The sequence below is a fragment of the Cnephaeus nilssonii genome (genome assembly GCF_951640355.1).
Source record: "Cnephaeus nilssonii genome assembly, chromosome: 23".
Lineage (NCBI taxonomy): Eukaryota > Metazoa > Chordata > Mammalia > Chiroptera > Vespertilionidae > Cnephaeus > Cnephaeus nilssonii.
The window spans coordinates 6,272,470-6,344,558 of record NC_137094.1 but is presented as its reverse complement, the minus strand read 5'-3'; the positions used below and the strand labels follow the sequence as shown (position 1 = coordinate 6,344,558).

The 72,089-nt window shown below is 42.9% G+C and overlaps 2 protein-coding genes across 2 annotated transcripts; both read left to right on the top strand.

Moving 5' to 3' along the window:
- Positions 1-16,433: 16,433 nt before the first annotated feature.
- On the top strand, positions 16,434-70,350 carry CATSPERE (catsper channel auxiliary subunit epsilon; the record flags this gene model as incomplete). The annotated part of the gene is made up of 14 exons (XM_079763757.1): positions 16,434-16,565; positions 24,903-25,377; positions 27,116-27,558; positions 32,008-32,066; positions 34,112-34,187; positions 34,883-34,935; positions 42,702-42,752; positions 43,154-43,187; positions 43,256-43,335; positions 55,277-55,376; positions 59,757-59,843; positions 63,943-64,100; positions 68,723-68,776; positions 70,206-70,350. Exons 1-14 carry the CDS (start codon positions 16,548-16,550, stop codon positions 70,348-70,350), a joined length of 1,833 nt encoding a protein of 610 aa, XP_079619883.1. The 5' UTR covers positions 16,434-16,547.
- LOC307094766 (non-POU domain-containing octamer-binding protein-like) lies at positions 29,127-30,631 on the top strand. The gene is given in 2 exon segments (XM_079763809.1): positions 29,127-29,972; positions 29,974-30,631. Coding segments are annotated over 2 exon segments (1,377 nt in total). The 5' UTR covers positions 29,127-29,174; the 3' UTR covers positions 30,553-30,631.
- Positions 70,351-72,089: the final 1,739 nt, after the last annotated feature.

Genomic DNA, 72,089 nt, shown 5'->3' with positions numbered 1-72,089 from the left:
ATAAAGGGAATATTCCAAGATTTAGAGTCATGTATATTGAAAGTAAAGTATTCAAACTAATATTTAGCATACTGTTTACTAACATATGATTCCTCTTTTTCCCAACAGTCATTACCATCACAATTTAACCCAGGTAAAACTTTTTTTTAATTTTATATATCCTTCATATATCACTACTATATTATTTCTCTCTTATCTTCCATAATTACCAGAAGAGGAATTTTCCAAACTAATTTTTCAACGGAATGTGTGTAGAGCATGGTACTAAGGTATGGTCTGAGGATCCTTAGGGCTCAGGCCTTTTCAGGTCTACCCTTTTCCAACCTCGTATCTACATGGGGACAGATTCTCCCAATATGCTTTCACCAAAACAACATGTACAGCAGCTTGGTGCAGGAACATAGAGGAAAATCCAGCTATTCTGTGAAGCAAGATAGTAAAAAGATTTTGTAATATAAAACAACCATTCTTCTTACTATTTTTTTTTTGTTTGGAAAATAGTTATTTTTTCATAAAAGCATGTTGATTATGTTAGCATGTAAATATGTTTATCTTAGTTTTAAAACAAGTTAATAAATATTTTTAATTTGTTATATCATACATATAGAGAAACGTAACCCACATAAGATAAAAGCTTTATGGAATGCTCAATAATTTTTAAGACAATAAATGTCTTGAGTTCAAAGGTCTTTAATATATGGATGAGAGGATCATTATGTGTGATAGATATGTTCAAAATGTTTAAATTGAAATCAGGTGATAATATTTGGAAGTTAAAGCACTATAGATATTTTAATTTTCTAAAAGCAGTGACTTACTAGAAAAAGATGCAGTAAAAATAATAATAATAAATAGGCTTCCTATATCACATCCAGATGGTTGAATGTGTCTGTACTTCTGTCCCAAATCCAATTGACATCATGCAATGTTTTATTACGGTTATAACTCTTGCATGAAGAAGCAAGAAAATATTATTTGTGAATAAAGAATTTAAATATAGAAAATAGAGAAACTTCTAGAAGTAGAATACATATTACACACCAAAATAATGCAGAATAACCTCCATCTCACTCAAAACACACAGAAATGCCTTTATAAAATATTATGTCTGGCCCAGCCAGTGTAGCTCAGTGGCTGACCGTAAACCCATGAACCAGGAGTTCATGGTTCGATTCCCTGTAAGGAGTCATGCGGAAGGCAGTCAATCAACGATTCTCTCTCATCATTGATGTTTCTCTCCCTCTTCCTTCCTCTTTCTGAAATAAAAAAAAAAAAATTTTTAAAAGAGAATTCCTATATAATAAAAGAGTAATATGCAAATTAACCATCACTCCACGACAAAGCTGGTGGCGCCCATAGTGCCAGAGCGGGACGCTGGCGTCACTGGCGTCGTCGCCCTGGTGACGATGCTCGCCAAGGCCATAGAGAGAGGAAGGGCTGCCGGCAGAACGCTGGGCGGCTGGGCCGGGGGCAGTTAGGGGTGACCAAGCCTGCAGGGGAAGACAGTGAGGGGTGACCAGGTTATTTGTAGTGGCAAAAGCAAGCTACAAATAACCTGTGTCGTGTGGCTTCATCTTTGTAAAATGTGTGTGTGTGGGGGGGCGGGGCGGGGGGAGGGTGCTGTGTCTATTTGTGAGTGCAGAGAAAGATAGATAAGCATTCCTATGAAGTTTTAAAGTTACCTCAGGTGTTTAGAGGAATATTATTAACTCTTCCTTCGTATGTCTTCGAATTGTTTCACTTATTTAAAAACAACACATAATGCTTTGATTTTTTTTAAAAATATGCGATAATCAAAGTTTTAAAAATATATCAACATTTTTATGGTTATGTTTTGCTATAACTAAAAAATGAAAGTTGTCCAAAATTAAATGCAAACATTTTGTTTTTTAGGTTATCATGGTATGGGTATACGATCCAGAAAATGCTGACCCAAATGAGTTGCAATTGAATGCAGTTGCGCCATCACTAGTAGGTGGAAACATTATCATAGATAAAATAATACGCTACATTTCTTTTTTAAGGGCTGGGAATAATTCATTTTAAGTGGCCCAGAACTAACTAAATACATTTTAATTATCCATTAAGTTGAGTTTGTGCTCTATCTCTATAATTATAAATTTTCCTTTAGAATTCTTTTCTGAGCATTTTTTTTTTTGTATTTTCTATGCACCTCTTTTTTTTTTTTTTAAATATATTTTATTGATTTTTCACCGAGAGGAAAGGAGAGGGATAGAGAGTTAGAAACATTGACAGAGAGAAACATCGACCAGCTGCCTCCTGCACCCCCCCCCCCCACTGGGGATGTGCCCACAACCAAGGTACCGACCCGTACATGCCCTTGACCGGAATCGAACCTGGGACCCTTCAGTCCGCAGGCCAATGCTCCATCCACTGAGCCAAACCGGCCAGGGCTATGCACCTCTTATTCATGAAGAAGCTGATCTTTAAAGTGCCTTATAGGTATTCATTGAACATCTATCTTAAAGTCATGTTTCAAAAACCTGTTCAGTCTCTTACTGAGTTAGAGGTGGGTTGAGGTTCAAAATGCGTTAAAAATTGGGGATTATTTACAGTTCAGCCAGAGATGTTTACAGAAGAGAATGAAGAATGAAGAGTCGCGATAGTTAAGACTTGGGTGTCTCTTGGGCACATTGCACATTGGCTGATGAAAACCCAAACAATTTACATTTTGCCAAAATTAGTTTGTGGATGATTTATCAAAATGGTAGCATTAAAACAATTCCTCAAACTACTCATGTGAAAACATCCTGATTTGATCATGGTAGGCATCTTGGAGGCAGATACCTGACTTGAAACCTAAAATGTGAGTAGAGAAGAAAGGATATGAGCAGTTGCATAAGCAAAGACACAAAGGCATATTTATGTTACAACTAGAAAAATACTTTAAAAAATAATAATGCAAAAGTTGACACTAGCACAGTGAAATTTATTCTGTTATACATTACCAATAATAAAGTTAATTGTCATAGTTCTTTTAGAAATCATTTTGGTAATATGTATCAACAATTTTTTAAGTATTTATAATTTTTGACCTAGTAATCACACTTCTAAGAATCTAATCAAAAGAGAAATAGTCCTGCCTGGCTGGCGTGGCTCAGTGGTTGAGAGTTTACCTATGGACCATGAGGTCAGGTCACAGTTTGATTCCCAGTCAGGGCACATGCCTGGGTTTCGGGCTCGATCCCCAGTAGGGAGCATGCAGGAGGCAGCCAATCTATGAAATCTATGATTCTCTCACATGATTGATTTTTTTTTCTCTCTCTCCTCTCCATTTCTCTCTGATACACACACACACACACACACACACACATAAATATATATATATATATAGAGAGAGAGAGAGAGAGAAATAGTCCTAATTGTGGAAAAGACTGTATATCATGGCAATAATATTAGCAATAGTGAAAAAATAAAACTACCTAAATGTCCAATAGGGGATTGTTAAGTCAATGATGATAATTCACTCTGTGGAATATCATGCTATCATTTATATAGACTTCTGTTTATATAACATGAATATATAACAGTAGCCTACATTTGATAAATCCTAAGAAAATATACTAAACTAGAGGCCCAGTGCATGATTGAATCATGCACGTGTAGGGTCCCCTACACGCTTTCACTTTTCGCGGTGGAGCTGGGTGCCTGTCCGCTGGTGCACCAGGCCTTTCAGAAGCCTCTGGCTTGGCGGAGGCTTCTGAAAGGCCTGGTGCCAGAGTAGACAGGCACCCAGGTCCCCCACTTTTGTTTTTTTTGTTTTGTTTTGTTTTTGCTGTGAAAGAGCTCATTTATTGGGGTGGTGGACTCAGTGGATCCAAAGTGGAGAGCTGGTGAAGGGATCGGTGGCTTCCAGTTTCAAGCGCTGGTTCTCAGTCCTGCGGCACCTGTTTATGGATCGCTTTGGCGAGGCTGGGCCAGGTCAGGGCCGCACGCACTTTGGCATCCAGGCCAGGGATGCTCTCCAGGCCCCACAGGGTGAAGCGGCTGAAACTGGCGGAGGCACGAATAAAGCGGTCGAAGTCCCACTCCAGCGCCTCCGGGGGTTCCACCAGCTCCTGCTCGTCCTTGTCGGATCCCGCTGAAAAGTCCTGCTTCCCCACCGACTTCTCTTCCATCACCATCACGTATCCCAGCAGGCCAGGCGGCACCTCCACCTCCTCGCCCCTCAGACTGCGGCCCCGAAACGACACTTCGAGTCCATCGGGACCCTGACGGATGGCCGGGGTGAAAAAGCGCCCCACAGGGGTGGGCCGGTTAACCCGGACTTCACAGGGCAGGAGGTGCAGCGTGTGCAGAGTGACGGGGCGTAGGTGGATGCGGTGCTTCTCCATGTCTTCCTCGTCACTGCTCTCCATCCTCTGCCGGTTTCCGTGGCTCGCTGACTGAGGCCAGAGCTCGCTCCCCCACTTTTGATGGTTCGCGGCCGCTGAGGGGGGCTACCCTGCTGTTGAGAGGCGCAGGGGGCGGGACCCCCTCAGCGGCCCCGGATCTGGCCGTTGAGAGGCACAGGGGGCGGGAGTCCCGCCCCCTGCACCTCTCAACAGCAGCGTAGCCCCGCTCAGTGGCAGCGGATCCGTGCCTCTCAATGGCCGGATAGGCCACCCCGAGTCCCGCCCCCAGCCTCCCGCCGCCCAATCGTGGGCGTAGCGGAGTGATGGTAATTTACATGGTACTCTATTATTAGATAGGATGTGTTTTTATATTTTTGATAATTTCTATGTGGTAATTTTTCTATATTTATAAAATTACCTTTAATGACCATGAACCACCCTTTTTTTAAAAATATTTTTTATTTTATTGATTTTTTACAGAGAGGAGGGGAGAGGGATAGAGAGTTAGAAACATTGATGAGAGAGAAACATCGATCAGCTGCCTCCTGCACACTCCCTACTGGAGATATGCCCGCAACCAAGGTACATGCCCTTGACCGGAATCGAACCAGGGACCCTTCAGTCTGCAGGCCGACGCTCTATCCATTGAGCCAAATGGGTTAGGGCATGAACCACTCCTTTAATGAAAAATGTTTTTAAGTTTGTGGACATGATTGTCCTAACTTTTTCTTGAACTGTCCTTTTCTCTATCATCTTGTTGTATGTGTTGTTTATTATATTTTATTTCCATCTTATCCAAGCTATTAAGAATGTTTCATTTACTTTCTGCCTTTACACTTACACTTATATGAAAGATAGTTATGCTTAAAATTCTAAATAGTGAATATGATTTTCAGAAACAAAAGGAAAATATATATTATTCTTTATGTACCAGGCAAACCTATATTTCTCTATCAAAATCATTAAATGTGTATTCTTCAGGGAGGCCCTCCCTGACCACCATATGTATTCTTCAAAACTAGGTTAAATCCTCCTATTGGGTAACCCTAGAGTCCCAATGACGAGACCCTTACTGACGCTCATCATGGCAACCTCAAAGGCTCCTTTGTAGGTGGTTGACATCTATACTAATAATAGAAGAATATGCAAATTGTCCGGGACACTGTCACACAACGACCAATCAGGATGGGGGCAGGGCTGTGGCAGAGAGCTCTCAGCATGCCTGTGCTGAGGGTCCGAAGGGCATGGAGAGGAAGGGAGAGCAGATAGGCAGTTAGGGGGATCAGGCCAGGAGGGGAGCATAGATTGGCAGTTAGGGTGATCAGGCCAGGAGAGGAGAGCTGATAGGCAGTTAGGGGGATCAGGCCAGGAGTGGGGAGAAGTTAGGCAGTTAGGGGGACCAGGCCAGCAGGGGAGCAGTTAGGGGCATCAGGCAGGCAGGCAGGTGAGCAGTTAGGAGCCAGTGGTTCCGGATTGCGAGAGGGATCCTGGATTGGAGAGGGTGCAGGCTGGGCTGAGGGAACCCTCCCTCCCCCCCCCCCCCCGCATGAATTTCATGCACCAGGCCTCTAGTATTTCTAGAAAATTAAACAGGAGCATTATCGGAGGATTAGGGCAGAAGGGAGCTATGGAATTCTAGACTGACCCTCATTATCTGACTTTTTAATTCTAGGGATTCCCCATAATAAAACTATTGCATCTTCTAAAAATACCTTATTAGGGATAATTCCAGTCAATTCAACTTATCCTTAAATCTCTTGAGAAAAAGAGGGAGCATGTCATATTTGTCTATTACTAAGAGAATTTTTCTTAAACTCTCCAGATATCATTTGAAATCTGCCTTGAAAGAGTATGTTGCTTTGAAGGCAACTCATGTAGAAATAATTTTAACAGATACGTTTTAGAAGCTCCATTATGTATTCTATTGATAGTAAAATTAAGGGTATTTATTTAGGGGTCCTTATAGTCTCAGTTCATTCAGTATTCTGATTGTGCATAGTATATTCAAAATATTGGAAATTGTATTATGATTTCATTATAATTCATAAAATTCTAATGGGGGGGGTTCAAATGGTAGAAAAAAAAAGAAACCTGCACATTGAAAATGAGGTAAATTTATAAAGTGTCTTAACTAAAATAATCGATTCAGGGGAGAAACCAAGATGGCGGCATAGGTTAAACACCTAACCTACAGCCTGGCACAACAATTTCAAAAATATACAACTAAAAGTCAAAACGGACATCATCCAGAACCACAGGAAAGCTGGCTGACTGAAATGCCCACAACTAGAAGGAAAGAGAAAACCACAAGGAAAATCAGAGAAGCCGTAAAAGCCTGAGGTATGGAGACATGGGCAGAGACACGAGCCCGCGCGCGTGCGGGGAGGACGGAGCCGGAGAGGAAGGGGCGGCTGACGGCCTGGCTGGCGTTCTCTGGCGGGAAGGAGATAAAAGCTCCAAATTGTGCTGAACCCCAGCTCCGACTGCACTGAACCCCAGTTCCGGGCGAGACCCTGGGAAGCCAGGCTCATGCTGGGGGAGTCTGGGCTGTAGGGCGGAGACACAGAGGAGCGGCTAAAGGCAGAGCTCCGGAGGCGCGCACGGGAATGCGCGCAGAGGAGGGACTGTTGCCTGTGCCGCTGAATTGCCCTAGCGGGAAGGAGACAAAAGCTCCGGACCGTGCTGAACCCCAGTTCCAACTGCACTGAACCCCAGTTCCGGGAAAGACCCAGGGAAGCCAGGCTCATACGGGGGGAATCTGGGCTGTAAGGCAGAAATGCAGAGAAGCGGCGATAAGCAGAGCACCGGAGGCGCGCACGGGATTGTGCGCAGAGGATGGTCTGTTGACTGTGCCGCTGGATTGCCCTGGTGGGAAGGAGACAAAAGCGCCAGACTGCGGTGAGCCCCAGTTCCAACTACACGGAAACCCAGTTCCGGGCGAGAATCTGGGAATCCAGACTCATTGGGGGAGAGACTAGACTGTTTGGCAGCGCGCGAAACTCCAGGGCGCTTTTCTCTCAGAGGTGTTTGCTGGGAGTACAGAGGGACACTGAGACACAGGAACCTCATAGGGCGGGGCTGACGGGAAGCCAAGGTGGTAGGCTCCGCCCTGTAACTCCGCCCCATCCAAGCTGAACACAGAGGCTTTTACAATTTTGCAAGTCTAGTTGAATGGGGCTGTCTCCCGGCATAGACACAGCTGATCCTCACAGCCAATTGGACTGGAGGTCACATCCTCCCAGTGTACCAACAGCAATCAAGGCTTAACAACACCAAGACTTTGCACTCAGCCCACAAAGGGGGGTATCAAGAGCGACCACCTAGGGAGATTGGGGAAGCTGAGCGATAGGGAGGCAGCCAAAAGGGGAAGACACCGAAACAGGTCACGAATATAAGGGATGCTGTAATTCCTGCTGAGCGGTCTCAGGCAGTAGCTGACCTACACTCCATTGGAGACCCAGAAACGAGGGCATCTAGTGGTCGGTGTGAGATGACACCAGATTTCAACCACTCGCATAAGGGACACATTCAAGAGGCAGACGCAGGGAGCGCCAAAGCCTTGCTGCACCAAGACCCGGCCCATAAACGTGTCTCCCGCACAGCAACTCTTCCTTTATAGACACAGAGGGTCCGCACAGCCAATTGGCCTGGAGGACAATTCCTCCCAGTGACACCAACAACAATCAAGACTTAACTATACAAAGAAGGACCAAGATGGAGGCATAGGGCAGAAGCCTGATTGTTGCCTACCACAACAATTTTGAGACGACGGGAGAGCAGAGCAGACACCATCCAGAACCACCGGAGGGCTGACTGAGCAGATGCTCTACAACTAGAATAAAAGAGAGGGGTACGCGGGATGAAGCTGATGCCGGTGACCCAAAGAACACACTTTAAGAACTACGGCTCAGGCGACATAATGGCGGCCTGGAACGTGCTCGGCGCAGTTCCCCCAGCGGTCTCCGGCTGAGGGGAAGGCTCCACTTGCTGCCGAGCATGGACAGACGAGCCCCTGGGAGACATGGGGTGGGAGACTACTCGCTTGCTGACCTCCGAGACCTTCAAGAATCTCAACGCCCCGGAAGTGGCCAGGTGCGCACGCTCGGCGACCGGCCACCGCTGCAGACCCAAGGGCCGACGCAGCCACCCCGGACCAGCCCGCCACCGCGCACCGGGCACACCAGAGCTTTGCCGGACCCGCCGCCAACGAGTTCTGCGGCGGCTGCCCTGGAGCTCTGAGAAAATGGCCGAAGGAATTTCTGAGAGGGAATTGACCAACAGGAATTGAGATCAAGAAGACGAAACCCCACTGGGTCCCGGATCCAGGTGAAGCCGCGCGCCCCTGGGTCCGGGTGAGGCTGGGAACTGGGTCAGGGTGAGGCTGGGTCCCGGGTCCGGGTGAGGCCACATGCCCCTGGATCCGGGTAAGGCCGCACGCCCATGGGTCCGGGTGAGGCTGGGTCCCGGGTCCGGGTGGGGCCGCCCCCCTGGGTCCAGGTGAGGCTATGCGCCCCTAGGTCCGGGTGAGGCTGGTACCTGGGTCCAGGTGGGGCCGTGCTACCCTGGACCCAGGTGAGGCCACGCGACCCTGGGTCTGGGAGAGGCCACGCACCCCTGGGTCCGGGTGAGGCCACGTGCCCCTGGGTCCGGGTGAAGCTGTATCCCGGGTCCGGGTGAGGCCGTATGCCCCTGGATCCGGGAGAGGCTGTGTCCCGGGTCCGGGTGAGGCCTCGCGCACTTGGGTCTGGGAGAGGCCACACGCCCCTGGGTCCGGGTGAGGCCACGTGCCCCTGGGTCCAGGGGAAGCTAGATCCCGGGTCCAGGCGAGGCCGTGTGCCCCTGGATCCGGGTGAGGCTGGGTCCCGAGCCCGGGTGAGGCCACGCGCCCCTGGGTCCGGGTAAGGCCACGCGTCCCTGGGTCCGGGTGAAGCTGGATCCCGGGTCCGGGTGAGGCCGTGTGCCCCTGGATCCAGGTGAGGCTGGGTCCCGGGTCCGGGCGAGGCCGTGTGCCCCTGGATCCAGGTGAGGCTGGGGCCCGGGCCTGGGAGAGGCCACGCGCCCCTGGATCCGGGTGAGGCCAAGCGCCCCTGGGTCCGGGTGAAGCTGAATTCTGGGTCTGGGCGAGGCCATGTGCCCCTGGATCCAGGTGAGGCTGGGTCCCGGGTCCGGGTGAGGCCGTGGGCCCATGGATCCGGGTGAGGCCATGCGACCCTGGGTATGGGAGAGGCCACGCACCCCTGGGTCCGGGTGAGGCCACGCGCCCCTGGGTCCGGGGGAAGCTAGATCCCGGGTCCGGGTGAGGCCGTGTGCCCCTGGATCCGGGTGAGGCTGGGTCCCGGGCCCGGGTGAGGCCACGCGCCCCTGGGTCCGGGTAAGGCCATGCACCCCTGGGTCCGGGTGAAGCTGGATCCCGGGTCTGGGTGAGGCCACGTGCCCCTGGGTCTGGGAGAGGCCACGCGCCCCTGGGTCCGGGTGAGGCCACGCGCCCCTGGGTCCGGGTGATGCTAGATCCCGGGTCCGGGTGAGGCCATGTGCCCCTGGATCCGGGTAAGGCTGGGTCCCGGGTCTGGGTGAGGCCACGCGACCCTGGGTCTAGGAGAGGCCACGCGCCCCTGGGTCTGGGTTAGGCCACGCGCCCCTGGGTCCGGGTGAAGCTGGATCCCGGGTCCGGGTGAGGCCGTGTGCCCCTGGATCTGGGTGAGGCTGGGTCCTGGGTCCGGGTGAAGCCACGTGCCCCTGGGTCCGGGTGAGGCCGCGCACCCCCTGGGTCCGGGTAAGGCCACATGCCCCTGGGTCCGGGTGAAGCCGTGCCCCTGGGTCCGGCCAAGACCAAACCAGAGGGAGTCGGTCCTGCATTACCACCATTTGTCCACCATCCAGAGCTGAAAAGTCAGTGCCGACATGTACACATAAGGAACTGGTGGACATTGATATTGGGTCTCAAAAGAACTGTTGGTCCAGAAAGAAACTCACTACAGACTGATTCATTTGCCTGTCAGCATAACTATTATTGCTCGTCTCACATTCAGTTCTTATAAGTATATCTCTAGTGACACATGATTTCGCTCATCTAGGGGAAATGATGAACAACATTGACTGATGAACAACAACAGAACCAGAAACAAGGAGGCATCGATCGGACTATCGGGCCTCAGAGGGAGGATAGGGGAGGGTGGGGGGAGGGGGGAGAGATCAACCAAAGATCTTGTGTGCATGCATATGAGCCTAACCAATGGTTAAGTTCAACAGGGGGTGGGGGCATCCATGGGGAGGGGTGTGGGATGGGAATGGGGGGATGAGGACAAATATGTGACACCTTAATCAATAAAGAAATTTAAAAAAAAATAAAAATAAAATAAAATAATCGATTCAATATAACATGATGTAATTTCCAAGTAAATTTGGCTATGAAAAGAGTAAATATAAATTTATTTATTTTTTTTTTTACAGAATTCCTTTGTACTTACAAAGCAGATGGCCACTTTGGGACAGAGGCCAGCCATATATACATTTCTGAAGAGAAGAGTTTATTTTCCAGATAAAAAACTGAAGGATGGGTATTTACTTTTTAAATTTTCAAATATAAAATTCATCTATATAATTCAGTAAAATAAGTATCAGAGACTTAAAGCAAAAGAGGTTTAAAACCCTAGCAAAATTTTATGGAATATCTTATGTGTAACTTCCAAGTAGATTATTTTATGATACAAAAAAAAAAAGTAATAATGAGACCTAGTTACCAACTCAGAAATTGCCAGTCACACTCCTGGATTATAGTCTCACAATTTATATTAAAAGCTAAACTTTCAGGATGGTGGCACATCCTGGCAATACCTTAAAACTAGAGGCCCGGTGCATGAAATTCATGCACTCAGGGGGAGGGGTGTCCCCTCAGCCCAGCCTGCACCCTCTCGCAATCCAGGAGCCCTTGGGGGATGTCTGACTGCCAGCTTAGGCCCGCTCCCAAAGGGAGCGGGCCTAAGCTGTCAGTTGGACATCCTCAGTGCTGCCGCAGAGACAGGAGAGGATCCTATCACCACCGCTGCACTTACCAGCTGTGCGGCTGGCTTCTGGCTGAGTGGTGCTCCCCATGTGGGAGCACACTGACCACCAGGGGGCAGCTCCTGCATTGAGCTTCTGCCCCCTGGTGGTCAGTGTGCATCATAGAGACCAGTCGTTCCACTGTTTGATCAATTTGCATATTAGCCTTTTATTATGTAGGATGTTTTCTACTGATGTCACAGTTGTGCCACCACATACACATAAGTGCACATCACAAATTCCACTTGAGAAGTAAAATCTGTTACTGTTAAGTTGGCAAGTTATCATGGGGTTTAGACAGCCTTTCTTAATCTGTTGAACCACCTAGGCACAGGTCAAGGAGCTTATAACTGAAAGATACAATATGTACTTCTAATATGATGTTGAATAGGGGTAGTAAGAGGAGACATTTTGCTTCGTTCCTGTTATTAGGAGGAAAGGCTATAGTTTCTTATCATTATGTTCTTGGTACGCTTTTTGTAGATGCTTCTTTATCAAGTTGAGGAAGTTCCCCTCTGTTGCTAGTTTGCTGAGAGTTTTTATCATGAATGAGTGGTGGATTTTGTCAAATGCTTTTTATCCCATTTATTGATATGATTATATACTTTTTCTTCCTTAACCTGTTGATGTGATAGATTAAATTAGTTGATTTTTAAATGTTGAACCATATATGCATAACTGGAAAAAGTCCCATTTGGTCACAATACATAATTATTTTTACACATTGTTGGATTCAAAATGTCTGTAGCTTTATCTGTGATGTGTTTACCTGATTGTGGTATTAGGGTAATATTGGCCTCATGAAATGAGTTGGGAAATATTCCCTCTGCTTCTATTTTCTGGAAGAGATTGTAGAGAATTGGCATAACTTGTTCCTTAAATGTTAGAATTCACCAGTGAACCGATTTGGGCCTGGTGCTTTTTGTTTTGGAAGGTTATTGATTATTTATCAATTTTCTTTAATAGATATATCCCTATTCACATTATCTATTACTCCCTATGTGATTTTTGGTAGGTTGTCTTTCAATTGGTCCATTTCACCTAATTATCAAATTTATGGACATAGAACTGTTCATAGTATTATTTTTTATCTTTTAATGCCAATGCAATCAATAATGATGGCCTCACTTTCATCTGTGATATTAGTATATTGTGTCCTTTCTCTTTTTTTCTTAGCTCAACTAGCAAGTTTATCAATTTTATTGAACTTTACAAAGAACCAGCTTTTCTTACTGATTTTCTCCATTGTTTTTGTGCGGGGGGGGGGGGGCGGGGGGGTTCTTGTCCCAGCCTTACAAAGGGTTCAGCAATCTGGAGAAAGGGGCTGATGCATAGATTAAGAAGGAGTCCAAAGGTGAAAGATAATTTTGAAAGGCATTGGGGGTCAGAGGAGCTTCAGCTGAAGGAGCTAGAAGACTACCTCCTTGTCTAGGACCCTTGCTTTTATTAACACAATTTGTCCTAAGGCAAGGTGGAGACATATACTTCAAAGGGTAAGGTTTCAAAGGGTAGGGTTCAGAAGCATTGTCAGTTTGGGGAATAGCCTACAGGTGTTCAGGTGTTTGGCCAACAGGAGGCAATAAAATGCCCTGAGCTGTCTGGCAGCTGACGATTATCCTACTCAGGTTTGGGGGAGATGCTTTTTAGCCATCCCAGATGATTCAGCCCTGCTGACATCCTGGAATTGGCTTCCGGCATTTTTGTTTTCAATTTATTGATTTGTGCTCTAATTTTTATTATTTTTCTTCTTCTTCCTTTAGGTTTATAATGCTTTTCTTTCTCTAGTTCCCTAAGGTGGAAATTTAGATTATTTATTTTAGATCTTTTTTCTTTTCTAATACAAGCATTTGATGCTATAAATTTCCCTCTAAGCACTGCTTTCACTTCATTCCCCAAATTTTGGTAAGTTGTATTTTCATTTAGTTTGAACTACTTAAAATTTCACTTGAGATTTCTTTCTTAACTGTGTTATTTTAAAGTGTACTGTTTAATCTCCAAATGCTTGGGGATTTTTTTTTTTTAGCTATCTTTCTGTTATTATCTTCTAGTTTAACTGTATTGTGTTTTAAGAGCTGACCTTATAATTTCTATTTTTTTAAATATGTTTGTATTGATTTTTAGAGAGAGAGGAAGGAAGAGGGAGATAGAAATATCGATGAGTGAGAGAAACATCAACTGGCTGCCTCCAGCATGCCCCATACTGGGGAATAAGCCAGCAACCCGGGCATGTGGCCTGACTAGGAATTGAACCAATAACCTCTTGGTGCATGGGACCATGCTCAGTCCACTGAGCCACACCAGCTGGCGGACTTCTATTTTGTAAAATTTCTAAAGGTGTGTTTTATGACCCAGGATATGGTCTGTCTTGGTGAACGTCATATTTGAGCTTGAGAAGAATGTATATTCTGCTGTTGTTGGATGAAGTAGTCTTTAAACCAATTAGATCAGTTGGTTGATGGTGTTGTTCCTTCAACTATGTCTTTACTGATTTTCTGCCTTCTAGATCTGTCCATTACTGACAGAGGGAATTTGAAGTCTCTATACTAGTGGATTTTTCTATTTTTCCTTGCATTCTCTATGATTTAGTAAGACATACATCTGGCAAAACTAGTTTTTATATATTTTTTATTTTTTTAATTTTTTCTGTCGGTGGGGAAAAAAAGGGCAGTTAAAAAACATTATGTATTTATTGATTTGGAAGCGGAAGAGAAACATGAATGATGAGAATCATGGATCAGCTGCCTCCTGCACGCCCCCTACTGGATGGGGATGGAGCCTGCAACCCGGGCATGTGCCCTGACCAGGAAAGGAAGTGGGATGTCTTGGTTCATAGGCCAACGCTCTAACCACTGAACAACACCGGCCAGGGCTGCAACATTTTTTTTTTTAATCTGCCCTCCCCTCTCCTCCCCCATGCTTGTGGCAAAACTAGTTTTTAAAAGCACAGGAATGTGGACACAAATGCAAACAAAAAATAGGTCTGTAGTAGGTAGAGAAAGGAGAGGGAGAGACATTAACTTTCCACAGTATTGGTATGTTCTGAATCTGGATCTGGGTGACTACTACACAGGTAGGTGTTCACCTTAGTATGAGATTATTATAGCCAGTGGACAATGGAACAAAATGGTACTGGTGTTGTTGTTTTTTTTGTGTTGTTTTTTTTTTGTAATTGAACTTGAAACAGATGTTAGAGTCAGAATCAGAGTTGCATTGATTTTCATGGTGGCATGGTTTAGGGCATAGAGGTTTGATGACAACCCTATAGTTACTCCAACATGGGGTCCTCTTGACCCGGCAAGACCTCATTTTGAGTGGGCAGAATGCCATCACCACCAACCCAAGTGTGTGTTCATTGAGGAAATAAGAATCAAAGACTTACCATTCTGCAGCCTGATGTGTCTGGATAGGCCTGCTGAGAAACGCTCCTCAGAACTTTCCCTGACTTCTAAGAAATATGTCCGAGTGCTGGTTACCACAAATTCCTCATGTGTCCACTTCAAAAGATAAGACCCAGCCCTGTCAAATTTTAGAATACCAAGAAAAAAGGGGAAGACCCTAAAAGCGTATGGAAAGGCAAGCCATTTAAGTAACAAGGACCAATGTGTCATTCTCATTAGTAACCCTAAATACAAACAGAGTGGAGAAAATGCTGTCCAGGCTCTGAAGTCTCTGCCCAGACAAACTATCAAACAAAAGTGTTAAAGATATTTTTGGATTTCAGGATCTCAAAAAATTTATTTTCAGATGCACTTGGACAAAGAGTACTTACTGAAGAATATGTGTTAGCAAAACAAGATCAAAGTATTAGATCCAGTAAATGGTGCTTCAACCCAGAGAGAAACGAAGGGAAATCCCAGCAAACAAGTGCTAGGTTACCTCTGCATTCACTACATGGAAACCATGATGAAGGGCCATTTCAGCTGCCGATTGGAAAAGTTAGAACACTAAACAAATGTTCAAAATAAAACATTAACTCTGGGGAAAATATTGTAAATATACATTTATCAAAGAAAACAATCTTAGTATAATAACTGGCTCAGTAGTAAACAATATATACATATTAATAACAATATAAACACCATAGATTTAGCTAAACATTGTGACATTTGAAAGAAAAGATGTTGCGTCAGTAGGTATACGCTATGAGAGAGACAGTTTCATCTGTCATATAAGAAGCCAATGTGTAAAAATCATATTAAGAAGCAGTATAAGAATATTTATTTGAGAATATGAAGGAGCATTAAGAGTCAAGACTGTTCTCCTTCACCCAGCCAGTGTTGCTCAGTGGTTGAGCGTCAGCCTATGAACCAGGAGGTCATGGTTCAATTCCTGGTCAAGGCACATGCCCAGGTTGTGGGCTTGATCCTCAGTAGGGGGCGTGCAGAAGGCAGCAAATTGATGATTCTCATCATGGATGTTTCTAGCTCTACCTCTTCCTTCTACTCTGAAATCAATAAAAACATTTATTTTTTTAAAAAAAGATTGTTCTCCTTTGGGAACAAGAGTGAAGAATGAGGAGAAATGGGTAGCATTTTAATACTATTTGATTTATTTTACCCAGGTTTATGTTGATAAAAACTTTTTAAAAGTTTTAAAGATGATAAATGCCAACACTCTGCAAGATGGATGGGAGAAGACAGACCATTTAATTCTTATCTTTTCTGTTCTCTTCTTAGGGCCTGGCATATCTCAGTACCAATGGCAGCAAATGATATAGCAAAAGATATCAGAGGAAATCAGGTGACTTTTCAAGATTGCTTTGTTGCAGATATCCTTTTCCTGATGGGTTTTCCTTGGTTGACAATCCCTGAGATTCCTAGCTTTTTACCAATCTCTTCACCGCTTGGTAGTCAGTTAATGATAGTCTGGGATGCCTGTGTTCCATCATCTATTGTCCTGGTAGCTGATATCGAGACCTTTCAAACCAACGATTCATTTCGCACTTGGACCAGAATCAGAGTGCCTCCAAGCATCCTGACTGACGAAGAAAGAAGCAATGTGTCTGATGTGAGCCTATCCCATGATGGAATATTTTTTTTGATAAATGGTATCCTCTATCTAAAAAATTTGACCACGTTTGCAAAACTGGGAAGCAAGGAAAATCTTCCTGAAGGTGGAATTATTGGCATTACAACAAGAAAATGGTGTTGGATGGACTATTTATTGAAGGTTAGTAAAATATTACACATATGTATTTACACTTACACATTTAAATGTTCACCATACCTTTTAGTTTAGTGAAATATTAGACTATACTATGCAGTTTTTTTGCAGAATTATTTTACATAGCTGAAAATAGCTCTATCTTCCTGACCTAACTTCTCAGAGCCCTTTACAGACCTGTACCTCCGACAACAGAGAATAAAATGAATCTTGTGTATTATTGCACAGTGTTACTTAGTTATATTATGAGAGTTTTGTTTTGTCTTGTCATGGGCAAAAGATCAAAAAGTTATTTTCTGCAAACAAAAATTCCCATGTGCTCTCAAAAATGAATGAACTCTTTAATTTCCGACAATAGAGTGAATAAGATATCCTTAAGCTAGAGCATTACAAAACACCTGAAATGCTGCATAAAAAATTTTAAACTTCTTTAGGCACATAACTGGGCTTCTGTGGAAGTAAGGAAAATTCCAAGAGGAAAGTGGAGTCCTATAGCACTAATTCAGAGACATAAGCAAATGCCAAAATCTCGGCCCCCGAGGCCGGTGCTGGTCCCAAGCATTTAGACATCTGGTACTTAAAAACAAAGCCTGTGACCTGAGCAAGGGAGGGCATCTGCTAATTTTTTGCATAAAACAGGAACCTTCCAAAATTTCCCAACATAAATTAAATGTATCTCCATTTTAACTCTTAAAAGGCCAGAAAAAGTCTTGTCTTTGGAATTCATGACCAAAAAGCAACCCACATGGACTTTGGGGCCCAAATTCACAGTGAGCCAAGAAATATCGAGCCTAGTACCAGGCAGAAACAAACACAAATCCCACTGGAGGAACAAACCATAAAGTTAGGCTTTGAAAACGTTTCACAAATAATATTCTGGCAAAATTGAGCTCATATTCAAAAATGGCAAAATATATGCAGAAGTAAGATGTCACAGGAGTCAGCACAAACAATAAAGAGCAGAATCATTCCTGCAAGGACATCAGATGTTGGGACTGACAGATATGACATATTTTTCCTGGATTTAAATAAATTGAAAAGAAAATAGAAAACATTTTTTTAAAAGTCTATCAAATAGCAAGGTAATTAGTAATACTAAAAGCGAGGAATTCATTATCGTAAAATTTAGGATAGTAGTTATCCTGAAAGGAAAGATGTAGTGATTGGGAAACAATATGAGTGGCATTTGGGAGTTCTGACAAGATTCTATTTGTTAGACTCTGCTTTGTGATAAATCTTTCAGCTACATATATTTCCATTTGGTCCATTTCTATATGTGAATTCTATTTCAAAATATATTAATACATAAGAATAAATGTTGAAATATGACATTTGATGTAGTAAACTTAAATAAAACTAATAATAACTGAAATATAAAATTCAATGGAAAGTTTAAATAGAAGATTAGATACAACAAAAATAATTAAATTATAAATTAGATAAGAAGTTAAACAAAATGAAAAGATGAGAGAAAAGGGGATGGAAAACAAACAGAGTAGAAGAGAGAGATGAATGGAAAAGAGAAAATCCAACATATATCTAACCAGAATTCCAAAATAAAAGATTAGATAAAATGGGAAAGAGCTGAGAATTTTTCAGAGTTAAATAAAGATATCAATATTCAATCCTGAAATACTAATAAATTCTGATTGATATAGGAAAAAAGAGAGCCCACTGAGACACAAAATAATGATATTGCACGGTATCAGAAACTAATAAGAGATATCAAAAATATTCAAACAGAAAATACAAATTATAAACAAAGACAATACAACAATTGGATGAGATGAACGGAAGTCAGAAGATTGTGAAATACTTAAATAACTGAGAGCCCTAACCGGTTTGGCTCAGTGGATAGAGCGTCGGCCTGAGGACTGAAAGGTCCCAGGTTCGATTCCGGTCAAGGGCATGTACCTTGGTTGCGGGCACATCCCCAGTAGGAGGTGTGCAGGAGGCAGCTGATCGATGTTTCTCTCTCATTGATGTTTCTAACTCTCTATCCCTCTCCCTTCCTCTCTGTAAAAAATCAATAAAATATATATTTTTTAAAATAAATGAGATAAAGTTCATATTGGCCCTCAGGGTGGGGCAAAAGTAGGCTTACAGTTGTTTGTATGGAAAAGATACAATAATTAATGAATAATACAAGAATAAACTATGTTTTGCATACTCACAACTATAAACCTAATTTTGCCCAACCCTGTATTTATCCTGTTGAGGTTCAGCTGAGCTTCTTGGATTTGGGGGATTATGTATTTTATTAATTTTGGGATGTTGTCAGAGCAGGATCTAATTCTCATGGGAGAGCTTACTCCTAAATCCTGCTCATAGCACTAATTGTGAGAGCACTCACTGCTCTGTTCTGCCAACTGGTCCAAGTGTGGGAGTACAGGTCCTAACCCTGCCCCACTATGCTAACTGTTGGGTCCAAGCCCCTCTGCTCCTGGCAGGACCTTCCTGGACGCTGGGTAGTAGATGGAGAAGCCATGAGGAGTTGTAGGTGGATAAGAATGAGTATTGCAGAAGCCAGTGGCCATAAAACCACCAGACAAAACCGTTCTTCATAACAGTCTCATGCAGGCAGCCACACACCAGCTGATGAACAAATACATCTTTCTCACATAGTAGCAGTAGCCTCCGTACTCACAGCTACTATCTGAGCAGCTGCACGCTGCCTCTGGATCCATAGCCTCACACAGCGGCACCTGAGCTCTCCCCTAAGCAGCCTCAGTAGCCTCTCCAGTCTTTTCCACACACTAGCTGGTCAGTAACGTATTATTTCACTTAGACAAAAGAGGCCACTTGCCAACAGTGACATCAATCATTTGGGTTATAGAAGGTCACAGTGCATAGTCCTTAGACGCCCTGATTAAGATTCCCATGCTCAGAGTGGCCTTGGCCATCCGGCATACTGTAGATAGGGCCTTTCACACTCTAATTGGCCTTGACTATCCAGCAACTCTGGCATGGTTCCCACAGATGTCCTTGGACATTATTTCTTCCAATAGTTCTTGTGTACCATTCTCTTTTCCTCTCCTTCTAGGATTCCAAAATCACACATATGAGACCATTTAATATTGTCCCAGAGATCTCAGACCACCTGTTCATTTTTTTTCACTCTGCTTCTATCTTTGTACTTTAGTTTGTATACATGCTGTTCACTTTCTTCAAGTTCACTGCTTCTTTTACATATATATATATATATATATATATATATATATATATATATATATGTATATATATATATATATATATATATATATATATATAATTTATTTCAGAGAGGAAGGGAGAGGGAGAAAGAGATAGAAACACCAATGATGAAGAGAATAATTGATCGGCTGCCTCCTGCATGCCTCCCACTGGGAATCAAGCCCACAACCCAGGCAAATGCCCTTCTCCAGAATCAAACCTGGGACCCTTCGGTCCACAGGCCGATGCTCTATCCACTGAGTCAAACTGGCTAGGGCAAGTTCACTGCTTCTTTTCCTCTGCTTTTCCCAAATAATTCTTAAATTTGTCTAATAATGTCTTCATTCCTGATATAATATTTTTTATTTCTAGCATTTCCATTTTCTTCTTTTCTATCATTTACATGTCTCAGCTGATTCCTCATCTCTGCACTCAAGTTGCCTCTTTCTCACTAGATAGTTCAGCATTTTTATCATGGTTATTTTCTTGTTAGCCATGCTTGGTATCTTAACGCTGACAAGATTCCAGAGATCTCTTCATACTTTACAACTGAGCCACCAGCATTCCAAACTATGAGAGCGCTGTCTCTGCTTTATAGCCTAGCTGTCAGCTTTTTTTTTTTTTAATCACCGAGGGATTCTCTTTTCTCTCTCATTTGCCCCTGGATTTGTGTGCCTTGGCAGACCTTTCTCTCCTGCTTCCCTATCCCCAGTCTTGGCAGGGAGACTGCTTTACAATTTGGGTAAAGGCCAAGCATGTCTCAGAAAGTGAACAGAAAGTTTCTCTCCAATCTCTTATCCAACTCCCAGCCTATGTACCTGAGAATCCAGAATGCAGATGATTTCTCTCAACTTTGCTGCCTTGCTGCCTGCGCCCTGCCTGTCTTCAGAGGGTTATATGTTTCTAAAGTCCGTCAGCCTGGCCTGCGGGGATCGGGCCAAAACCAGCTCTCCGACATCCCCCAAGGGGTCCCGGATTGAGAAGAGGGTGTTTCTTGGGTGACACACCCGGAATCGAGCTCCCTCCTCTCTGGTTCTAGGTGCAACACCCGAGAATCACAGCTGCCAAGTCACCACAGCTTGGTAACTCCTGCGTTGAGCGTCTGACCCCTGGTGGTCATTGTGCATCATAGCTACCAGACCATTAACCAGTTGCCAGTTAGCGGTCGCTTAGGCTTTTATATATATAGACCAGAGGCCCGGTGCATGGAATTTGTGCATGGAGGGGGTCCCCTCAGCCCAGCCTGCACCCTCTCCAATCTGGGACCCCTTGGGGGATGTCCAACTGCCGGCAGTTGGACATCCCTCTCACAATCCAGGACCACTGGCTCCTAATCACTCACCTGCCTGCCTGCCTGATCGCCCCTCACTGCCTCTGCATGCCGGCCTGATCGCCCCTGACTGCCCACCCCTGCCGGCTGGTCACTCCTAACTGCCACCCCGGCAGCCTACTCACCCCTCACTGCCCCCCCTGCTGGCCTGGTCTGCCCCCAACTGTGCCCCCTCTACTGGCCTGGTCGCCCCTAACTGCCCACCCCTGCCCGCCTGGTCACCCCACGCAGCCTGCTGTTCAGTCATTTGGTCGTCCCTCACTAACCCCCCTGCTGGCCTGGTCATAGGCAGCCATCTTGTGAGGGTGTGAGGGTCATTTGCATATTACCTCTTTATTATATAGGATAGTTGCAAGAGACCCTGAATGCTTCAAAGGGATCCCCCAGCTCCCCTGCCTTGCCCCAAGATCTTTGATTTATTACACCCAAGCATTAAGTGAAGATCTTAGGAGAGTTTGTGGGTGAGTGAAAAACTCATTCCCTGGCTGGGCTCCCTGGGATTCCCATCTGTCATATTTATAGCATATTCCTCTTCCCATCCCTCTGCCAAGAATGAGAATAACTGAGTCTTTTCTGTGAAGGGCTCATCATTTTGTTTCTAATCTGTTTCCTCGTTGAAGGTGTTTCACACTCTTTTCCAGCAACATGAGCTCTAGACTTTAAGTTGAATCTTTATTTGATAAAAATACTTTTTACTCCAAATAGTCTTAGTCTCTTTCTTTGGTTACCTGTTTGATATCTGTCTACAGCCTATTTGAGTATAGACAAGATGTGCCCAAAAGACTCCTTCTAGTGGTCATGAACATAGGAGTTACATTTTATATAAAAATCTCTAAGAATTAGAAACAGCTGGAGAAGGGCCCACTGAATGAAATTAGGACCTCTGAATGTCAGACGTAGTCTCTGAATAGCCTTTGTCTCTAACAGACTGGGTCCACAAAAGAGAAGTATTGATTTGTTTAAAGTTTTAATTTCTCTCTTCCCTTTATCTGATACCCATTGAAGCTAGAATTAAAAAAATAATAATGTAATGTTTGAGGTGTCATTATAGATTGATCTTAGTAAACAGCAAGGTCAAAGGGGCACTCCTGACCAGAGTAAATATATACTTAGGAAAAGAGAAGATCGATAGTCTTTGAGGAATTAAAAGGGAATTAAGATTAATTATTTCTACTGATATAAAAATAAAATTACTGGAATAATTTCTTTTTATTGTAATATGACATACTTCTATGCCATATATTTCTGTCCCTGAAGTATTTTTCAGAAGTGTACTAAAAAATAAACCATTCCAGTTACTATGTTTTACTTTTTTAAAATTTTATTTTATTGTTTAAAGTATTACAAATAGTAGTACATATGTCTCCTTTTTTCCCCATTGACCTTCCCCCGGCCTCCCCTACACCCCGGCACCTGCCCTCACCCCCTCTCCAGTGTCTTGCGTCCATTGGTTATGCTTATATGCATGCATACAAGTCCTTTGGTTGATCTCTTACCTCCTCCACCTCCGCAACCCTCCCCAGCCTTCCCACTGTAATTTTCTCTGCCTCTGTATCTTTTTGTTCTTCAGGTTATAATGTTCTTTATTATCCATAAATGAGTGAGATCATGTGGTATTTTTCTTTCACTGACAGGCTTAGTTCACTTAGCATAATGCTCTCCAGTTCCATCCATGCTGTTGCAAATAGTAAGAATTCCTTCTTTTTTACAGCAGCGTAGTATTTCATTTCATAGATGTACCACAGTTTTCTAATCCACTCATCTGCTGATGGGCATTTAGGCTGTTTCCAAATCCCAGCTATTGTAAATTGTGCTGCTATGAACATAGGGGTGCATATATCCTTTCTAATTGGTGTTTCTGTTTTCTTGGGATATAGTCCTAGAAGTGGTATTACTGGGTCAAATGGCAGTTACATTTTTAAATTTTTGAAGAAACGACATACTGTTTTCCACAATGGCTGCACCAATCTGCATTCCCACCAGCAGTGCACGAGGGTTCCCTTTTCTCCGCATCCTCTCCAGCACTTGTCATTTGTTGATTTGTTGATGATGCCCATTCTGACAGGTGTGAGATGGTACCTCATTGTTGTTTTTATTTGCATCTCTCAGATGATTAGTGACTTAGAGTATCCTACCTAATAAAGGGTAATATGCAAATTAACCATTACTCCATCACAAAATGGCGACACCCATAGCTACAAGATGGCGATGCCCAGTCCTCTCAGCCCCACTGGAGTACCCCAGTCCTGGGGGGGGGGGGTGGCCATTGAGAGAGGGCAGTGTGAGTGGCCTGATGGAATGATTGCTTTGTCGCCACGGCAACGAGGCAAGCGTCTCGCCCTGGCTGTGGAGGGCCTCTGGGCAGCAGGCGAGAAGCTGCCAGGCCCCACAGAGAGCTACTGGCGTACGGATTCGTGTGCAGGGCTACCAGTGTCTCTTGGCTTTCTGAATGTCCTCTTTCGAAAAGTGTCTCTTTAGGTCCTTTGCCCATTTTTTGATTGGGTTGTTTATCTTCCTTTTGTTAAGTTGTATGAGTTCCCTGTAAATGTTGGAGATTAAACCCTTATCAGAGATAACATTGGCAAATATGTTCTCCCATGCAGTCGCCTTTCTTGTTGTTTTGTTGATGGTTTCTTTTGCTGTGCAGAAGCTTTTTATTTTGATGTAGTCCCATTTGTTTATTTTCTCCTTAGTTTCCAATGACCTAGGAGCTGTGAAGGTAAAGATATTGCTACGACATATGTCTGATATTTTGCTGCCTATGGAGTCTTGTAGGATTTTTATGGTTTTCCATCTTACATTTAAGTCCTTTATCCATTTTGAGTTTATTTTTGTGTATGGTGTAAGTTGGTGATCTAGTTTCATTTTTTGCATGTATCTGACCAAATTTCCCAGCACCATTTATTAAAGAGACTATTTTGACTCCATTATATGCTCTTGCCTCCTTTGTCAAATATTAATTGAGTATAATGGCTTGGGTCAATTTCTGGGGTCTCTATTCTGTTCCATCCTATATAATAAAGATGTAATATACAAATAGTCATTACACCATGAAGCCTAATGAATGACCACTTAATGACCGGATCATGGATCAGCAGGAGGGTGGGGCAGCGAGCTACACTTGGGTGTTGGAGAGCTACAGGAGGGGGCAGGGCAGCAAGCTATGGGAGGAGTGGGGTGGGGGGAGGAGAGACGGGGGGGGGACTACAGGAGGACGGGGCAGCAGGCAGAGAGTTACTGGAGGACGGCAGCGAGCTACTGGCAAGCTACTGGCACATGGATTGGTGTGCAGGGCTACTAGTTGGTCTATATGTCTGTTCTTGTGCCAGTACCAGGCAGTTTTGAGAACCGTGGCTTGGTAATATAGCTTGATATCTGGTACTGTGATCCCTCCAACTTTGTTCTTTTTTTTTTTAATATATTTTATTGACTTTTTACAGAGAGGAAGGGAGAGGGATAGAGAGCTAGAAACATCGATGAGAGAGAATCATCGACCAGCTGCCTCCTGCACACCCCCTATCAGGGATGTGCCCGCAGCCAATGTACATGCCCTTGACCGGAATCGAACCTGGGACCTTTCAGTCCGCAGACCGACGCTCTATCCACTGAGCCAAACCGGTTTCGGCCAACTTGGTTCTTCTTTCTCAAGATAGCTGTGGCCATTCGGGGTATTTTTTTATTCCAGATGAATTTTTGGAGAGCTTGTTCTAGATCTTTGAACATGTTTTACTTTTAAATATAGCAAGTTAGAAGACAGGAATTATTAGGACTATCCCTAAAATTGAAGATATTCTAATTATTTTCTATTTTCCATTTTCCAGGCTAATAACAGAAGCAACATGGCAATCTGGACAAGAGATACAATTTATCTTGGATATGATTCTCTTCAATTTGTCAAAATAATAAATACTAAAAAACTGATGGAAATTCTAGATATACCCTCAACTGCTACTCTGAGTATACACAACATTGAGTATACAGCCCACCCTTTGGAATTGGGCTTGTTGTTAAATTTCTGTGTTACATGTAATGTCATGAAACAAATTCACCTAGTGATATATAATGAAGATTCGAAAAAGTGGATGCACCAAGACTTTTCATTAAATGTCACGATTGACAGTTTCATAACTCCACATTTTATATATTCATCAATGCCAGAATTAATACTATGGGACAAACACAGGGTCTACTATTCTTATCACAATTTCACTACTACTGGAGTTATACAGACACCTACAGGATTTGGGAATCTATCAAAATTATCACATGACAGTATTATTCATGATGCTTATTTAGGTGAGGCATTCTCATTGTGCAAAAAAAAAATACTCTTGATTTTGTAATAGATGACTTTCTTATGAAGATGTAGCAAATTTAAATGTACATTAAATATTGATAGGTAAAGGTGGACTTCTTACCACCTAAAAATGGGTATCAAATTCTACTAACATTAACTATGATCTTGCATAGCAAAATGGCAAACTCAAGTTCTTTTTTTTTCAGAGGTTCATTTTGGTCAATCAGAGGATATGAAATAAGCAACTTACATGAGCCTTTTCAGTGCAGGAGGTGACGTGGTTTTATTCATTTCCTAGGGCTCCCGTAACAAACTACAAAAACTGGGTGGTTTAATACAACAGCAGTGTATTGTCTCCTGGTTCTGGAGGCTAGAAGTCTGCTTTCAAGGTGTCGGCAATGCCACGCTCCCTCTGAAACCCGAAGAGGAATCTTTCCTTTCTCTCCCTAACTTCCGGGGGCTTCTAGCAAACCTTGCATCCCTTGGCTTACAGCCACATCATTCCAATTTCCACCTTTGTCATCACATAGCGTGCTCCCTGTGTCTTGTTTTAAGGACAACAGGACTCCCCTACTCTGGTATGCCCTTGTCTTAACCAAGCACAGCTGTAATGATCCTATCTCCAAAAAAAGGGCACATTCCGAAGTCGTAATGAGAGTTAGAACTTCAATGTCTTTCTTGGGGGGGAACCCAGGGCTCCAGGAGGGCAGGTCACCAGCCCGAGGTTGGCCAGCTAGGAAGTGGCAAGAAGCAGCACCTGAACTTGAGCCTTCTGCTCAGCATATCATGGGGGTGGTGTGGGGACCCCCGGCTAGAAGTGGCCCACCAAGAATGTTGTATCTGAAAAGAAAGCTATGACATCAACTAACTGTTCATTTTACAGAGATGGCTATAGAACCAAAGAGGTTAAGAGACTTACTGTCTATGAACCTCTAAGACTTAAACATAATACTCTATTGAGGGAAGAAAACGTATTATTATTTACAGAGTGAACATGCAGAAGTGACCACCCCTCCCCATTCTTCATCCCAATTATATTCTGCTAGGACTGACATACCAAAATGCCACAGAGTAGGTGGCCTAAACAATAGAAATCTATTTTCTCATGGTTCTGGAGGCTAGAAGTTCAAGATCAAGGTGTCATCAAGTTGGTTTCTGATGAGGACTCTCTTCCTGGATTGGAGACAGCAGCCAACTTCCCATTATGTCCTCATATGGCCTTTCCTCTGTGTGCATGCAGGGAAAGGGGGCGGGGTGGGAGAGAGAGATCTGGTACCTTTCCTTCTGAGGACACCAGTCATATAGGAATAGGGCCCCACCCTTATGACCTCATTTAATCTAACCTCCTTAAAGACTAATCTCCAAATACAGTCACAACGGGAGTTAAGGCTTCACCATATGCATTTGAGAGGGGGACATAATTTAGTCTACAATGCTTCCTATAATGGCATTCTTGTCATGCTCATTCTCACTATTTAATACACATTAGTAAGCTCTTTTTCCCCCTATAAATGATGTGATATATAAGTGATATCGTGAATGCAGGAAAAACCTACTGTACTGTGAAATGGAGGAGAAGTTATTGTGTAAAGTTGCAGGTTTGTGCCTGCACACCCTAATTTTCTCAAAGTACATGAATAGTCATTATAAAAAAGATTACTTTAATTAAAAGTCCACTTACATAAAAGAGCGTGGATTTATGGTTACTTAGAATAACAAACTTCTCTTTTTTTCTAGATTACTATGGAAATATCTTGGTAAAAATGGAAAATAATATCTTGTTTTATTTCAAGATTCATATCAGAGATGCAGTGAAGCTACATTTATGGACAAACACATCAACAAAATCATCAGTTTTTTTGAATTTATTTAGTCAAATAAATTTTGTACATGTTTTTGAAAATGGCACACTCCATGTACAGGAATATCCCTTAGGTCTGGAAGTACGAAGTGTAACTTTCAAAACAAAAGAAAAATGCCCCTTTGTGGCATTTCATAATAATATTAATCGTGTTTTTTACATCTTGGACAAAGGAGAGAATCTGTCAGTTTGGGCTCAAATAGTCTACCCAGAAAATAATGGTTTGTATATTATTGTGGAACCTTATGGCCCAAAACTATTAGAAAATAAATTCTATCTTCAGTATGAAATTGCTTCAGGATTCTGCACTAAAACCCTGGTAAGTTATTATTTTAAAATGTCATTTGATTTTAATAAATGTAAAAGCATAATGTTAATATTCTTTAAAACAGATTTCCCTTCTAGGTTTAGCTTGGAACATGTTGAGAAACATACGTGTTTTTCATAAATAATATGATAAGCCATTAATTCCTGAGCCACAGTTTTCACTTGCAATATCTAAGGCCTCTTTGCGACTTAAAGTCCGTTTCTGAAGAAATATCTGTCAGTTGTATTGTGTTCTTCCTTTTATCTTTTATTTTATTCTTATGCCTGGTTTTTCCGTCAAATCCACAAGTTAGGGTTGTGAGTAACTGGGCATTTCATCTGGGCTCACTCACGAAGCTGTGGTCCTCAGGCGGCCTGTCTGGGTAGGATGGTCTCAGGTGGCCTCATTCACTGGCTTGTTGGTGTGAGGGGCTTGCGCTGGAGGGCTTGTCTCTGCTCCATGTGGCTGCCAACTGCACACGAGGTCCGGTTTCTCTGCGTGGCAGTCTCAGGGCAGTGTTCCACAGCAGGGAGAGAGGAAGCGACTCAGCCTCCTGAGGCCTGGGCTGGGCCTCATTCTATTCATCAAAGCAGTTCACAAGACCAGCCCTGATTAAGAGGATGGGGAAATAGACTCCGCCTCTTAATAGAACAGCTGAAGTGTGCTGTACAGGGACTTGCATGCTTGAGTGAGAGGAGTGACTGCAGCCATCTTTGCAAACATCTGCTCACAGTTGGAGTAAATAACCTTCCAATAGGTCAGTTTCCCTTTAGCCACAAGGAATCTTCTACATTTTTACACACAATACCCATTTCATATAGATCCAGACACTTGAAGGAATTTCCAATCTGGATATTTAAAAGGATATGAGGCCATGTAAATAAAAGGATAGCCACAAATCGAGAACCTGAATAGCATATTTAGCATGAGCAGGCTCTTCTAAAAGTCATCCTCTCTGCAGCTTGAAGTAACTAGCCATCTACTGCCTCATGGTTTACATTCAGAGACAATGTTGCCTTTTGCTTTTGTTGCCTTTGCTTTAGGTGTCAAATCCGAAAAAATCATTGTCAAGACCAATATGAAGGAGTTGACACCTGTGTTTTCTTTTAGGAGTTCTTCAGGGTTTCAGGTGTTCCATTCAAGTAACTAATCTCATTTTGAGTTGATTTAGTATTTCTTCATACATATTTATCTTGAGAGATATAAAACGACGTGTGTGTGTGTGTGTGTGTGTGTGTGTGTGTGTGTGTGTGTTTAGAGGGAGATCAGTTTGGTGCTGGCTAATATATTGTGATCAGAACAGAGACTCTGTGCTTCTGAAAAATCTTAGGAAAAAATCTCATTTCTGAGACAAGGTTTACTTACTCATAAGCTGGATGTTAAGTGGTATAACACAAAATCTACAATCTTGTGATAAAGTTGAAGGTTGTGAAAGTCATTACATTAAAAATAAGTCTAGTTCCATGTTCAAGGAAAGGAACTACTGTTAATGTGTGTGTGTTTATATATAAATATAAAAGTGTAAGGGAAAAAGGTTTAAGGATCTAGGGACGTAATCACTATACTTTAAAAATGTGAGGCTTGGCCGTTACTTTGAGGAGCGAACAGTCAGTAGAGGGGTACAAAAAATGCAGAGCAATAAAACCTTTAACTTGGAGAAGCAAAACCATGCTCCAAGAAAGTACCATCAGCATCACTACCAGCAGCAACAGCAGCAGCCACCGCCGCCAGCAGTACCTGCAAATGGACAACAAGCCAGCAGCCAAAATGAAGGCTTGACTATTGACCTGAAGAATTTTAGGAAACCAGGAGAGAAGACCTTCACCCAACGTAGCCGGCTCTTTGTGGGCAATCTTGCTCCTGACATCACTGAGGAGGAAATGAGGAAACTATTGGAGAAATATGGGAAGGCAGGCGAAGTCTTCATTCATGAGGATAAGGGCTTTGGCTTTATCCGCTTGGAAACACGAACCCTAGCGGAGATTGCTCAAGTAGAGCTGGACAACATGCCACTCCGTGGAAAGCAGCTGTGTGTGCGCTTTGCCTGCCATAGTGCATCCCTTACAGTCCGAAACCTTCCTCGGTATGTGTCCAACGAACTGCTGGAGGAAGCCTTTTCTGTGTTCGGCCCCGTGGAGAGGGCCGTAGTCATTGTGGGTGACCGAGGAAGGCCCTCGGGAAAAGGCAGTGCTGAATTCTCAGGGAGGCCAGCTGCTCGGAAAGCTCTGGACAGATGCAGAGAAGGTTCCTTCCTGCTCACCACATTTCCTCGACCTGTGGCTGTGGAGCCCCTGGACCAGTTAGATGATGAAGAAGGACTTCCAGAGAAGCTGGTCATAAAGAACCAGCAATTTCACAAGGAGAGGGAGCAGCCACCTAGATTTGCACAACCTGGCTCCTTTGAGTATGAATATGCCATGCGCTGGAAAGGCACCCATTGAGATGGAGAAACAGCAGCAGGACCAAGTGGACCGCAACATCAAGGAAGCTCGTGAGAAACTGGAGATGGAGATGGAGGCTGCTCGCCATGAGCACCAGGTCATGCTAATGAGGCAGGGTTTGATGAGGTGTCAAGAAGAACTTCGGAGGATGGAAGAGCTGCACAACCAAGAAGTGCAAAAACGAAAGCAACTGGAGCTCAGGCAGGAGGAAGAGCGCAGGCGCCGTGAGGAAGAGATGAGGCGACAGCAGGAAGGATTCAAGGGAACCTTCCCTGATGCGAGAGAGCAGGAGATATGGATGGGCCAGATGGCTCTGGGAGGTGCTATGGGCATAAACAACAGAGGTGCCATGCCCCCTGCTCCTGTGCCTGCTGGTACCCCAGCTCCTCCAGGACCTGCCACTATGATGCCAGATGGAACCTTGGGATTCACCCCACCAACTACCAAACGCTTTGGCCAAGCTGCTGCAATGGAAGGAATAGGGGCAATTGGTGGAACCCCTCCTGCATTCAACCGTGCAGCTCCTGGAGCTGATTTTGCTCCAAACAAACGTCGCCGATACTAATAAAATTGCAGTGTCTAGTTTCCCAAAACCCTTAAGAGAAGGACCCTTTTGGGACTAGCCAGAATTCTACCCTGGAAAAGTGTTAGGGATTCTTCCCAATAGTTAGATCTTCCCTGCCTGTACTACTCCAGGGCCAGAAGTCAAGAGAGGGGTGATATTTAAATCATTTCTGTGTGGTATATTGTTGAATCCTGTCTGTGTGGTGCATTCCTGAAGTCTCTTGATTATTGAAGGCCAGGGGTGGGGAGCAATGGCAAAGTGGATCCAGTTAGAGCCCCCATGAATCTTGATCATTCCATTCTGTTTATCCTGTTCTATTTGCATTCTCATTCTTAAATTTCCCGACCCCGGAGACACTGCCACATGTACCACAAAAACCACAAACATCCTCCATCACTTTATTCACTCCCAGGTGGGAATTCAGGCAAATGTCTGCAGAGGTCACAGGTAACATACATACATACGGTTCTGTTATACCCCTTATATTATCCCTTCATACCCTAAGGAAGACATTTTTCTCTTAGAGATTTTCATTTTAGTGTATCTTTAAAAAAAAAAATCTTGTGTTAACTTGCCTCCATCTTTTTCTTGGGTAAGGACAACCCAGGAATGGCCCTTTTGTGTCTGATATAGCTGTTCACAGCTTTTCTTGATAGGCCTAATGAATGTCCAACAGTAGCTCTTAGCATTGCCTATCTTAAGTAGTTATGCTATGCTTTATTTTTTATTGGTGTACCATGTTTGATTTGTTCCTGATACCTTCGGAGTTTTTTTCTGAAAATGAAGCAGTAATGCAGCATCAACTTATGAAAATACATTTTAATCCTTAAAAAAAAAAAGTGAGGCTTATAATTTTCTGCCTCTAATATCATCTATGTTCTGTAAATGACTGTACCTTAGAATATAGCAAACTTTTGAAATACTGGAAATTAAGATGAAACATACCCCAGATGGAATCAAATAGCAAGGACATATGCAAATAACAAATGGAGATTTTTTAAAATGACTCAAAAACTACAGAGGAAAGGTTCAGGCAGATCATTTCTCATTGTCTCAGAAATTGCAGACAAGATGGTATCTGTAATCACTTAAAACCATCAGAGAACAAATAAAATGGTCCAGAAACAAGGTTATTAGAAAACAGAAAAGTGAAAAGTCTTCTATGCTCAGGATATAAATGAAAAATAAGAATAATATGGTCATGACAAAGTCAAATGAAGTGGGAGAGAGAAGCAATAGGAATAAGACTAATAATATAAAATTAAAAGGAAAATGTAACAAAGGGAATCTAATATGTACATAGTTGGAGTTTCTGAGATAGTAAAGAAAAACTTAAAAACGCTAAATATATTATTTTTCTTACCTAAAGAAAGATTTAAATCTGTCTTGAAAGTATCCATTTTCCCCATTCCCAATTTTCCTACTTTACAAAAACTTTTTAACTTTCTTTTTCAGGACATAATATTTTATCAGAATGTAAATTATCAGGCAGTACGTGATTACTTCAAGCTACAGTGAGTATGACTTTTAGAAGAGCCTGCTCATGCTAAATATGCTATTCAGGTTATTGATTTGTGGCTATCCTTTTATTTACATGGCCTCATATCCTCTTAAATATCCAGATTGGAAATTCCTTGAAGTGTCTGGATAGATGTGACATTGGTATTGTGTGTAAAAATGTAGAAGATTCCTTGTGGCTAAAGGGAAGCTGCCCTATCAGAAGTTCTCACTCACCCAATTGAAGATGTAAAAAAAAGGTGTTATTTCTTGATTCAATACTTTTTGAGCATGTTTACCCTTCATTCCCATCCCAAAGTCTTTACATACTATCCTTAGGCAAAAACTAGAATGCTGATGTTCCCAAAAGTCTTCAACTAGGAGTAGAATCGGATAAAAACCCATCTTTGACTCCTGGAATAAGGTAGCACTAAACACTTAATTTCTGGAGGAAGACAACCAACTTGGAATTGTGTCTTAAGGCATTTCTGTGTTTCTCATTGTCCTGACTCAATATATTTTCTTGGAAAATAGCGTTGTTTTTCTGGGAAGAAGTCCACTCTATGCCAGGCATGTTCTAGGTGTTCAAACTGCCTAATGAACAAGAAGTGGGAAGCACTGCTGTGGACAGATCCCTAGTGGGAGAAGTGCTCAAATAAGTAGACAAGATAATGCCAAATAGTTATAAGTACTACTGAGAAAATAAAACAAAGAGGTGATGGAGTATGGCCAGGAAGGACAGGGAGGAAAATGCTACTCTAGACATGATAGCCATCCCTTTCCCCTCCCCCACCACCATTTCTCATTCTTCTAATGTCATGGGGTAGTAGACTGTTTGGCATTTTGGGTGAGGTGGATATTTACTGAGAATTCTGTTGCTGTAGAATACATATCAAACTATCCAGGATACTGAGACTTGAGAAAAAAACACCAAAAGCTTTGAAATCAACCATGATAGGGAAAAAAATGTGCCCATAAGAAAAACTGGGAAATTAAAGACAAAATATTTACCTTAGTGTCCTTTACAGATCTATACTATATAATGAATTTATCAAGCCAAAGGTGCCCTCAGATTGAAAAAAAGCCATAATTGGCATAGTTATATTTACCGTATTTTCCGGTGTATAAGACGACTTTTTAACCCAGGAAAATCTTCTATATGCCCAGTCGTCTTATACGCCGGAAAATACAGTAATTACAAGAGGCTTCCTGATTTCAAAAGTGTTAAATGAGAAAAAAAAATGAATCTTAGAATGGTAAAATATGGTACACTGATTTAAAAATATGAAAATGAACTATTTGTATCCTCATTTACTTATTACATTTTATATAAATTATATAACTAAACAAATATTAAAATATAATAAATATTGGGAGAAAAACAACATTTGTTTGTAGTTAGTTAGTTTGTATTTGTTTTCCCCAGTTTTTTTTCCAAAGGTAATAACCTTAGCAGAGGTGAGGGGCAGATAAAGCCTTCTAAATTTCTCCTGTGATTTTGAGTCCTGTTTTGCCCGAGCACAGATGACTTAGGAGCATTTCACAAGGTAGTAAGGCATTGTGTCTGATCTCCCTTTCCATTCCAGTCAGATCATATTCTGCAGCATAATGTGGTTCAGGAAACTAATTTCATAACTTAGTCTTCATTGTTCTAGAGGTGTCATCAATAGGAGGGAACACCTGTAGAGGCTCGAGAAGGAACTACCATGGTGGCTGCAGCCTTTAATAGGGTCAGGAAGCAGCAGACCTCCGCCCTCCAGGCACTGAGGGTGTTAGTGAATCCAGGGGTTGAAATGCTGATAGATGCTCATTTCTGTTGCCATTGTGTCAACCCTATGCTGGCCAGAGGAATACCATGAGGTGGGAGTGACTTTCAGGTCTGATGGTGGTGCCCTCAGCACAAACAGGGCACTGTCACCCCACCCCCTTCCAATCCCCCAGCATTTCTCAGGAGGGGCCAGTCACAGCAGGTACATGGGGCTCTTATCTGCTCTACAGAGAGGCAGAGTCATGTCTACCTCCCTGTGAGTCTATACTCACCTGTATGTGTTTTTTCTCCTAGATACCGGAACACGGGTCTTATGCTTATGCAGGTTAGGCCTAGTGAATTTGAAAAAACATGCCCAATACCCCCAAAGGTAAGTGACACAGGTGAAAGGTTTAAAAAGACTTATTTCAATAATACATAGATACAAATTTCCAGTTATAAAAATAGCCACAGGATGTATACAGTGCAGCAATTTGCTTCAATAATACATGGATACAAATTTCTAGTTATAGTCACGGGATGTAAAGTACAGCACAGGGAATATAGTCAATAATATTGTAATAACTATGTCTGGTGTTAGATGGGTCCTAGACTTATTGGGGGCAACACTTCATAAGGTATGTAAATGTCTAATCACTATCTTGTACACCTGAAACTAATATAGTATTGTATATCAACTGCAATTGAAAAATAAATGTTAAAAAATAATGCATAGCCTGGCCAGTGTAGTTCAGTGATTGAGCTTCTACCTATGAACTAGGAGGTCACAGTTCGATTCCCGGTCAGGGCACATGCCCAGGTTGAGGGCTCGATCCCCAGTAGGGGGGCATGCAGGAGGCAGCTGATCCATGATTCTCTCTCATCATTGATGTTTCTATCTCTCTCTCCCCCACTCCCTTCCTCTCTGAAATCAATAAAAATATATGTATTTTTAAAAAATGATCAAAGAAGTAGGAAAATACACTTAAAAGATTATTATTTCTAATTTGAAATGGAATTGCTTTTAGCTATAGAAATGTGTGGGTCAGAACCACTGAACTTACCAACCAAATGGCTTTGTTTTAGGTGTTCCAAATAGCTGTTGGCTGTGATACCACCAAATATATTATGGTTAAAGGGCAAGTATATTTACATTTGACCTGTCTTACTCTTTACGTTTTAAAAACAAGTGGTAAACTAATTAGTAATTATTAGTGATCATTTAGGCTAATGACTGACATGTCCATAGTGTAATAAAAAACTGAATTGACAGAGAGCTTTTCGAGGAGAAACCAAGATGGCAGCATAGGTAAACACCTGAACTTGCTGCCTCGCACAACCACTTCAAAACTACAACTAAAACACAAAATGGACATCATCCAGAACCACAGGAAGGCTGGCTGAGTGGAAATTCTACAACTAGAAGGAAAGAGAAAAGCACTCTGAGACTCAGAGGAGCTGCGGAAGTAAAGTGCAGAGGTACAGAGGCACAGGCACGGACAGGGCTGGCTTTTTCAATCCGAAGGGAGACACAAGCTCCCGACTGCTCTGAAATCCAGTTCCGGGCGAGACTCTGGGGACCCAGACTCATACAGGGAGAAATTGGATTGTTTGGCAGCGGGCGAAACTCTAGGGTGGCTTTCTCTCAGAGGTGCTTGCAGCAATTACCAGGGGTCACTGAGACCCGGGGGCCTCTTAGGGCAGGGCTGACAGGAAGCCATTGCTGTTTGCTCTGCCCTGAGACTCCACCCCACCCCACCTGTGCATAGAGTCTTTTGCATATGAATAGCCTGATCCTTTGAAATCTAAACTTACCTAACAAACTGCAGCTGAGTCAGAGAGATCCAGAACATCCAAAAGAAGGTCCAAGGCTCCACAGCAGCTTGCATTGCTTCACAGCTGGGCCTCATCTGAGCACCTCCAAAACCCAAACAAAGAAGAGGAATCTGCAGATCTCTCCGTAGCTCCTGCTGGGTGGCCTCAGGCAGAGGCTAGATTAGCACCTCCTTAGAGATCCAAGAGCCAGGGTACCCAGGGGTCAGAGTGGGACCATCCAGATTACAACTCTTCAGATCCATAAGGGACACATTCAGGGGGCAGACTCAGTGAGCATCAAAGCCTCACTGAAGCAAGTCTTGTCTCATAAGGGTGTCTCCAGCACAGAAGTTCTCCCATCTTAGACACAGCTGATCCTCACAGCCAATTGACCTGGAGGTCAATTCCTGCCAGTGATACCAACAACAATCAAAGCTTAACTACAACAAGAGTGTGCACACAGCCCACAAAGGGGTGCACCAAGAGTGTCCACACCTCAGGTAACTGGGGAGGCTGAGCCACTGGGCCCTATAGGACACCTAGCACACAAAGCCACTCTATCAACTCAGGGAAGCAGCCAAAATGCAGAGACAAAGAAACAGGTCACAAATGAAAGAAATGGAGGAAAGCAAACGACTGGATATAGAGTTCAAAACCAGTTATAAGGTTTTTCAAGAATTTTCTAGAAAAGGCTGATAAATTTAGTGAGACCCTCGAGGATATGAAAAAGGACCAACTAGAAATTAAGCATACTCTGACTGAAATAAAAAATTGTATACAAAGATCCAACAGCAGACTAGAGGACCGCAAGAATCAAGTCAAAGATTTGAAATACGAAGAAGCAAAAAACACCCAACCAGAAAAGAAAAAAGCAAAAAGGATCCAAAAATATTAAGATAGTGTAAGGAGCATCTGGGACAACTTCAAGCGTACCAACATCTGAATTATGGGGGTGCCAGAAGGAGAGAGAGAGCAAGATACTGAAAACCTATTTGAAGAAATAATGACAGAAAACTTCCCCACCTGGTGAAAGAAATAGACTTACGAGTCCAGGAAGCACAAAGAACCCCAAACAAAAGGAATCCAAAGAGGACCACACCAAGACACATCATAATTAAAATGCCAAGAGCAAAAGACAAAGAGAGAATATTAAAAGCAGCAAGAGAAAAAGTTAGTTACCTACAAGGGAGCACACATAACGATTGTCAGCTGATTTCTCAACAGAAACTGCAGGCCAGATGGGAGTGGAAAGAAATATTCAAAGTGATGAATAGCAAGAACCTACAACCAAGATTACTCTACCCAGAAAAGCTATCATTCAGAATTGAAGGTCAGATAAAGAGCTCACAGATAAGAAAAAGCTAAAGGAGTTCATCACCGCCAAACAAGTATTATAAGAAATGCTGAAAGGTATTCTTTAAGAAGAGGAAGAAGGCCGAAACCAGTTTGGCTCAGTGAATAGAGCGTCGGCCTGCGGACTCAAGGGTCCCAGGTTCGATTCCGGTCAAGGGCATGTACCTTGGTTGCGGGCACATCCCCAGTAGGGGGTGTGCAAGAGGCAGCTGATCGATGTTTCTCTCTCATCGATGTTTCTAACTCTCTATCCCTCTCTCTTCCTCTCTGTAAAAAAATCAATAAAATATATTTTTTAAAAAAAAGAATAGGAAGAAGAAGAAAAAGGTAAAGATAAAAATTATGAACAACAAATACATATCTATCAACAAGTGAATTTAAAAATCAAGTGAAGAAAAAATCTGATGAACAGAATAAACTGGTGAATATAATAGAATCAGGGGCATAGAAAGGGAGTGGACTGTCAATCCTCAGGGGGAAAGGAGTGTGGGGGGTGCGGGAAGAGACTGGACAAAAATCTTACACCTATGGATGAGGACAGTGGGGGGGGGGTAAGGGCAGAGGGTGGGGTGGGAACTGGGTGGAGGGGAGCTATGGGGGGGAAAAAGAGGAACAATTTTAATAATCTGAACAATAAAGATTTATTTTAAAAAATAGATATTAGCTTGTGCCCTAGCCCGTTAGGCTCAGTGGATAGAGCGTCGGCCTGCAGACTGAAGGGTCCCAGGTTCGATTCCGGTCAAGGGCATGTACCGTGGTTGCGGGCACATCCCCAGTAGGGGGCGTGCAGGAGGCAGTGGTCGATGTTTCTCTCCTATAGATGTTCTGACTATCCCTCTCCCTTCTTCTCTGTAAAAAATCAATAAAATATATTTTTAAAAAGATATTAGCTTGTAAGAACATGTAATAAATAACTTCAAAATGCAAAGGGTATTTAATTTTAAAGTGTGCCTTTACATTTATGTAAAACGTTTTTTTGTACTCGTTCAATAGAAACTTATCTGGCCACTGGGTAAAGCTAGCAACAAAACTACTAGTCCACAATGTGTTAAATATCAATGTAGCCACTGATTGTTACAATTCAGTCCTCAAAAAAATTGTTAGAATGACAGATGAGTAGACCTTTGGTTTGGATGACAGCAAATCACTTCATAAATAGACTCAGATAAGAATCAGTGTTCCCCTACTCTCACCACCCCCACCCCCTTCTAACCACGGGGAAGGAATCACAATACGTTGCTGTCTCTATTATACATTTAATCTCAGCTAGACAGATTTCTGTATATTGACTTGATTTTCCCAGGTAGAAGAAAGAGAGCTGTGGCAATTGGATGACACAAAATCCAGTGTGTATCACTTCGAACCACAGTCAGATCAATGAAAGTCATAGCTCTGGACGGAACACTGGCTTCTGCTAGAGAGAGAGAGAGAGAGAGAGAGAGAGAGAGAGAGAGAGAGAGAGACATTGATGTGACAGAGATACATGGATTGGTTGCCTCCTGCATGGGCCTGACCAGGGCCAGAGATCAAACCTGCAAACAAGTCAAGTGCCCTTGACTGTAATTGACCTGGGACCCTCCAGTCCACAGTCTGATGCTCTATTCACTGAGTCAAACCAGCTATGGTTCAAATGTAATATTTGATTTAGCAAAAAGTTCAAACATATTTGGTTTGGACACTTGTCAATTCAATTTTATTAAATTAAATCCCTATTGTTCAGTTTATTACAGATGTTCCTCTTTTTTCCCCCCATAGCTCCCCTCCACCCGGTTCCCACCCCACCCTCTGCCCTTACCCCCGCCCCCCCCCCACTGTCCTCATCCATAGGTGTAAGATTTTTGTCCAGTCTCTTCCCGCACCCCCCACACTCCTTTCCCCCTGAGGATTGACAGTCCACTCCCTTTCTATGCCCCTGATTCTATTATATTCACCAGTTTATTCTGTTCATCAGATTTTTTCTTCACTTGATTTTTAAATTCACTTGTTGATAGATATGTATTTGTTGTTCATAATTTTTATCTTTACCTTTTTCTTCTTCTTCCTCTTCTTAAAGAATACCTTTTAGCATTTCTTATAATACTTGTTTGGCGGTGATGAACTCCTTTAGCTTTTTCTTATCTGTGAAGCTCTTTATCTGACCTTCAATTCTGAATGATAGCTTTTCTGGGTAGAGTAATCTTGGTTGTAGGTTCTTGCTATTCATCACTTTGAATATTTCTTTCCACTCCCATCTGGCCTGCAGTTTCTGTTGAGAAATCAGCTGACAATCGTTATGTGTGCTCCCTTGTAGGTAACTAACTTTTTCTCTTGCTGCTTTTAATATTCTCTCTTTGTCTTTTGCTCTTGGCATTTTAATTATGATGTGTCTTGGTGTGGTCCTCTTTGGATTCCTTTTGTTTGGGGTTCTTTGTGCTTCCTGGACTCGTAAGTCTATTTCTTTCACCAGGTGGGGAAGTTTTCTGTCATTATTTCTTCAAATAGGTTTTCAGTATCTTGCTCTCTCTCTCCTTCTGGCACCCCCATAATTCAGATGTTGGTACGCTTGAAGTTGTCCCAGATGCTCCTTACACTATCTTAATATTTTTGGATCCTTTTTGCTTTTTTCTTTTCTGGTTGGGTGTTTTTTGCTTCTTCGTATTTCAAATCTTTGACTTGATTCTTGCGGTCCTCTAGTCTGCTGTTGGATCTTTGTATACAATTTTTTATTTCAGTCAGAGTATGCTTAATTTCTAGTTGGTCCTTTTTCATATCCTCGAGGGTCTCACTAAATTTATCAGCCTTTTCTAGAAAATTCTTGAAAAACCTTATAACTGGTTTTGAACTCTATATCCAGTCGTTTGCTTTCCTCCATTTCTTTCATTTGTGACCTGTTTCTTTGTCTCTGCATTTTGGCTGCTTCCCTGAGTTGATAGAGTGGCTTTGTGTGCTAGGTGTCCTATAGGGCCCAGTGGCTCAGCCTCCCCAGTTACCTGAGGTGTGGACACTCTTGGTGCACCCCTTTGTGGGCTGTGTGCACACTCTTGTTGTAGTTAAGCCTTGATTGTTGTTGGTATCACTGGCAGGAATTGACCTCCAGGTCAATTGGCTGTGAGGATCAGCTGTGTCTAAGATGGGAGAACTTCTGTGCTGGAGACACCCTTATGAGACAAGACTTGCTTCAGTGAGGCTTTGATGCTCACTGAGTCTGCCCCCTGGAATGTGTCCCTTATGGATCTGAGGAGTTGTAATCTGGATGGTCCCACTCTGACCCCTGGGTACACTGGCTCTTGGATCTCCAAGGAGGTGCTAATTTAGCCTCTATCTGTGACCACCCAGCAGGAGCTATGGAGAGATCTGCAGATTCCTCTTCTTTGTTTGGGTTTTGGAGGTGCCCAGATGAGGCCCAGCTGTGAAGCAATGCAAGCTGCTGTGGGGCCTTGGCCCTTCTTTTGGATGTTCTGGATCTCTCTGACTCAGCTGCAGTTTGTTAGGTAAGTTTAGATTTCAAAGGACCTGGCCATTCATATGCAAAAGCCTCTATGCTCAGCTGGGCTGGGGCGGAGTCTCAGGGCAGAGCAACCAGCAATGGCTTTGTGGGACAGGATCTCAGCGTGGAGCAAACAGCTATGGCTTTCTGTCAGCCCTGCCCTAAGAGTCCCCCGGGTCTCAGTGTCCCCCGGTAATCACTGCAAGCACCTCTAAGAGAATGCCGCCCTGGAGTTTTGCCCACTGCCAGACAGTCCAGTTTCTCCTCGTATGGGTCTGGGTCCCCAGAGTCTCGCCCAGAAATGGAGTTCAGAGCAGTCGGGAGCTTGTGTCTCCCTGCAGATTGAGAAAGCCAGCTGCGTACTCAGTTGCCAGCCCTCTCTGCGCGCATGCCTCTGTATCTCTGCCTTCCGCAGCTCCTCTGAGTCTCAGTGTGCTTTTCTCTTTCCTTCTAATTGTAGAATTTCCACTCAGCTAGCCTCCCTGTGGTTCTGGATGATGTCTGTTTTGTCTTTTAGTTGTAGTTTTGAAATTGTTGTGTGAGGCAGCAGTTTAGGTGTTTACCTATGCTGCCATCTTGGTTTCTCACAAGCTAATATCTTTTTAAAGAATTCTCGTGATTGGCCACAAGCCTTAGAACAGAAAACACTCGAATTCTCTTGATCCATCCGAAATGTGTTAAGTATTACCATCTCATTCAGCAAGGAATCTGCATTTCCAGGAAACGCAAAGGCTAATTGATTTATACAGCCTATAACATCCTGTTCCTGAGATGGTCTACATCCTTGCTCATTAGAGTATGGTGTATGGACCAGGCATCACCTGGGAACTTATTAGAATTAAGGTTTCACCTCACATCTGCTGAGTCAGAACCTCTATTTTTAAAAATTTTCCAGAAAATTAGTAGGGGCATGATAATTTGAGAATAGCTGCTCTAAGCAACAAAATAAATTCCCAGTGTCACTGAACATGGGTTTCCTGCTTCAGTGAGGGGCCAAGCAGCTGGAATCAATCTACTTGTGGGAGGGTCTAGACAGCGATCTTCAAGCTGGTTACTCATCAGAATCACCGGGAGAGCATGTTTACAAAAACACAGACTTCAAGACGAAGGTCCAGGCCTCTTAGTCAGTGGCCCATTGTTCTGGAACCTAAATATAACCCTAATATTTTAGGTTCAGGTTGTGGTTGTAGTGGCCGAAGGCTTTACAGTTGCTAGAGGACACCTGTGGGGCCCAAGGTACTTCTGACCGGAGACTTGTCAATGAAGGAGGGCATTTCTTGGGGTCTAATTTGCATTTGAGATGGGAGATAGTCTAGACTTCCAATATCTATCTAAGCACAGTGGTTTGTTCTTATGAGTTACTCTGGAAGCAGCCAACAAAAATGGTCAAATGAATAATTTAACTTCCAGAAAATGCTATCATTTCATATACCATGATAGCCCTATGTCTGCATGAATCCTAATTAGAAATATGTGAATCCTTAAAGTAGCTCCTTACCTGCACAACTGAGTCTCTAGCATAAATTAGAAATGTGTGTTTTAAAAAATGTCTGAGAGCCTGGCAGGTGTGGCTCAGTGATTCAGCATTGACCTATGAACCAGGAGGTTAAGGTTCGATTCCTGGTCAGGGCACATGCCCGGCTTGTGGGCTCGTTCCCCAGTAGGGGACCTGCAGGAGGCAGCAGATCAATGATTCTCTCTCATCATTGATATTTCTATCTCTCTCTCCCTCTCCCTTCCTCTCTGAAATCAACTGGAGGCTTAAGAGTTCCGGGTTCGATTCTGATCAAGGGCACATGCCTGAGTTGCGGGCTTGATCCCCAGTGTGGGACATGCAGGAGGCAGCCAATCAATGATTCTCTCTCATCATTGATGTTTCTGACTCCCTCTCCATTCCTCTCTGAAATCAATAAAAATATATTTTAAAATAATAAAAATATTTTTTAAAAAATTAAAAAATGTATGAGGAATAAAATCATCCACAGAAATTTTTCTTCATTTTTGATAGATTTTCTATAAATTTTTCACAGTTATCAAATAGAATAAATAAATCAATAGATTTCAAATTCTGGTGTCTTCAGGAACATTTGTGTAACTGATTTTTAAAAATAGAAATGCTAGGGCAACACACCAACCCCAGAGATTATAATTCAATAAGTAACGACTCTGTAATACTCTCAAGTTTTAGAATTATTGAGTTAATTGATTAAATGTTTGTGCAAGTATATAAAAAGAAATTATATTACAATTTCATTATGTTTCTTTTTGTAGATTTAATCACAAAGATTGTCTTCGGCATAATTTCTTTTACATTATTGAAAAGTAAGAAATATTGTAACATAAGCACTGAGTTTTTATTAATTTAGTATTAATAATTTAGAGTCAGTATTTATTCCTATTAACATCGATCTTTTATAATATATGCATTTATTGCTATAAATTTACTTCTAGGCACTGCATCTTTAACTGCATCTCACAAATTTTGAAAAGTTGCATTTTCATTTTTATTTAGTTTGAAGTATTTTTAAATTTCTCTTAAGATTTCTTCTTTCACTCATGTATTACTTAGAATTGTATTGTTTATTCTCCACATATTTTGATAGTATTTTGGAATTATGATTATCTACTTGACTTCTCTGATAACTCCCTACCCAAACCAAGTAATGGTTTAATGTTTAAGTTTGAAAAGAGGAAAGATAAGTAATAAAAATATCTTTTTATAGGTCATATCTGAGGCATCGACCATCTAAAAACTTGGTAAGAAAACTATAATTTTATTAATCAGCCTAATATAGAAAATAACCAAAGCATTTTTCCTTTTCTAGAGAGTAAAATATAGTTGGAAAAAATATGGCTGCCCATTTAGAGTTGATTTCAGAAAAAAATTTCACCCTTTGCTTCAACTGTAAGTATATTCTACTAAAATTTGAACTTACTTTCAAAGTTTCAAAATAAAGGATGAATAGAGGGCTAATTAATCATGCATTTAATAATAAATATTTTTGAGCACCCAATATATGTGACTCTAGGTTTTCAGTACTAGTTAACTTAAGTTAGATAACCCATGGTTCCTGCATGTTGAGAGAGGTTACAATTTAGCACCTGAGACATAAATGGGTGAGAAAGCCGAGACTCTTCTCAGAGGTGTAGGCAGTCTCTTTTTTAAGAAATAAATGTTTTTATTGATTTCAGAGAGGAAGGAAGAGGAAGAGAGAGAAACATCCATGATGAGAATCATTGATCAGCTGCCTCCTGCATACCCACTACTGGGGATCAAGCCTGCAACCTGGGCATGTGCCCTGACAGGGAATTAAACCATGACCTCCTGGTTCATAGGTTGATGCTCAACCACTGAGCCATGCTGGCTGGGCTGTAGGCAGTCTCTTAACCCTCCCTTTCCCTCTCTAAATCGCGTCCCAAGCTCTACTGAAGATAGTTTGATAGAAACTACCTTCCTGGGGTAACATCTGACTTTTCTTTCTGTGGGCCAATAATAACAAAAGCTTGCAAGGAAAGAAACTATTACTAGTAAGGGAATAGTGAGAGTTCAAAAATATCTCTAACTTCATTCTTATAAACAGTATTTAAAATATTAAGTAAAAATGCTATGAGGAAGGCTTTTTCAAGTAATTTTATATTCATTTGCTTGCTTCTCTGACTTTATTCTTGATTTATGATTACAGAAGTCGCATAGCTTGTTACAAAAATTTAAAATACATAAAAAAGATAAATGATCATGTTTCTAATTGTTTTGCTGTTATAAATAAAATAATAGTGAATATCCACTTATGTACATGTTTGGACTCTAGTCCAGATATGCCATTAGGATGCATTACTGAAAGTAAAATCCTAGTGTAAAACATCAAAATTGTAGTCAAGGCATTCAGCTTCTGGGATCCCACAGGGTGGGTGGGTGTGGAGTAATGAGTCAGGAGCTCCAATTCAGTTTTGCCATCAAACCTGTCCCTGTGAGGATCCAAAAGGCCTCTGCCAGCATATCCCCCGACACACCCACACACCCACACACACACACTCCTCACCATGCAGGTGTAAGACTCCACGCTGTTTCCTCACCCTCCTACATCACCTCCTACAATCCCTCTGTCACGGGTCCTCTGAGCCTCCGGTTAGTCTGCTATCTTGTTTAGTTTGATCTTCTATACACCCACTCAGGCCACTGCTCCTCCTGGGCACCCCACACTCTTCCTCTCACCAATGCCCAGTGTACTTTGTTTACTTTATACTAGGGGCCCAGTGCACGAATTCGTGCACCTTGAAAGGAACTGTGGGCTGCCAGGCTGCGGTAGGCACAGGGGCGGGTCTTGACCCATCCTCCACGCCCCTGCCCGGCTCCTTCCACCACGAACCCCTGTCCCCTCTCTGCCCACAGCCCTGCTCCCATGCGCTGACAGCGCTGGCCCTACTTGCACCCACTGATGGCACGGAGCGACTGGGGACAGCGCCAGCAGTGGGTGCGAGTGGGGCCAGCACTGTAAACAGGTGCGAGGGGTGGCTGCTGCCCTGATCGATCGCCCCTTAGGAGGAGCAGGGGGAGGTGGAGAAGCCCCCAGGGGTGATCAGGGCCAGCAGCTGCCACTCGCATCCGCTGATGGCGCTGAGCGATGGGGACCAGCACCGGACACCGGCAGTAGGTGCGAGCAGTGGCTCAGGCAACGGCTGTGGGTGCGAGCAGGGCTGGCACTGGCCGTGGGTGTGAGCAGCGGCTCCAATGCCAGCAGCAGGTGCCAGTGCCGGGCAGGACCGTGGCGCGGGAGCAAAGAATTTTCAGTAACCACCAGAGGCTCTCCCCAATGACAGTGACCGGTGCCCCGCCTTGGTCTGGAGCCCCTGCTCACCTGCTCCATCATCCCGCTGCAGCCGACGCCCACCATGTTCCACACATGCCTCCTGGTGGTCAGTGCATGTCACAGCGACCAGTTGTTCGGTGGTTGTTCTGGTTGTTCCACCATTTGGTCAATTTGTATATTAGCCTTTTATTATATAGGATGGTGCCTCATCCCCCAGAGGTATGCTATTTTAATGTTCTCTCCCAGAGAAGCGCACTCTTCAGCTCACTTTATCATTATTAAACGGCTACTCTGCACTAATTACTGTGCTGGGCACTGGGAATTCAAAGGTAAATAAGACAGGATTGCTGCACTCAAGGGCTCAAGAGTCTGATGAATTAGATAAACACATGAGCGGGTAAGCTAAGTGGTATGATAGAAAGAAACAGTTGGGTGGTTGGCATTGAAGCTCAAAAGGAAAGAATCCAGCCTAGCTATGGAAGGAAGGGGGCTCTGGGGAATGTTGCCAGAGAGCATCCATTTGAGCTGAGCCACTGAGTCTTAAAGGATAATGGGCATTTAGCTGAAGGCAGGGGAAAGAAGAAGAGAGGTGAGGAAGGTAATCAATTCCATTGGGGAAGCCTTTTCAGCAAAAGTGATAGTTTGAGGAAGGATGTATAGTTCAGGTAGAGTCACGTAGGTTGGGCTCCCAGGGAGAAATGAAGTGTCCGAAGAAGAGGCTGAACAATGAGCCAGGTGGACTCAGATCCTGGAGGTCTTCCTCTCCATTCCTCCCATGGAGCACTCTGACCCACCACGTGCTCCAGCTAGTCCTCTCTGGGAAAAGTGCAGAAGATGAATTTCCAGGAAACAAGTCTGAGGACGCTCAGGTAGTAAAACTGTATAACCAAATTACTGAAATAGCAACAAGAAGAGGAATCATTTATGAGAAAATTAGCGATTATAATAGCAGGGCTTGCTCTGGCCAGTGTGGCTCACTTGGTTGGGTGTTATCCCATGCACTGAAAGGTTCCTGGTTCGATTCCTGGTCAGGACACATGCCCGGGTTGTGGGCTCAATCCCCAGTAGAGGGCATGCAGGAGGCAGCTGATCAATGTTTCATTCTCACATCAATGTCTCTCTCTCTCTCTCTCTCTCTCTTCCCCTCTCCTTTCCTCTCTATCTCTAAAAGTCAATAAAAAAAACTTAAAGAATAGATAGATAGATGATAGGTAGATAGGTAGATAGATAGATAGATAGATAGATAGATAGATAGATAGATAGACAGATAGATGATAGATAGATAGATAGATAGATAGATAGATAGATAGATAGATAGATGATAGATCTTAGGCAGGGCTTAATAAGTGATAGATGTGAATGGTAAGGATAAGAAAGTGAGGAAGATGAATGAGTCAAAGGTGATATCAGTCAGAAGAGATCTTCCACAAACTACCATCACCATATCCATTCATCTTCACACCTCTGTATCCATGAACTCTGTCTCCCTATCACCATAGATTAACTATATGCATATCTAAGGTCTGTCTGTCCATTTGTGAACTGTAGGTATCCCCACCCCTTTCCTAATTAAGAGCATTGCTCCAGAAATTGTCCCCTCTTTATCCTGCATCATCAACTTTACCCTCTGGTTTGCCATATAAATATGCAGTTCTTTCCCTCAACAAAAACAAAAACCTGCTCTTGACCCCACTACCCCTTTAGCTACTATATTCACTGTCATCAATTCTTCTATTCTCTCCCATATCCCTGTCAGTCAGACTTTTACCCCCACCACTTCATTGGCCCTGCTTGCCAGTGTGACCAATGGCCTCCAAATTGCTAAACCCAAGGGTCAGTTCTCTGGTCTAACCTCACTTTATCTCATTAACAAGAATGACACATTTGATCATTCCCTTCTACTTGAAATATTTTCTTCCATCGGCTTCAGGATATTGCATTCTCCTGCTTTTCCTGCTTCCTCACTGGTAGCTACTCCTTAATTTCATAGTTTCTCCCTCCCCTCCCCCCATGACCTCTTAATATTGAAATGCCCAAGATTCAGGGCTTTCTTTTTTGTTAATCCTCACCCAAGAATATTTTTCCATTGATTTTTAGAGAGTGGAAGAGAGAGGGAAAGACAGAGAGAAATATTGATGTGAGAGAAACACATTGATTGGTTGCCTCCTGCACCAGCCCGGACCAGGGCCCGGGCCAGGGAGGAGCCTGCAACCGAGGTACGTGCCCTTGACCGGAATCGAACCTGGGACCCTTCAGTCTGCAGGCTGATGCTCTATCCACTGAGCCAAACCAGTTAGGCTCAAGGCTTTCTTTTCTCTGTCTCATCTTGTTCTTCTTGTAGTCTCATCTAGTCTCATGGACCTGAATGTCTCAATATACTGATAAACCCCCCAAACTCTTATCTCCAGTCTGACTATTTCCCCTTGCATTAGTCAAACATGCATTAGTCAAATATGGCCAGATTATGCTGCAGTAACAAATAAATTCTAGCATCTCAGTGTTTCCCTCTTTTCATGTTATAGTCTGACATGTATCATAGCTACATATGTGGTTATGGCTTCCTATGTTACCACTATGAAAAAAAGAAGACTGGAGGATTGCATTAGATGTCTTAAAGGGCCAGCCTAGCCATGGTTTACACCACTTCCACACATATGTTATCTGGGACCTAATGCCATGGCCCCAGTCTAACTCCAAGGAGGGCTAGAAAATGTAAACAGCCACAAGGGTATTTGGTGAGCACTAAAAGTTTCTGCAAATTCCTGAACTCCAGGGCCATAAATTCACTTAGGTGTTGAACAGATATAATATCATTTTTCTACTTAGATAGTGAATAGAGCTTTCAAACTTACCCTGATCAAAACTGAACTCTTGATCTTTCCCTCAAAAACCACTCTATCAATAATAGCCTTCCTCATTTAGACGGAGAGCAACTCCATTCTTCTGGTATCATTTCTCCTCTAATCTATCCATAACGTCAATGCAATTCCAATAAAAATCCCATCAGAGTTGTCAGCGGAATGTGACCAGCAGATCCTATAAGTTATACAGAAAACAATGGGCCAAAAACCGTCAGACAAATATGTTCCAGAATTCAATTTCAAGAAATAGCAAAGTAATTTTTATTTGACATTCACTCTGTCCAATAACAATGACCTATGCTCTTAACAAAAATGTAATACATCATTGTGCAGATGCACTGGAGAGCAAAACCACATGACCCTTGAAAAAGGGAAGATTTCTAAGTGAGAGTGTTCTCTGAGGTCACCCCCCAGTTTGGGGCAGGGTACAAGGGAGCAGGGCTTTAACAGAAAGTGACGGTCCCACTGGATTTAAGAGACAGACATTGAAGTCTGGGACTGCAAAACAGCTGTAAATTTAGATTTTAAAAATCTCAGAAAGGCCCTAACCAGTTTGGCTCAGTGGATAGAGTGTCGGCCTGCGGACTCAAGGGTCCCAAGGTTCGATTCTGGTCAAGGGCATGTACCTTGGTTGCAGGCACATGCCCAGTGGGGAGTGTGCAGGATGCAGCTGATCGATGTTTCTCTCTCATTGATGTTTCTAGCTCTCTATCCCTCTTCCTTCCTCTCTGTAAAAAGTCAATAAAATATATTTTTTTTATTTTTTTAAATGAATCTTTATTGTTCAGATTACAATTGTTTCTCCTTTTTCCCCCCATATCTCCCACCACCCAGTTCCCACCCCCCCTCTGCCCTTACCTCCCCCCCACTGTCCTTATCCATAGGTGTATGATTTTTGTCCAGTCTCTTCCCATACCCCCCACACAGACACCCCTTTCCCCCTGAGAATTATCAATCCATTCCCATTCTATGCCTCTGATTCTATTAAGTTCACCAGTTTATTCTGTTCCTCAGATTTTTAATTCACTTGATTTTTAGATTCACTTGTTGATAGATATGTATTTGTTGTTCATAATTTTTATCTTTCTTCTTCTTTTTCCTCTTTTTAAAGAATACCTTTCAGCATTTCATATAATACTGGTTTAGTGGTTATGAACTCCTTTAGCTTTTTCTTATCTGTGAAGCTCTTTATCTGCCCTTCAATTCTGAATGATAGCTTTGCTGGGTAGAGTAGTCTTGGTTGTAGGTTCCTGCTATTCATCACTTTGAATATTTCTTGCCACTCCCGTCTGGCCTGCATGGTTTCTGTTGAGAAATTAGCTGATAATCGTATGGGAGCTCCCTTGTAGGTAACTAACTGTTTTTCTCTTGCTGCTTGTAAGATTCTCTCTTTGTCTTTTGCCCTTGGCATTTTAATTATGATGTGTCTTGGTGTGGTCCTCTTTGGATTCCTCTTGTTTGGGGTTCTGTGTGCTTCCTGGACTTGTAAGTCTATTTCTTTCATCAGGTGGGGGAAGTTTTCATTCATTATTTCTTCAAATAGGTTTTCAGCATCTTGCTCTCTCTCTTCTTCTGGCACCCCCATAATTCTGATGTTGGTTCGCTTGAAGTTGTCCCAGAGGCTTCTTACACTATCTTCAACTTTCTGAATTCTCTTCTCTTCATACTTCTCTGGAGCAGTGTCCTTGGCCTCTTTGTATTCCAAATCTTTGAGTTGATGCTTGCGATCCTCTAGTCTGCTGTTGGGTCTCTGTATAATATTTTTTATCTCAGTCAGTGTATGTTTAATTTCTAGTTGGTCCTTTTTCATATCTTCGAGGGTCTCATTGAATTTATCGGCCTTTTCCATGAAATTCTTGAAAAACCTTATAACCGTGGTTTTGAACTCTATGTCCAGTCGCTTGTTCTCCTCCATTTCTTTGGTTTGTGATCTGTTTCCTTGCCTCCTCATTTCGCTGCTTCCCTGAATTGGTAGGGTAGCTTTGTGTACTAGATGTCCTATTGGTTCAATGGGTCAGCCTCTCAGTTACTTGAGGTGGACACTCTTGGTGTACCCTTGTGTACTGTGTGTCCCCCAGCAGGAGCTACAGCAAGAACTAGTTTTCTCCTCCTTTGCTTGGGCGGTTTTGGAGCAGTCTGACTGGAGCTGCAGTTTATTTGGTTAAGCTGCCACAGAACAGGCCATTTATATGCAAAAGCCGCTGTGTGGAGCCTGGGCGGGTTTGTAGAATGTGCGGGGCGGGATCTCAGGGCGTCCCTAGGCTGGGGCGTGGCCAACGGCAATGGCTGGCGTCAGCCGTCTCTGCCTTTCCACGTTTCCAAGTCCCTGCGCCCCGCGTTCCAGCGCAGTAAAACAATGATTGCTGGGCGCACCTCTGCAAAAAAGTCACTCTCACTTTCTGACCCGATGGCCGAGAGTCCAGCTTTTCCCCGTAGGTGTCTGGGTCCCCCGCGAGTCCCCAGAAACTGGGTTTCAGAGTGATCGGGAGCTTGTCTCCCTGCGGGTTGAAGAAAAACCGCGCGCCCAGTCGCCCGCCGCCAGCCTGATTCGCGCGCCTCCATACCTCAGCTTTTCAGCGTTTGTGCTCCTTTCTCTCCTTAGTTGTAAATCTTCCACTCAGCCAGCTTTCCCGTGGTTCTGGGTGGTAGACGTTTTGTCTTTTAGTTGTATTTTTGAAATTGTTGTTCGAGGCAGCAGATTAGTTGTTTAACCATGCCGCCATCTTGGTTCCTTCCCTCAATAAAATATATTTTAAAAGATCTCAGAAAGGACAGTCACATAGAGGGGAGCAACAGAAATATGGAAAACTCTTACCTCAAATTCTTGGCTAACTCTTAAACTGTGTTTGTACAAGGAGAGGAAGCAGAGATTTCAACAGCTAGCTGATGCTAAGAGAGAAAGTTTGGTGTGTAAGTCCCACCACCTTGCTTAGAGGGTATTGGAGAACACACCTGATGGATTCCATTTAAACCGAAAGGGTGACCTCTGATAAGTAAGCTAAAGACAAAATGCTATGCCCTAGGATTTAAGGCCAAAACTAAACATTTTTAAAGCCCTACAAATCCTAAAATTAAGCCTTAACAGGATCAGGGAGATCCAATCATTATTTATCTTTCTTCCAGAACAAAAAAAAAAAAAAGAAAAAGGAAACCCTTTTAGAGGAAAATAACAAAACCTAGAGTCTCAACAATGTATAATTTTAAATGTTTGGTACAAAATAAAAAATTACTAGACATCCAAAGAAGCAGGAAAATGACCCATAATCAATAAAAGGCGCTGAAAGTAACAGACTACAGATGACCCAGGCTCTGGCTGGCAATAGCATAAAAGGACTTTAATATAGAAAATATTAAATTTAAAAATAAAATTAATAGGATGGTTTAATGGCAATTGGGTAAAGCAGATAAGAGGATTAGTGAAATTATCCAAATGGTACCACAGTGGAAGCATTTTTTTCTAGAGGTAACTTACTTGTATCTTTGCTCCCGGGAATCACTTAACAAAGCTTCTTGCCTCCAATTCTCTTAGGATAATCAACCAAATATTAGAGGCTCACTACAGAGGGACAGAACAATAGGCTCGGTATCCAGTTCAACTGAATTATAGCAATACATACGTGATAACAGAGTGTTCAATTAGGTATTTATGAGGGCAAATTTGGGTGCTTATTAATTAAGCTTTTTGAAGCAGGCAGACGGGCAGTCCCTGGGAAATTAGCCTGTAGTCTAGGACACAGATTACCTTACCTCTATAGAGAATGGCTCAGGAACAAGGCTGGGCAGAATTTTACAGATAAAAGGACAACAGATTCACCATCAAACACTAGCAAGAATGAAGCAAGTCCTAGGAGTATGGTCCAGCTGGCAATGCAAGTCATCCCAGCTGCCTTTTTGCTTTCTCAACGCCCAGGATAATCCCTCCCAAACTAAAATGTGGTGCCACAGAATCCACCCTGCTCTACTCTGAGGCAGGGAGTTCAAGAACAGGCATTATGGCTATTTTAGGGGCACTCGGGATTTGTTTTCATCAAATACTAGAGGCCCAGTGCACAAAATTCTTTCACGGACAGGGTCCCTAGGCCTGGTCAGCGATCAGGGCTGATCGGGACCTTCTGGCTGCCATCCAGGACCTTCCTTCATTCCGCGACACCCCCTGGTGATCAACGCACATCATAAGGAGCGATCGAACTCCCAGTCTCCTGGTTGAACTCCCAGTCTCCCATTGAACTCCCGAGGGACAATTTGCATATTGGGCTTTTATATATATAGATGGGAAGACACATAGACAGAAATGACTGTCGTGAAGGAAGACACTTATTCTACACACTGATCCCAAGAAACAGGAGGCACAGCAGGTCATATAGGGCCACATGGGAAGCACCAGGGTCGTTAGAAGCAAAGGGAATGAGGGGAAGCTGGGGCGAGACACTTTCCAGTGTTTTCTGTGGGAATGACTGGATAAGGAGGGTAAAGCAGGCTTAGGATTGTCTGTTTTGAAAAATGTGAGCAGGCTCGGGGCCTAAGAGCTGCCCCTAGTTGTCTGACACCTGGCCCTGGGTGATTAGAGCAGTTGGATAGTGGCTCGGAGTATGAGCACCCAGGAAGGAGGTGGTTGTGGTGGGAGCTCTGGGTTGGTTGATTTGCATAAGAAAGGCATGCTCAAAGGCAAATTATTTGCTATCTCTACAAATTAATTAACCCTGGGAGGGTCAGTCCCTCCAGGGTCACAAGGCCCAGGATTGAAATCATGTGTCTGCAGCGTCAGCAGAGAGGTCTCTCCTTCCCAAAAGTAGAAGTTGCAGAAGGAAGTCGCAATTATAAGGCAGTTAGTTGCCAACTAGTGCCATTTCTAAATTTCCCAGATTTTAGTAATACTATATCTTCTATTAGTGAACATTAATGAAAATAATCCATGCTTACCCAGGCAAGTATTTTTGTCCCATAATCTCAATGGAATAAATAAAATATTACCTAAGATCATTTAAAAATATATTTATTAAATTGATTGGGATGATATTGGTCAACGTGAACATACAGATTTCAGATGTGGGTTTCTATGTTGCATGATCTGTATTTTGCATCGGGTGCCCACCACCCAAAGTCAAATATTCTCCCGTCACCGAATATTAGGACTCCGAAACCCAGAAAGTAGGAGTCATGCAATTTATCCTATTGCCACTAGATGGCACTGTAGCTTATTGTTTTTTGTGAGTGTTAAAAGATGCCAGCTCAGAGTTCAAGATCCTTTTCATTGAAATAAAACATATGGCTTTGCAACTAGTCTCAGTCATTCAAAAAATCTGACCGCTTATAGAAGATGCAATCAAGCATGCTGCACCTTCTGAAGTTCTAGAATTAGAGCTTTACTAAAGCCTGACCCAAATCTCTGAAACTGTTTACAAAATTGTGTATATTCCCACACATGTGTTAGTTCTCTATGACTTTCCTTCCGCTCCAAGAACTAGTCCGCTACTCGTTACTCACATCTGATCTCTCTTTATGATTTCTAATAAAAATTCAGATGAAAATGAAATAGCTTCTCAAATACCACTTTCTGACACTTAAACTTTTTCTGCCCAGTTGGGACAATAACTGCTTTTTATAAACAGGAGTGGATGGTAGCAATTTGTAGCTGGCCTGGGAAGCCAGATAAAATAACTGCAAAGTCAGGCAGAGAACTGGGCGGTGAATAAGGAGACGCCAGCAAGGATCTGTTGTTTTTTATGAATAGACACAGAGGTGGGACCCAGAAAATACATCAGACACTGAGGCATCCTCCCTGAGCCCAAGGTCCTACATGAAATGCCCATCCCAGGAGTGTGGGGGACAATTCCATTGAGAAAAACAAGCAATAACTGACAAAGAAGGAAGACTCAGAATGATTTTAAATCAGTCACAAGCTCTAGTTAGCAAAAGTGTGCCTTTATCAATACCTGAACTGTAACTTTGGTCTCAAGTCCCTATTTTTAAATATATATATATGTGTGGGTGTGTGTGGGTGTGTATGTATGGATAGATAGATAGATAGATAGATAGATAGATAGATAGATAGATTTCAGAGAGGAAGGGAGAGGGAGAGAGCAATAGAAACATCAATGATGAGAGAGAGGCATTGACTGGCTGCCTCCTGCACACCCCCTACTGGGGATCAAGCCTGCAACCCGGGCATGTGCCCTGACCCAGAATCAAACCTTGACCTCCTGATTCATAGGTCAACACTCAACCACTGAGCCACGCCAGCCGGGATCAAGTCCTTATTTCTTAATGATAGCAGGAAAAAAATCATCTTACTAATTTGAAATAACACATCTCTTTTAAAACTCACTGAGTTTGGGGTAAATACTCTGACCTCAATGGGGCCTGTGTCTCAGGCGCCTGTGTCAGGAGTGGGCAGCCTGTCCGTGTGGGACCACGTGCTGGCACCTGCTGCTGGCGGGAGTCCTCACGTGTCCCTGAGCATGCGCAGTGCGTGACCATCATCACTCCAGGAGCTTCTGATGACTCCTGCTTCTCAGCCCACCCCCGTTCTCCTGCGGGCAGCTAACCCTCTGACCCCAGTGTCACCTCCAGCCGCCTCCTCCAGGGAGACCTGCAGCATCTCCATCCTCACGGTGGTCATTCTGTGCGTTAATTCCCGGGGACATACTAGGCCACACTGGATATTCGTTGATTAAATGACACCAGGGGATCTTGCTCTGCCCTCCCTCCCTCCATCGCTCACTTCCATCTTTCTCCCTGCTGCCAGCCTGCTCGCAGGGCCCCGGCCACCCTCGCCTTACCAATACCTGGTTCCTGTCAAGCAAAGAGAAGTTACGGCTCCAACTGTTAAAAAACAAACAAACAAAAAAAATCTGCTTCGTTACTGTCTGGTGTGTTCTGAGAGCTGAAGGAAACCCACACAGTAGGTACGGTGATGGTTTCACAGATAGGAGCTGAAGGAACTTCCCCAGATCACAAAGCTGTTCAGTGATCAGGACAGGATTTAAACCTAAGCCCGTCCAACTCGAAAACCGGAGCTCTCGATCCCTCTATTCCACTGGAAAACGAAACCAGCCACTGAAAATTAATGTATGAAAAAAGTCATTGTCATGTGAAACCACCTTAAAGGGGTCAGAAGAAATGAAATAACGTTTATAGTAGGATGATGCAATGGTGTTTTGTGTTTGCTGTTTTACAGATACAATGAAAATGGCTACATCGAAGATGTGGAAGTAAATTTCATCGTGTGGGAGATCCACGGCAGGGATGACTACACCTTTAACATCACTATGAAGAAGGTACGCCATCCTAGAATTAAATAGAATTCAGCATGCAATCAGACATGTCTTTCTATTTTAAACCTATATATAAATTACCTAAGGAAAATAAAACCAGCCTGCTGAGGGTAGGAAAAAAGAAGCATATAACCTCTATAGCCTATGACTGCTAAAATTAATTTACGAAAAAGAAGTCATTGTCACATAAAACAGACTTACAGAGGTTAGAAAAAAATAAAATAATATTTATAGTAGCATGATGCAATTATAGATCAATACTTCCTTTTCTCGCCACACTATATTTAATGTTGGAGAATTTATGAGTCTGCCTCTGGCTTCCAGACATTGATCACATTTGTGCTAAATCAGACAGACACTCTCCCGGCTTCACCTCACTTGAGTTGTTTGCATCATGTGACTCGCTGACCTTGACTTCGCTGTCCGCACTCTCTCCCGGTTTCCCTGCATCTTCCACGCCTGGTGGAGCGTGGCCTGCACAGTGAATCTCCCTTATTCTGCCTTTCACCCTGCAGGCCACGGCACAAAGGCCTGGCCACCCCCACTCCCACGTCCCTCCCAGCCGCCCCTGCGTGGGGCTTTCTGCCGGTGAGAGGGCATCATGACGGAGCTTCTCTAGAAGTTACAGCATTGATTCCTGAGAGTCCCCAGAGAGCGCATGCGCAAACGAAGCCCAAGTGACCTGCTCCTTCCAAAGTAACTCTCTCCCCCATCAGAGACCTTAATTCTCCGAGAAGGACCACCCAGCAGCTGGCAGCTGAGAAACCTCCTCCCACCTGCTGCCCCGCGTCCCCCCCACCCCCCAGTACTACTGCCAGAACTAATTGCCCTTTAATTAGGTACCAAACATAATGCGTCGCACCACACATTCCTCCTGCGCTTGTTGAACACTCAGTATGTAAGTCCTTCTGTTCTCCTTTCCCACCCCAGTCCCATCCTGAAACTATTCTATCCTTGGCCCAGGCTCCCATTACTCTCCAGCTTCTCAAACTTTCCCAGTGCACCTTAGGGGTCAATGCTCTGAAGGCCTTCAATATGCCTTCCTCACAGGATATCATTTTCCCTCTTTTCCTACCAAATCCTAGTTTTCTCTCACGGCTGAGCTTGTGGGATGGATTTTCTCCCTAATCCACAGTATTATTCCCAGACTAGAGGCCCAGTGCATGAAATTCGTGCGGGGGGCGGGGGGTGTCCCTCAGCCCAGTCTGCACCCTCTCCAATCTGGGATCCCTCTCACAATCTAGGACTGCTGGCTCCCAACTGCTCGCCTGCCTGCCTTCCTGATTGCCCCTAACCGCTTCTGCCTGCCAGCCTGATCACCCCCTAACCACTCCCCTACCAGTCTCATTGATGCCTAACTGCTCCTCTGCCAGCCTGATTGCCCCTAACTGCCCTCCCCTGCAGGCTTGATCACCCCCAACTGCCCTCCCTTGCAGGCCTGGTCCCTCCCAACTGCCCTCCCCTGCTGGCCATCTTGTGGTGGCCATCTTGTGTCCAGATGGGGGCAGCCATCTTTGACCACATAGGGGCAGCCATCTTGTGTGTTGGAGTGATGGTCAATTTGCATATTACTCTTTTATTAGATAGGATTGTCTCCTCACCCTAAGTAAAACGTCGTTTGTCATCCATTGTCATCTACCCCATCCCTACTTGTGACTGTCAGATACTCAGACTCAGTGGTTTCTCCACCTGCCCTGAGGAGAGTCACGGTGGACTCCTGAGTTTCCCCAGCCATCAGGCAGGGTCACTGTGGGAGGGAAGAAGCTTTCTGAGCAGGGCCTGCATTTTCCAGCCCTGTTTGTGTGGAGCTGGGGCCTGTGACTGGGTCTCACCACTGGACTAGGAGCAGAGGTGATACATGTCATTTTCAGGATGAAGTGCTTAAGGAGGCACCACATGAACCTCCATGCTTCCTGTCTTCCTTCACATGTCAATATATTGCAGCAACAATGAAACATGGAGTATTTGAGAGCTGCGTGAATGGATCTAGTGAGGGGGACTTCAAGGAGCCACCAGACAGAAAAGTCCTGAGTTCCTGATTTACTTCTTTGTGATCCAAAAAAAAACAATCTAACCAGGGACGACTGTGTGGTCAAGAATTAAACTTTTAACATGTAAATCTGAGAGTTGGGGGTTATTATTGCAGCAGAGCAGAAATGATCTCAACTAATAATATCACTGCCCCTACCGAAATTATATTTAAACTCACACATTTCAGTCTCTGATCGCAACCCCCCAGTTCTCTCATTGTTACTCCCACTACTTCCCTGACTCTTGCTTTTTCTCACACAATCTAGGTACCCATTATACTGAACCCTATGCTTTCTCCCTCTCTACCCCTCCCATTTTTCTTCCTTTCTTTTCCTATATAATTTAAGCAAGGGGTGCATATGTAGGCTGGAAGAAGTTAGACAAAAATCCTGAATTTGTATAAGACTCAATATAAACTCACGTGGTATTAGATATTGACCTGGATATAAATATATGAATATCATATTTTTATAGAGAGAAATAGATAAATTTTTTCTACTCTGTCTTTTAAGATCCCTGGAAACATAACTAATCAGTAGCAGTAAGTATCCTCAGTATCCAGATTGTTGTCTTGAAATAGCATTTCCCACTAGAAGTACTTGGAGATTCTTAGATGAATGACTGATTCCAACCGGAGGGAGGAAATGTACAAGATGAACTTGCAATAGTTCAGCATACCCAATAGCAAGGAAGTATCCAAGCCTGCTAGTAACTAGAAGTCAACATGAAGAGGTTCCTATAGGCCAAAGATGGGACAAGTTGAGCTTTATTAGGATTGTTATTGGAATGGGTCAACACCATTAAATATGTTAAATCTATGAGCTCATAATGGTTTTTTTAAGTTCACCTTTGGAGATTGTTAGCAAACCAATTCCTTATTTTGAAAACTGGCAAATACAGAGAGAGAAACAAATATTCATCCTACCTTCCTCAAATAAACGGTACCAGTGGTTCACCAAAGAATAGATGAGAGGAAGCATCTCTTATAAGATTATTACAGTTCACACATGAAAAAAGGCAGAATTAGAATATCACCACTTTACAACCCAAATAATAGAGGTTGTTATAAATAAATTTATCTCAACCAATTTGCCAGTGGACAAATGGATAAAATAAACAAATGCCAAAGCTTCTTGTATTCCAAGAAAAAAAATAGAAATCTCTAATCCAACTTACTTTGTGAATCCAAGAGAACCTTAAAACAAAACAGAATTATGAGACAATCTCACTCATGACCATTGATATAAAATACCAAAACAAACTAGTAACAAAACTCATCAATATAATAAAAATATTATATCCTGCCCTGGCTGGTGTGGCTCAATTGGTTGGGCATCATCCCATGCACCAAAAGGTTGCCAGTTCAATTCCAGGGCAGGGCACATTCCTAGGTTTCGGACTTGATCCCCAGTAGGGGTTGTGCAGGAAGCAGCTGATTGATGTTTCACTCTCTCTCTCTTAAAAAAAAAAAAAAATCAATAAACAAACCAAGTTTTGTTCATTTCACATAGAAGAGTTGAAAATCAAAGTAATCCACTATATTATCAGAATAAAGAAAAGGTATAAGATTATTATAATAGTTGATGAAATGTTATTTGATTTAAAATTATCATCCATATATAACATTCTTTTTATTTATTTATTTATTCATTTATTTATTTATTTATTGCTTTTCAGAGAGGAAGGGAGAAGGGGAGAGAGATAGGAACATTAATGATGAGAGAGAATTATCAATCAGCTGCCTCCTGCACGCCCCACACTGGGATCAAGCTGGCAACCTGGTCATCTGCCCTGACCGGGAATTGAACCTGGGACCCTTCAGTCCGCAGGCCGATCCTCTATCCACTGAGCCAAACTGGCTAGGGCTAACATTATTTTTAAAATAAATCTTAGAAAATTATAAATAGATGTTAACTTCCTTAATCTAATAAAATATAGATTTTAAAAACTCTATAGAAAACATCATACTTAAGGTGAAAATTTGAAAACCTGAAATCAGGAATGAAATAAGAGTGCCAATTACTACTACTTCAGTACAATATTGTTCCTGATCTTTGTAAAGGGGCAAACTATAAACAATAAAACTATGTAAAAAGTAAAAAGATTGGAAAGGAAAAACTGAAACTGTCATATTCAAAGGTAACATAACTGTTCATGTGAAACAGTTCAAATTAAATTAATTTAAGAAGTTCTCTCCATACAAGGTCAATATACAGAAGTCTATTGTTTCTCTGTATATCAGCAAACATTTAAATAATTAAAACATTTTTTAAATATACTTTTCAATGGCATTAAAATATATGAAGTACTTATGAATAAATTGATATACTATATATATATATATCTTGACAGAGTGGTTGTTTAAATGAGGCCCAGACGTGGAAGTCAATGACCACGCTTAACAAGGACCTCCCATTAGAAGAAGTTTGGGGACCTGAGGTAAGAAAAATTTTACCTTGCAAACTGCTTTACTTATTTATTTATATTATATCATTTTATTACTTTCAGAGAGAGGAAGGGAGAGGGAAAGAGAGAGAGAAACATCAATGATGAGAGAGAATCATTGATGGGCTGCCTCCTGCATGCCCCACATTGGGGATCGAGCCCTCCAGGCATGTGCCCTGCCTGGGAATTGAACCTTGACCTCCTGGTTCATAGTTCAACCCTCAAACACTGAGCTACACTGTCCAGGCAGAAGAACATTTCTTAATGCCAATTACCAACCCTAGACCGTTTTTAATTTTTTGCAATTGAATTTTCTTAAATGTAAATTAATGTATGTTATTTGGAGAATCAAATCATATCTCATGAATAAAAAGTGACAGAGAAGGTACCTCAGCCTATAAAATGTTCACCCTAAAATCAGAATGTTACTTTGCTTCTGCATCAGAATCTATGCATGTCAAGACAAAGATATATACAAATGATGTGTATTGTCCTCTGTATTCCAAACGTTCCACTCTCCATCCACTACTCCCTAACTTTCCAGCAACATAACTCTAGAACAAGCATGTCAAACTCGGGGCCCACGGGTCGCATGCAACCCACAATGAATATTTCTGCAGCCTAGTCAATATAACGGTATGTAAGAAACATTTTTTTAAAAATGTCACAACTTAATTTTTACAATATTCTGTTATACATCATGTACACTAATAAAAGAGAAATACGCAAATTGTCACTTCGCAACACCCACCAGCCAATCAGGAGTGAGTATGCAAATTAACCTGACAAAGATGGCAGCAGCCCCGCCCCCCAGCTGCTCTGGGCCTCTGGGCAGCATGCATGCATGCGAGGAGCAGCCAGCGGGGCTGGACGTCTGCTATGAGGGAGAGGGCGGCGGGGGGGGGGGGGTATCCTTGGTAATCCATAGGTTTTATCAAACTGACAAAAGGACCCACATAAAAAACTTATACACACACACACAATAAGTTTAGGAAACCCTGATATAGAGACAAAAAGAGGAGAACTAAACGCTGGGTCATTCAACTGTTTAGAGATTGGGGAAATGAGAAGGGGCAAAGGAGATGAAAGAGGAATAATCCAAGAAGCAGGAAGAAAGCCAGGTAAATGTGGTGTTCCAGACAGACATCATGTAAAGCAAGTCTCGTGGGAGGGAGGGATCAACTGTGTCAATTCCACACTAAGACAGGTCAACTATGATGAGCATTGAAAACTGGCCATTTACTTTAGCAGCATGGAGCTAACTAGTAACCATGAAGGATCCATTTAGGTGGCAGTGTGAGAGGCAAAAACTTACCGAAGTGGGTTTAATTAACAGGGCAAAAACGAATTCAAAGCAGCAAGAATGGCCATCTCTGCTGAAGAGTTTTGCGGTAAAGGGGAGAATGACATAGTGTAGTAGCTAGAGAGCAAGAGGTGGAGAGAGGGTCTTATTTTTTTACTAAGATGAGACAAACAACCACATGTTAAAGAAAATTTATGGTGCTTCCATTAACATCTCAAGCTTAACATGTCCCAAACTGAGCTTCTACTGTCCACCCCGCACACATACCCCAACGTCCTTCCCGCCTCGGTGAGTGGGAATTCCATCCTCCAGCTTGAGCAGGAAAGAAGCCTCTGAGCAGCATCGCACGCCCACATTTGGTCTTTCGGGAAATCTGTTGGCTCTTCCTTCAAAGTCTATTCTGAATTCGGTCATTCCTTACCACCCTCCTCACCCCCAATTGCCACCACCCTGCTCCTCCATCACCAGCCATCTGGGTTAGAACAGCAACATCCCTACTAGTAGGTCTCCCTGCTTCAGTCTTGCCCACCAGGAATCTAGTCACAACACAGCAGCTAGAGTTCCTTCCAAAACATAAATGAGAACATGTCACTCTTCTGCTCAAAACCATTCAATGTTCCCATCTCTGTTACAGCAAAGCCTTTATTATTTGCTATGCCCCGCCCCTATGACTAGCCAGCTTCCTCCTCCAGGTCTTTACTTAAAAAGAAACTAATTAAAAAAAAAATCAACTAGTCAAGCCCAGCTAGTGTGTTTCAGTGGTTGAACATTGATCTATGAGCCAGGAGGCCACGGTTTGATTCTGTCAGGGCACGGGTCCAGGTTGCGGGCTCCATCCCCAGTGTGGGGTGTGCAGGAGGCAGCCGATCAATGATTCTCTCTCATCACTGATGTTTTGGTTTTGTTGTTGTAGTTGTTTTAATACATGTTTATTGATTTTAGAGAGGAAGGGAGAGGGAAAGACAGAGAGAGATAGAAACATCAATGATGAGAGAGAATCACTGGGGATAGAGCCCACAACCCCGGCATGTGTCCTTGACCGAAATCAAACCCAGGACCTTTCAGTCCTCAGGCCGACGCTCTATCCACTGAGCCAAACCAGTTTGGGCTCATCATTGATGTTTTCATCTCTCTCTCCCTCTCCCTTCCTCTCTGAAATCAATAAAAAATACATTTTAAAAGAAATCAACTAGTCAATGAAGACTTCCCTGGCCACTCTCTAAAAAAGTTAACCATCACCCCATGACAGTCCATATCTCTCTTCCCAATTTTCTTTAATGTCATTAGCATTTGTCACTCACTGACACATTGGGTATGTAGTCTGCCTATTTATCCAATTTATTGTCTGGCTCCCCAACTGGAATATAAGCTGCATAAGCGAACAAAATTGTGTGTGTTTTGTTCACTGCTGTATCCCCACCATCTACCCATTATGAGTGCTCAATAAATATCTGTGGAACTAATTAATGGAGTATAGTCATCTACCTTTTTATAGAGTATTAATTCCACTATTAAGAAAGGATAAGGAATTAAACTAGTCATGGAGTCAGTTAAAAAGAAAACTTGCCCTATGACTTTTGTTGAAGGGTCTGGGGTTGAGGATAGGTGTGACACTCTATTTGCCAAAATCTCACAAAGGGCACCCAAAGGTTCTAAGATTTTGCCAAAATAACACATTACTTGAAGCAATGTGCCACCTGTTAATTAACAGTCCTGGAGTGTGCCCAGTCAGTATGCTACAGTGTAGTGGTTCTCAGATGTTAATGCATATCAGAATCACCTAGGGCAGTGGTCTGCAAACTGCGGCTCGCGAGCCATATGCGGCTCTTTGGCCCCTTGAGTGTGGCTCTTCCACAAAATACCACAGCCTGGAAGAGTCTATTTTGAAGAAGTGGCGTTAGAAGAAATCTAAGTTTAAAAAATTTGGCTCTGAAAAGAAATTTCAATCGTTGTACTGTTGATATTTGGCTCTGTTGACTAATGAGTTTGCTGACCACTGACTAGGGGACTTGCTAGAACAGGTCTCTGGACCCTACCTCCAACGTTGCTGGTTCAACAGATCTGGAGAGGGGCCCCAAAATCTGCAGTTCTAACAAGTTCACAGGTGATGCTGCTACTGCTGATCTGGGCACCACGTTTTAGAAGCAGTGAAATAGTGGCTTACATTCAAGGAGGGTTTGGAGTGCCCGCACCAGGCCCTAAATACTCACTCCTACTGTATGGAGACACAAAGCTCTCCACCAGAAGGGGGCATGCAGTCTGGAGTCTGAATGTAATAGAACGCAGGTACCTGCAAAGACTAGCTATGTCTGGGTGAGCAAAGCTACCCTTCCTGAGGGTGTATTAACTGAACATGGCCACCAGCGGCGCTCTCTCCCTGAAACATGTATTTGGAATGAAATAGCATTCTAGCTCCTGGAGCCGCGCTGATTGCTACATAGTCCTGACCCTGCAGGGATGAATAGCCTGCATAAAAGATCTGGGAGGTAACTCTAAAGATGTAAATTCTCAGAAGAAAAACTGAAGGACTCAAAAGGAAGAGTGACATTTTCACAGGTTCTTCCAAGTTAACGTTAGAGCTTGAGAAGGAAAGGGAGAACGTGGGTACTGAATTGTTGGCTACACACACACAGCTCAAGACAGGATTCACGTTTCTAGACGTGGCTGACACACTATTCCGGGAAGTCCTCGGCCAGAAAGGAGGCGTACTTCACGAGGCTAGGGAAGATTTGTTTTCTCAGAGGCTAGATGGCTTGACCAAGTGGGTTTTTGTCTTTGTTTCCTGTTCAGAACTATAAGCACTGTTTTTCTTATGCTATTGGGAAACCCGGAGACTTGAGTCAACCATACGAGATTATCAACAAGTCTAACCGTAACCATTTGGTTTGGCCTATGCACCGTACTGGGATGTATGTGTTTCGAGTGAAGATCCTGGATCCAAACTATAGGTGAATATAAATGTTTTATTACAATCATTTTAGCATTAATTCCTCAAAATTAAATTTTCATTTTTTAATTTAAATTTAATTGATTGGGGTGACATCCTATCTAATAAAGAGGGAATATGCTATTGACCGTCATGCCCTCACAAAGATGGCAGTGCCCACAGCCAATAAGGAAGGAATATGCTAATTGACTGTCACACCCTCAAAGATGGCGGTGCCCAGTCCCCTCAGCCTCGCCGGGATGGCAGGCACGCAGCACAGCCGGGCCCACCCCGAGGCGGGTCCAGCCGCTCTGCACGCCTGCCTCCGAAGTCCCCCAGTCCCCTCAGCCCCCCAGCCGCCCAGGGCTGGCCCGAGGTGCAGACAAGCTTCAGATGGCGGCTGCCCAGCCACCCAGGGCCACCCGAGGCTCAGGTAACCAGGGCCAGCTGAGGCTTGCGCTGCAGGCAGTGGCAGCAGCAGAGGTGTGATGGGGGCGTCACCTTTCCCTGATCGCTGGGTCGCCTCCTGCCCCTGAGGGCTCCCAGACTGTGAGAGGGGGCAGGCCGTGCTGAGAAACCACCCTCCAGTGCATGAATTTTTATGCACCAGGCCTCTAATTGGTTAATAAAATTATATAGGTTTCAGGTGTACAATTCCTAATACACCATCTATATATTGTACTAGTAGCCCTGCACACAAATCCATGCTCCAGTAGCTCGCCAATGGCTCGCTGCCACCCTCCAGTAGCTCTATGCCCGCTGCCCTGCCCTCCTGTAGCTTCCACCTCCCCCCTTTCCTCCTCATAGCTTGCTGCCCTGCCCCCTCCTGTAGCTCTCCCCCGCCCACTTGTAGCCAGTAGCTCACTACCTCCTGTAGCTCTCTGCCTGCTGCCCCGCCTTCCTGTAGCTCCCTCCACTCTCCCCCCGCCCCTCATAGCTTGCTACCCTGCCCGCTCCTGTAGCTCTCCACCACCTGCTTGTAGCTCACTGCTCCACCCTCCTGCTGATACGTGATCCGGTAGTTACACGGTCAGTCATCACACTTCACGGCATAACGACCATTTGCATATTACATCTTTATTATATAGGATTGTGTGTTCATCATCCCAAATCAAGTCTTCTTCCATTTTCCCCCCATACCCTCTTCTACCTTCCCCACCCCTTCTCCTCTGGTAATCACCATGCTGTTGTCTGTGTTAATTTAATTTGATTTGGTGTCGCCTCGATATTCAATTTTTGTTATGATTTACATATTTGCTTTCTAATTTTTGTAGCAATCACAATAAGCATTCTTTGGGGGTGGGAGATAATATTTCATGTTAAACATTAATTAATCAATTCACAATTACTATGTTCCTTGGTTATGATAGATGCAAATATAACATAAGCACAATCTCAGCCTTCAAGGTACTTATAATTAAACTGGTTGGGGAAGAAGGAGTGGGGAAGACACACAAACCAAGGGAGGTTAAATCAGAGCAATACTGAGATATTTTCAAATATAATAATTTGTATTATTAATGAGCAGAATAATAATTCAAAGATGGGAAATATCAATGCTATTTTGAGAATTGGAAGAAAACTTCATGGAGAATAAGGAACATTGGTAGAATTTACATTGTCAGAGGACTAGAATACACCCTTCAGAAACCACGCTAATAATGAAATGTCTATGGCTTGTGGATCATGAAGGAAGGTGGAAAACACCTTGAGTGAGGAAGGTAGAAAACAAAGGAGGTAGACTAAGGTAAGGCATAATGTTGAAGTCGATTTCAAACCATGTCCTAGAGAGCCTCCTTAGCATCTTTACAAGGGGAGTGTTGTGATGAAAGTAAGTTCCTAAAATAATTAGCCTGAGAAGAGCACAAAGAATGGTATAACTATTACACACAATATTTTATCCAGGGGTGGGGAAGAACAATTCCACAGATAATTTGTTTAAAGGAATAATGACAAGATAGAATAAAATTTCTATTGCACTCTGCAAAGTCCAATAAATAAGTTACACAAAGACATGACAATATCACTAAGCCAAGAGGGAAGGAGATTCCTAGTAGGAAGAATGAAAGATATAGGTCCAATACGGTGGTGTTCAGTGGCATGTGAACCATGAGGAGTTCGCCCAGTTCCAGGAATGACTAAGGTGATGAGGGCGACTGATGACAGGACAGGACATGAATTAAACACTATGGTTAGAACAGCTCTCTCTGCAGGAAAAAATGATGCCAGCCAAATCTGTAAACAACTTTATGAGTTTGATGAGGCTCATGTCAGTAGGGACAAAGTCATAAAAGATTGTACAGCTCAGACTTCATCAGCATTAAAACACCTCCGAGAAGAGAGAGAAAAGAATCTGGACAATTTCATGTTATTAAAGCAACTTAGAAAAGAACAGACAAAGTTGAAATGGATACGGTCAGAACTGAATGTTGAAGAAGTGGTAAATGACAGGAGCTGGAAGGTGTTTGATGAACGATGCCAAATTCTTTTTTTTTTTTTTAATATATTTTATTGATTTTTTACAGAGAGGAAGAGAGAGGGATAGAGAGTTAGAAACATCGATGATAGAGAAACATCGATCAGCTGCCTCTTGCACAACCCCTACCGGGGATGTGCCTGCAACCAAGGTACATGCCCTTGACCGGAATCGAACCTGGGACCCTTTAGTCCGCAGACCAACGCTCTATCCACTGAGCCAAACCGGTTTCGGCGAACGCTGCCGAATTCATTCAAGCCTCCAAAGAATGAATAAAAAGATTTTTTTTTTTTTAATAAAAAGGACCAGGTCATCTCATAAAAGCTAAGCATGACATATATCAACAAGGCGGGCTTCCTAGGATGATTTCTGAGCCAACAGTCCAAGACCTTTAGTTGATTTCAGCCCCACTTAGCTAAGACCTCAAGTATAAATAATTCTGATAATTATGAAGAAATCAACGGCTATTTTACACTGGTTCTGTTAAAAAATATTTTGTAGCTATTAAAATAATTTTCTGACTTAGCAGAAAGAATAAAAAATGTCATAGAGTCTGGGCTCACTATTAACCGAAGAGTTCCACAAAACACTATTTCAAAAAGATACCTGTACCTCCATGTTTATTGCAGCAATAGCCAAGACTTGAAAGCCACCTAAGTGTCCATCAATGGATGAATGGATAAGTAAAATGTGGTACATATATACAATGGAATATTACTCAGCTATAAAAAAAGAAAATCTTCCCATTTCAACATCATGGATGGACCTTGAGGACATTGTGCTAGAAAGTCTACTTCGAGTCTTTTTTTTAAACATATTTTCATTTTTATTTTTTAATATATTTTTATTGATTTCAGAGAGGAAGGGGGAGGGAGAGATAGAAACTTCATTGATGAGAGAGAATCACTGATTGGCTGCCTCCTGCATGCCCCCCACCCACCCTTACTGAAGATCAAGCTCACAACCCAGGCATGTGTCCTTGATTGGAGTCAAACCCAGGACTCTTCAGTCTGCAATGCTGACACTCCATCCACTGAGCCAAACCAGCAAGGGCGCTTTGAGTCTTAATTTTGCACTAGTAGCTATGCAGTCTTACGCAAATTGCTTTGTCTCTTTGAGGTTATTTCTTTGTCTGTAAAATGAGTCAATAATACCTATTTTATAGTATTCTGGGGATTAAATGAAGTACCTGGGTTAAAAATCCCTAACATTGCTGGGCACTCAATAAAAAAGTTCCTTCTCCTTTCTTCCTCCGACATAAAGGTAGGTAAAATCATATTATTAATGTTTATTTAGCTATATCCTGTCTCATTTCGAGCAATATGCTAAATTATAAGAGAGACTCAGTAACTTTAGAAATAATAACACAGTTTCATATATTGACTTCCTAACATTCTCAGCTTCCTGAAGGAGTTAGCCTACATCAGGTAAACATCACATGCACTTTGATCAGGAACCTTGAATTCAAATCCCAGCTCTACTACTAACAACTGTGTAAACATTTATAAGTAGCTTAACCCCGTGGTCGGCAAACTGCGGCTCGAGAGCCACATACGGCTCTTTGGCCCCTTGAGTGTGGCTCTTCCACAAAATACCATGGCCTGGGCGAGTCTATTTTGAAGAAGTGGCGTTAGAAGAAGTTTAAGTTTAAAAAATTTGGCTCTTAAAAGAAATTTCAATCGTACTGTTGATATTTGGCTCGGTTGACGAATGAGTTTGCCAACCACTGCCCTAACCTATCTGAGTCTCCATTTCCTCATCTAAAAGGAACAGTTGCTATAAATTTGGTACATTGCCTGGTACATAGCAAATACTCAATTAGTATTATTTGCAATAAGTGTTAATGATAAAAAATAACTTTATTATTTTTGTCAATACTTATTATTGTTAATTATTATTAATATCGTTATTGCGTTTGTCTTGGGAACCACTATCAAAATGGTGTAAAACTATTAGCAGGTCGGTGAGGTTGTAGTGACCCAGCTTGAGGAATTCTGTAGCACACACATGGAAAAATCATCACTGCTGTTATATAAATGTATCTGTTATCTCCTTTGTCAAGATTATACTAAGATTATACATGATTTGATCATTACCATAGAGATGTGGAGGGAGCCTTAATATATTGTACTTAATTTAATCTTTAATATTGTTTTTCTAATTTGCAGTTTCTGTAACCTAACAGCTTTCTTTGCAGTAGAGACCTATGGAGTGATTCCCAGGTAATCATTGTGCCTAATCACGCTTTAAAGAAAGAAGTTGTAAAAGACACAGGTGGTAGCTAAAAAGGAAAAGCCCCTCACCCATTTTCCTGGGACCTAATATTTCTGCCCTATATGCCGTCCTAGACATTGTATCTGTTGCACCAGGGACCCAGCAGGAGGGAACTCCTGAGAAGTGTTACTACCGCTAGTTTCCTCTTTTTAAAATATATATAAATATATTTTTAATTGATTTCAGAGAGGAGGGAAGAGGGAGGGAGGGAGGGAGAGAGAGAGAGAGAGAGAGAGAGAGAGAGAGAGAGAGAGAGAGAGAGAAATCAATGATGAGAGAGAATTATTGACCAGCTGTCTCCTTCATGCCCACACTAGGGATCCAGCCTGGAACTCAGGTATGTGCCCTGACCAAGAATTGAACCATGACCTCCTGGTTCATAGGTCATGCTCAACCACTGAGCCACGCCAGCCAGGCTGGGTTCCCCTTTTATTCCATCATCCTCTACAGCTACCTTCTTCCCATAAAACATGTCTTTCAACTCCACCTCGAGGGTAGCAGGTACACTGGCAGTGGGACTGAGAGGGGACAGTGGCTGTGCCCACACAGACCCTGAATCAGCCCTAGGCCAATGGCCATTGTCTCAATACACCCAGGTAACTGGCTGTAAAAGCATTTCCCTGGACTCCATGCCAGTTTCTTTGGAGAGCAGAAGAAAAAGTCTTATGTTAATACTAGAGGCCCAGTGCATGAAATCTGTGCACGGGTAGGATCCCTAGTGGCTGCCAACTTCCAGCTGCCAGCTGCTGGCTGGGGCCTCCCTTCCCTGGCTGCCAGCTGCTGGCCAGGGCCTTCCTTTGTTCCATGCCACCCCCAAGTGGTCATCACACATCATAGCGAGTGATGGAACTCCCAGTCGGTTTAACTCCCGAGGGGACATTTTGCATATTAGCTTTTATATATTTAGATGAAAGTTGGGACCACAAATGACTTTGCTCCTCTGTCCTGGGCCCGATTTTATTTTTGTTTATTTTGGGTTGTTTTTTTTTTTTGTAAAATGTTAAACAAACGTGCAAGACAAGTCATTAATTATAGCCCTACTTTAAATATTACTGAGTCCTCAATTTGTTGCACTGATGGGAGGTTAATGGTGCGAATAATCTGCAAATGAGAAGAGCCATGTGTTGTTTCTAAGTAACTTTGGGAAACAGGCTTTGCCTTTTTGCAGCAGCCTCTCATGCTATTGATCATACTGTCTATTTTCCTGCCTGGTCAGCCTCAACCACTAAAAGGTAAACAGTTCGAGGGGGGACAAGATGTCTTACTCACCTTTGTTCTCTGTCAGTGGAATAGTAGCTAGCAATTCAGAAATTGTTTGACTAACTAAATTAACCAAAGTGAACAATCATTTCTAATGACTTTTTTTTTTAATTTCAGTCCAAATGGCTACCTGGTTTTTTCTTTCCTCTTTCTCCTGATGCTACTGTTCTTCAGTATTCTAACTTTTAGCTACTTCCATTACATGAGGATCTACAGACATCTTTATGAACCAACTGACAAAAGAAAACAGAAGAATAATTAGGAAAAAATGAAAGTTTGTTTACTATGGATACATATATGTAGGAATATACTCAGAGTATAAATATATATTTTATTTATATTGAGAACATGTGTTTGACCAAGAAGTACTAAGAATAAAAGTTCATAGTATCATCAAATTCAAGATCTGAAAAATGTTCCTAAATTATCCAAAACACAAATATTTTCATGTATATCTCGTATTATAAAATTAATTCTTAATGTGTTTGCATTTATCTTTTAAAAAATATATTTTTATTGATTTCCATAGAGAGAGGAAGGGGGAGGGCTAGAGAGATAGAAACATCGATGAGAAAGGAAGTCATCAGTTGGCTGCCTCCTGTACAGCTCCCACTGGGAATCAAGCTGCCCTGGCACATTGGTTGTGCCCTGAGGGGTCCGGAAAAAGGGAAGTTACAAGTTACCCTGACATTCCAAAGGTATGTTATCATAGACTAGAGGCCCAATGCAAGAATTCATGCAAAGAATGGGCCTTCCTTCCCCTGGCTGCCGGCACTGCCTTTGCTCTGGCCCAGAGCCGCCTTTCTGCCTTCCCATGCTGCCCAGAGGCCCGGAGCTGCTGGGACGGTGCGTAATGCCTGTGTTGTCGCCATGGCGACAATGCAAGCATCCCGCTCCCAGCCGCTCGGCGCCTGAGTATACAAATTAACTTGCCATCTTTGTTGGGTTAATTTGCATACTCACTCCTGATTGGCTGGTGGGTGTCACGAAGGTACTGTCAGTTTGCATCTTTCTCTTTTATTAGTGTAGATGCAAAAAGACAATAGACTCAGTCAAGGTCAAAGTTGATCTTTGTCAGGGAAGATACCTGTCTATGACATGACTACCCACCATTAGACTGCTTTTCAAGTTTTAATTTCAGACCATCCTTTGTGGTTACTGTAGGTCTCTGAGTTTGCAAAGCCGCCATGTAGGGCCTTCCCTATGTTAGTCAGTCAGCATGTGGCCCCTTTTTGTCAACAAATGTTTGACTGGAACAGTAAGATACAGAGAAGAAAACATGGGCACTAAACTTGTAGACCTTGAAGTGCTGGTTTTGTGAATTAGAATGCCAAAGGCAAGGGGAATGAAATAAAAAATAAACAACTGGTATTTCCTTCTTTACACGGAATTTATTAGCAACCTTGCTCAATACAAGAGAGTCATTGGCTAGGCCCTGAAGATAGTTTTCACAGGAAGTCTGCCACAAAGGAATTTGGCCTGTTTCATGGCCATTGAGCAGAGTACCAAGGTTGCTTGGTTTCCTTGGAGCTAAGTCATCTTAGATATGAATGAAAAGGAACTATCTCAAAATCTGGTCTGGATATGTGATTTTTTAATATATTGATGAGTTTTATTTGCTACTATTTTGTTTAGGTGTTTTATATAAATGATCAGGAGCAAGACTGTCCCATGTGAAAGGAAGATCAGAAACAGTTCACACTCACATGGTCAACAACATTCAATTACCTGCTGATCCTACAGAATTCCCTGTAAACATCCTCATACAGATAACCAACAGCAAACCAAGTTCCTGTCTGATCTGGTCACAGGGTTTGGGCCCCACCTCCCATTGTACCGATTAAGAATGAAACAGGCCCTGGCTGGTTTGGCTCAGTGGATAGATTGTCAGCCTGTGGACTTAAGGGTCCCAGGTTCCATTCCAGTCAAGGGCACATGCCCTGGTTGTGGGATCGATCCCCAGTAGGGGGCATGCGGAGGCAGCCGATCAATGATTCTCAT